The sequence below is a fragment of the Chelonoidis abingdonii genome, chromosome 22, assembly GCF_003597395.2.
Source record: "Chelonoidis abingdonii isolate Lonesome George chromosome 22, CheloAbing_2.0, whole genome shotgun sequence".
NCBI classification, from domain to species: Eukaryota; Metazoa; Chordata; order Testudines; family Testudinidae; genus Chelonoidis; species Chelonoidis abingdonii.
This window is the reverse complement of record NC_133790.1, coordinates 8,914,690-8,986,488: the sequence shown is the minus strand read 5'-3', so window position 1 is coordinate 8,986,488 and position 71,799 is coordinate 8,914,690. Positions and strand designations below refer to the sequence as shown.

Genomic DNA, 71,799 nt, shown 5'->3' with positions numbered 1-71,799 from the left:
GGTATTGTGCATTCGGGAGCTATTCCCATTTGCGATTACTTGTATCCTAAACACGCAGGCCTAGAAACCCCCTGACTGCTTGGTAGGAATTAAAATCGCGATTTGGGTTTAAGAATCAAAGCGGTTAAGGGCTGAATTTCAAAAGCTGTCAGGGAGGTCTGAATTAACTCTCCACTCAGCTCGTTGCTCACTTTCTTAGCGGAATGCATGTTAATTAAAACGACAGAGTCAAGATATTTCTCATAACTTTAAAAATCATTTTCCTTCCACCTCTCTGCTATTTGTCATACATAAGCTTGCAACTGAGATCTGTTTTAGCCATTTTCTCCCCTCCTCCACTGGAACATACAGCTCCATCTTGCACTCGATGCGCTAGGGAGTGCAGGGCTCTGGATGCCAATTTGTTATTGTAGGGTTGCCTCTGAGTACTAAATGCTGTGCCTGGTGCTTGCTATTGCAGATTTGCTAGTGACTCTTGGGATCTGCGTACTGCTTTGTTGTCTTACAGATGCTGGCCTACTGATATTGTCTAACGATAAATAGCCTTTTAAAGCATGTTTTATTCAGTACGACCTAGAGAAAAGCTCCCATGCACTTGGCAAACAAACATACCATAAACGGGGCTGTATTAAAGTTTGGAGCTGTGCACCCTGAGGCCATGTCTCCAGTTGCTAGACAACACCATTGCCTTACTTGTTTTAAATGGCCTACTGGACGGAGCACAGGACTGGGACTTGGGAGGGCTGGGTTCTATCCCAGCTCTGCCCCAGCCTGATAGGTGAGATTGGGCACGTAGTTTCAGCACTTGATGTCTCAGTTTCCCCATCTGTAAAATGGGGATAATGCTATTGACCTCCTTTGTAAAGCACTTTGAGGACTGCTGCTAAGTGCTAGATGATGATGTTGTTTATTTATTACTCCAGATATGCCTGAAAAGGACCCCATCCTAATGAGCAAGATTTCTGGACAAAATGCAACCTAGGGAATGGCTCAGGGGAACCCACTTTATTCATGTGACGTCTTCGCGCATCATTTGTCATGTTTGCTTTAAAAGTCATTGGCTAGAGAAAGGGAAACAATAATGCTCGGCACTTCCACCATGGCCTTTTGCCCAGGGAGGATAGATGGGAGTGTGGCCTAACTGAGACCTCTTCGCTCTTCAAGGGATGGGATTGTTCAGGGGGGCTTGTGAATTGGACACAGAGTCTTCCACCGTCAAGTTGAGGGCTTGCATCCCGTGGGTGGCAGTAACCCGGAGGTATTCCCTTTGATGGCCTAGCATCATACTCTTTGTATTCCTTAGTGCACACCCACATTACCAAAGATAGCAATGACGCAGAGCAAGTTGTTATGCAATATCTGGTTGGGAGCCCCAGTATGCACCACAAAGACACTCACACGGAGGCAAAGCAAAACTTTTGAAGCAATTTTATTAGCACAGTCAGTAAAGGCACACATGCTCCAAAGCACATGGCAACATAGCACGAGTACAGGGTAGTTCAGCTAATATCTTGTGCCGTTCCTTACATGTCTGCTCACACCCTTCCTAGGAGATGTGTGGCGGGTGAGAGAGAGAGAGATCTTGCTTTGTCCCTGGCGTGATGGTCCAAATCTCCCCGTTACATGGTGGTCTGGCCTATTATAGGGCCCTAGGGGGCTGTCGTGTATTCATAGAAATGCCCGGCCTCCGTTGTCCATGTCTCACTTCCTCACCCTAACAATATTGGGGTGTCCTTATCCTATAGGTTTAGTCAATTAATTGTCATACGCATCACTTCATCACCAGGGCAAGTTCATGGTTAAGCATCTGCCAACATTTTATCCAAAAATATCCTAGTCTAGTATCAGTTCAGTGTTATTATGGTTACCTGGTATTATCTTCAAGCTCTCCCACCAAACACAGTCTTCCCAGTTGCCAAAAACTCAGGGTCAGAATTAGGCCACTTGTGTATGCTAAAGTTTGTAGGTCTCAAAGCTTTATGCTAACTCCTTAAGCTAATCCCCTACAGGATATAGGCTCCTGTGCTACTGCTAAATCGAACGCTAAGCTATCTCCATGGGCTACACCCCATTATCATCGGAGCATCTGCCCAACCCAGGGCTGAATGCATGCTGGGGATGTGAAGTGAATGATGCCTGCATGGTACGGCCCTGATGGGCAGACCAAGGTGAAAAATTCTCCAAAAACCAGGTACAACATTAAAAATGAGACAACAGAAAACCACAAGGCAACAGGAGACAACCGAGCTGAGCAGCGATCAGCCTCCTATTCACGCAAGGAAGGACTCAGGGTTCATTTGCCATCACCTTCCAGTTAATTTGTCCTGTCAGCTGTAAAACTGACTGCACGCTCATTGTCATAGTTTCATTTTTTTATCTGAACTCGCCATTTCCTGCAACTCAATAAAACTCAAACAACCTCTCGTTTTTATTGGCAGAGCTAACAAATGGCAGGAAACAGCAGACCGCAAAGTGCATAAGAGCAGGGGCTTCCCCCCCCACTTCCCTTCCTTGGGCAGGAGACTGTTTTTACTGGATTATTGGAGGGGAAATTGAAACCCCTTGAATACTGAAATCTCCTTGCGAAGTTCTTTCACTGCTTTATTTAGGCTCGGAGGGGGAAATGGTAGCAGTTCTGAAAAGTCCCCTTGAAAAAGCTGAACGATTTCCCTGACAAGTCAGATGCTGATGATCTCCTAGACTGAGATGCGCATTGGCCAGCCCATTCGAGGCCTGGATTTTGGATGGAGACAAAGGCTGCTGCGTGCCTGGCTTTGCTGAGTCGCAGAGCCCTGGAGATGGAAGTCTTCGAAGGGTGGGTCCACACTGCTCTGGCTGGTGGGGTTTATTAGGAGATCCTTGGCCTATCTGTCCGCTGGCTCTGAAGCTGTTTGGTCCCCCTTGGCAGCCAATGAGGTTCGGGTTCATACTTGTCTCCGTGTTTGTACTACAGACCTGGCTACGTGCACAGTAGCGTCTGCTGTCCTGGTTCTTCGTGTGGAGTTTGTGGAGCCCAATGAGTAGTTGGCCAGGAGACTTAGTAGCGAAACAGGTGTCTGTCCCCACTGCAGTGCCTGCCATTCAACCCAGCCAGGAGGGGAGTGGGGCTGGGCTCAGGCACCCTGACTTGCCCCATCCCAAAGGACGGTGGTGGGAGCGAGCTCTTGGAATAGACTCATGCTGGCTGTGAGGGAGCCCCTCTCTGGGGATAGTGGGAAACTGGAGCGGCACAGAGCGCCTTGTGACTCCCTTCAGCTGAGCTCTGGCTGTGAGGATCACACTGCGTTGTGCACAGCCCAGGGGGTTTGGAGCCTGGGTGGGGCACAGCGGGCCAGGAGAGTGCAGGCGAATCCCTTACCAGATGCCACCTCACTTCATGGACCTGACCCAGCGTAGCGGGGCTTCCGATCCCCGCTAGGGCACTTCCACTGTCCAAATCTGGGAAATCAGCTCTTGCAGCACCAGCCCCCTGCCCCCAGTCTGCTCTCTGCTTGCTCTGGGATACTCTCTCTTCTGGGAGGGCAGGTCACCCTTGGTCCACCCCTTCCAGGGTTACAAAGTCCAACAGAGGGCCCCAGGCGAAATGCCTTCTCTGGACACTGCTCAGCCCTGGCTTGGGGCAACTATAGTGGTGGTTGGCAGGGGGAGCCTTCTTCCCCCACCTCCCTGCTACACTGGGTTCTGGCCCAGCGCTTCTATAACCAGCAATCCAGGTCAGCTCAGGCTCCGGCCCTGTTGCCACTTCCCTGGGCTCCTTCCTACTCAGCAGCTCTCCCTCCCCTTGTCTGGGGTCTGGATTTACCACAGGAGCCTGCTTTGCGCCTCATGGCAGGACAGGATCTCAGGGGTTACTCTTCCCTTATGCCTGAAGACCTGCTGCCTACTTCTACAGCCCCCTTCTGCTTTCAGACTCCCGGCTTTATAGTCTGGGCTTCACCCTCAGTTAACCCTGCCCCCCGCCTCTCAGGCCCTCGTTAACTCTATCCGAGCTGGTGTGGGATTCACAGCCCGTCACACCCAGACTGCCTCTGAAATATGAGCATTCCAGCCTAGCTGATAACCTGTTGGTAACAGGACCCCAACACCCGCCATCTGCAAGCACTTTCCTCACTGTCACATTCAAGTTCAAACCGTGCTAACTTCATCCCATTGGGCGACCAAAGCAGAGAAACGTCGCTAACGTCAGCCAGTGGGAGGGGGTCTGAAAACCAGAGCGCACGGCTTTGTACTCAGGACTGCAGCTCTGAGACCAGCTGTGCCAGCCACGCACCTGATTGCTGATATATGGCTGATCACACGTTTGCACACCAGTGTGTGCTAAGGGGTGTGTTCAGCATGCACTTTTTGAGAGAAGGTGACTGGGATGGGAGTGTGCTGGAAATGTTTGAATTGGCTCAGGACGGTTAGACAGTGAATAATGGTGCGCTATCTGAGAGGCCGTGGGACAAACCAAAAAAGGCGGCTAGAGGGCTGGGGCAAGGGAAACGCATGGAAGCAGAGTTTAAGGAGGTGTTAGTTTACAAAGCCAGCGATGAATACATAGTCCAGCCTTCCCATTGAGCGGGTGGAGCCGAGTAGGTATAATGTATTTAAGTAAAAGTCAGATGGAATTTAATACATTAAAGGGCCAGTCCTTTGTTTTGTCCTTAGGAGCACACAGCTGCCTTTCCTGGCAGGGTCCAGAGGGGATTTAACAGTGGTCAGGTCCGTTCTCCTCCACTGCCCCTGAGAATGGCAATGCAGTATTGTCCCTGGGCGGGTTATCACACTCCTCTGACCTGGGCAGTTGTAAGAATAACGGTTGCACATATTTAAACCTTTCAACTAACACAGATCGGGGTAGGGGGGGGCACCAAATGGTTCTGAGCATCAGGGGCCATTGGGTGCCCTCTGCTCCTGCACAATCATCTGCCTAACCCAGCCTGTGTCTTTCCATCATTGTGGTTCGCCGGTGTTGGAGGTATCCAGGCAATATTGGTCATATAGATGTGTTATCTAGACAGTTAATGGTGCTACCTACTGATCTATCTATTGATTGATTTCTGACATTTCTGCAGCCCCCCCGCCCACCTCCATATCCAAGAATCCATGTACTCTTCTGCCTCACATGAGTCCCATGGGAATAAGATATGAGGTATAAATCTGCAGTCTTAGGTTTGGTTTAAAGTTCATTGAGACCAGTAACGCTGGGTTTGAAGTCTTTTGGAACACCCTTTCTCAAGGCGACTAGGATAAGTCGGTAAATACTACCAACTGAAGCTGTTTGGCTTGTCAGTGATCGGGGTGTGGGTGGTCATGCCTAGTGGTTGGAGCAGAAGTCCGTAGTCAGGAATTGGAGTCCAGGACCAGAGCTGAAATCAGAAATTGGAGCCAAGGGTTGGAACTGGAGTCAGAGGCTAGGGCCAAAGGTCAGAGCCAAGGTCAGAAGACAAGAGTCAGAACTGGGTTACCTGGAGAAAGGCAAGGCTGGGAAAAGGCTGGTGCCACTGCCAGAGCAGGGCTGGACCAAGGTGGGAGCAGGACTGGGAACAAACAGGTGAAGGAGCTATTGCGGCTGCAGGTCAGCACTTTGAGCAGTCTCTGAACTGCCACTGCTGGGTGTAAGAGACGGTCCGATGATTCTTCCAGCCAATCAGGCAGCCTGCCGCACTCCTTAGGTTGCCAGAAGACTGACTCTCTGGCAGGCCTGGCTTCCTGACCCAGCTTTATCAGCGGTCAGATTTAAATAAGGGAGCATGACAGCGATGGCCCTCGTCAGTAACTGCTATTCTGGTTGAAGAAGCAGAGGCAGACTTCAAGCTTCAAAGCCAAAACTTACATTTTAGTGATAGCAAACGTTCGGCTGTGTCCATAAGGAGTTGAAAGTGAAATGGGACAAAAGCTGCTGGGTTTGAAAACACCTTGGTAACAAAGGATGGAAATTCAGAACTCTTATGTTTTCACCTGGCCACAGAGTTTTGGGGGGGTAAAAGGTCACGAGTGATGGTTACGAAGCGGAGGGAGAGGTGTCGGGAGATAGGTCCTGCAGATCCCTAGCTGGTCTGGCAATGATGGATTGCTGCTGAGTTGGGCCTGTGAGAATATTTCTTAGTTTGGAAAGCACTGAAGTGAAAGGAAGACGTTTGGAAGGGCTTGTCTAAGGGAAAGTGAAGAGGGAAAGCACAGCATGAGAGAGCAGCCTGACGAGTATTCAATCTTCATTGCTCTTTCTGCAGGGTGGAGAATCAGGGGCCCTTCACATGGTGCTTTAAATTCCCTTTGTCAGCAAAGAGTCGCAGAACTGGGATCCATAGCACAAGTTAAGGGGAAAGTATTTGTAGGATCCGGCAGTGAATGTTGAAAGAAAAAACACACAAGTGCCAAAGGGTGAATGGTGTCTGCGAGGAGACCTATCCTGCCTTGCCAATAGCAGATACTCTAAGAACACAGAAAGTGCCATCCCAGACCCAAACAAGGACCCATCTGGTCCACTATCTGCCCTCCAGCTGTGCCTGCAAACAGGGTTGCCCAGAGGATTCAGGGGACCTGGGGCAAAGCAATTTCGGGGGCCCCTTCCATAAAAAAAAGTTGCAATGCTATAGAATACTATATTCTCATGGGGGCCAGGGGCATACTGCCCCACTTGTCCCCCTCCCCCCTCTGGGCAACCCTGGCTGCAAACAGATGTTCCCTTTTATATTTAAGAAAGTTTCAGAGACATTTTGATGGTGGGCAGTCAGGCCTGGACGGCCCCTTTGTGGCCCAGTATGCAACCGTGGCTATGCCTTTGCCTCAGTTTCCCCAGTGGTCTTTTAGTAAGTTCAATAAGGCTTAAAAGCAGTGAAAAAAATCCCCTCAGAGCTCTGGTTTATTTAATCTCCCCCTTAAACATGGTATGTTAACAAGCCCTCTCCTTCTGCTGTAAGTCCGCAGGCTTCTGCCCTGGCTGGAGCTCTGCAGTCTCTCATCCTGAGCCAGCACAGATCTCCCAGGCTTCTCTGCCTGGAGAGCTTTGTAGTTTCTCTCCTCCAGGGCTCTCTCTTTGTGTTGCAGGCCTGTTCCTCTCTCCGGGAGCCTCTGCTTTCCAGGGAGACACCACTTGGTGTAGCTTGCTCCCCAGAGCAGCTCTCTCCCCAGGAGATTCCTCTCTGGGCTCCTGCCTGAGCCCCCATAATGCTTTATTATGCTCCTTAACTAATCAATTAATTACACCCTGCTACTTATCCCATTAACTAGCCACAGGTGCACCTAGGTTGGCTCAGTCTCCTTAGCGGAGCCTGTCCCAGAGAGGCTGGGTGCTGGATCCTTCAGAGAGCCACTCCTGTGACACATGCACACCGTGGGACCAGATTCCCAATGCACAGCACCCACAACGTGAGCCAGTACCCACAGCAGACACCCAGGGGCTGACCTCTTCTGGAAATCTGTCCCGCAGTCACCGAGAGGGGCAGCGCTCTGCTGACAGCCAGGTCCTGTTATTCAGGACACCACTCGTGTGATACTTTTCCTGTCACAGGTGAAGTGGTTTCTCCAGGTCTGTTGTCATTTACCTTTTCCCTGGCTCCTCCCAGGTCCCCACAGGGCACTCCCCCGACTTGTGCTGTTTGTGACGCTCCGGGGGATTTCTGGCAGGTGGAGCAGTTTTACAGAGTGTTATGGGAGCTCACTGGGGAAGCGGCTTTGGTTTTTGTTTGGGACTTGGAGGCTATTTCTCCTGTAATGTCTGACACTTCCCTCCATGCCAAGGTGCCTCTCCTCACAGGAGAGTATGGCCCTTCGATAAGCAATGTGCGGGCCTAGCGGAGGAGTACCACAGGTTCCCTTTGAACAGGGAAAGAAAGTCTTCCCGTATGAATAGCGGGTGCAAGTCAGCAGCCTAAACTCTATGGCCTCTGGCCCTAATGGTTGTTTGTTTTATTTAAACTGAAATTCAAGGCTGGCGAGTTGAACTGCAGCAAAAGCATTTGTGGTCCCTGAAAGAGGATTGTTTCTGCTGATGTAAAAGTCCCTCGGCTATGCCAGGTGATCAGGGGGCTGTTCAAATGAGGAATGGAGCTGGGCAGCTGGGTCTCTGGCCAGAAAAAGCAGGTAACTGTTCTTCAGCTCCTTAGAACAGGAAGTATTTTATACTCTCCTGACAATTGCAATCTAAATAGTCATTCATCACTTTCTGTGATTTACCATGAAATTATATATGATCACTGATAATGACACATCGGACTAAAGAGCTGATCTTGGCAGCCAATTAGACATGCCAGATTGGCATGCAACTTGGAGGGAAAATATGGCCGCCTTCTGATGCTATTGCTGGCTATTACCAGTTTTAGCCCATTGCGGGTGTTGTTTTAGCTGGCTGATCTGTATTTGTTTTGTGTGTGATGTGAGGGGGAGAACAAAGCTAAAAAGGAAGCATGGGAAAGGGTGCCATTTTTTTAATTGCTGAATTAATTGCCACGTTTATTTCCCCTCTCATTTTGGCCCCCTGTAATGCCTGAAATGAATATTTGGGAGGATGGCAGCCAGGTAATAAATCACGCGCCACAGGCTGGAAGCTGGAACAGTCACATCTGAAGGGACCTGAGACTGATGTCAATTGTAATAAAACGAAAGAGCTGTCAGGCCCCGCAGAGAAGCTGGTGGGCTGGTTCAACGAAAATGTTTTTAAAAAACACCCATTTTGCAGACATGCTCCTTCAAAATTCCATAATCTTCCAGTGTTGGCCTTTAAATCATCTTTCCTGTTCTTTAGGGACAGTAATGAGGGATTACCTAGGAGGACAGAGTCAGACTCTTCCATGGGAAGGAAGCCAGGTATGCAATAACCTGATCTTTTATAACTGATCAAGTGGTAACGTTTATTGCCTTCAAAGATAGGGAACCTGCTTGAGTTCAAATGCATCTGTAACAACATAGTAAGCAGAAAAGGCACCGTTAAAATGACCGCGAGAGTTTTTCCTGAAACAGTAAATAAAAAGCTAGTCTTGTGACAGCCACCTCCAGGGCTCTACAGAAGTTGAAGGGCATTTATGGGATGGGAGGTGACTGTATAAAAAAGGCACTTTCTCACCTAAAACAGTGTGGACCCTAGTCATGCCTTGCTTGCATCCGTTTTACCCCAATGCAATGCCATTAACTTCAGTGGAGTTACTCCTGGTGTGAGAGAGGAATCAAGCCTAAGATTCAGTTTCTATGCATTTTTGGCTCAGGTAATTGACCCAAACCAAGATTCCAGAACTTCGAAAGCATCTGTATCAAGATTCATACTTTTGCAGCTGGCTTTTTTCTCTGTAACTAGTTGAACCAAAATTCCAGATCTGAACAATCTCAAACATGAGGAAAACTCTGATCCACATTTGTAGCAGAAATTTTTGGCTCGAAGCATTTTCTATTGCTTGCTTTACTGACAAAAAGTATTTTCTCCTGTTAGTACTCCAGAACCAATACACTTATGGGAGCATTAGCTGGATTATTTTCTGCTTCATGCATCATGAGCTAAATTCCAAATTGCTTGTAAAGATGCATGATGTAAGAAGACCCAGCTTGACTCTCAGATTCTAGGTTGAAGTTGCAGTTAGAAAACTCATCTTTCCATTTATAAATTGAATAAATCTGATCTGAAAGTCACTAGGGGTGAAATTCACCCTCAAGTCAGCCCACATAAAAATGGAACAGGTGTAAACAGCTACACAAGGTGCAAGGCGGTAGAGTACTAGGACCCCAATACGTAATGCTGCAGCCTGTAGCATTATGAAAAGTGCAACGTTGGTTGTGGATATTAATGATTCTTCTAAAAAATATACCCTCTGAAAGCATGGCCTCCGGTTTGAATTCCATCTTTGGAAACAATCAGAATGTCTCTAGATGTAAACGTGTGTAACTCGATAAAGCACGCTGTGTTAGTAACAGTGGTAATCTCTATCTGGAGACCTCTTTCCTTTGAAGTTGGATGCAGTTTTAAACTCTGCAGGATATTTTTGCTTAGAAAAATCCAACAGTTGCCAGTGAAGATTGATCTTTGTCCAGAATTCTTTTCTCTGTAGTATCTGTTAGCCACTTACAGTTTCTTTGATGCTAGATACATGGCTGGCTTAGCTTAACCAAGAAGATTGTGTTTCAGTATTTGATATGCAGGAGCAGGATGCCAGGAAACATGGAACACTCTAGCTGCTGGGTAAGGTTATGTGACAAATGGTATATTTCAAGTTATCGTTATTATTTTGCCAGAGCAGCCCCTAATGCTCGCAGCTGCAGGCCCAGGGACTGAAGAAAGCTGTTTGCAGAGGCATTCCTGTGGGATCCCGGATGTGGAACATTCCTGATATTCCATGGGGTTTTCCCGACCGGCATCACTGCTAAAGTGTGGGGCTGGTCTTCTGAGCCTCACTCCTGCAGCCCCATTGAAGCCAAATGAAATGAGGGGCACTGCTCAGACAGTAAGATCCAGCTCAGTGTGGGTAGGGGGATCAGAACTGAGCCCACTGAGCATCTGCATAAGTGTTGTTCATCCAAGGATCTCCATACACATTAAGTGCCAGATGCTGCCACCCGTGCTCACGGTGACCAGCAATTTACACTGATGCTAATGGCATTACTCACCGAAGCATATTTGTAATGAGCAAGAGGCAGAATCTAGACCTTGTTAATTAAGCCTCTCAGCAAGCTGTGAGATACCGGAGGTAAGTGTTCTTATACCCCCCTTACCCCAGTGGCCCAACACAGAGCAGTGAGTGTTGCTTTTTGCCCAATTTCTCAGCTGAGACACACAGTGAGTTACTGGGAAAGCAGGACACAGATCGATCCCAGGATCGCTCTCTCCTAGATCCTTACTGGAAACGCTAGAAACTTCCTCCTTCAGTCATGTCCCGGTGCATGAACTGGGCCAAATTATGTATCAAAGAATACCCAGGACCTAGGTTGAGACGACCAAGCTATTTCATTTATGAGCTAACCCAGCTCTGAACTTGGGTCATTTTTCTCCAGACTTTTCTGTATGCAGTCCCTGTGCTGGGTAAGTGCTCTCAGCTGCCTGCAATAAAGACAGGGGGCCCTCATCTTAATGCAAGGATAGAATTCAATGGTGGAATTCTGCTGAAGGTAAAATCTGGCTATTAGCAAGAGCCTATGCTAGAGTGACCATGGTGATATTTAATCCAGCACCCTGGGTTGCACTTTATGATGCTCAGAACGTTTCAGAGCATTCAGGGGAAATATCATATATGGATCATTGGGCTTTGTTGTTGCTGTTTAAGGGTCCGATCCTGCAAAGACTTACTCATGCCTTTCCCTTTAGGCACATAGGTTTTTTGCATTAAAGCCAATGGGACTATGAACATCCATAGCATTAAGCAAGATAGTGGGTAAGTCTTTGCAAGCTCTGATCCTGAATCAGCAGTTCTCCAGCTGTGGTCTATGGTCCCTCCTGGGCGGTCTGAAGAGAAGGGGACAGCTGCAGGGTGCTGATTCCTCCTCGTTTCCAGCCGATATGGAAAGAGGAGATGGGAAGAGGAGGTTTGATGAAAAGCAAAAGCACACAATACCATTTACTTTTACCCAAAAGCTTTGAAAGAAGCTAAATGTCATTAAATACTTCCCCAGTGCTCCCCTCTCCGGGTCAGCAATTGCTTCAGTTGCCACAAAGTTGTGCTGGGCTGGCCAGATGATCTCCCTGTTGAGTTGTTGTCCACAGTATGAAGATGCATGAGACCCCGTGGTTTGAACGATCTTGTTCAAGATGGGCTCTGAGTCCAGGGATGGATTCACATCTGCTTTTCCCAAGCTCTGAGGGTATTTGCAGCTGCAATTTGGTTTCAGGACAAAGAGATGGGCCAGCTGCGGAGTTCAGCACCTGAGGGATGGTTCAGCCCATTGCTGGAGAAAGGGTCTGGACCTGGATTCAAGTTAGGTATGAATTTGACCTTTCCTCACATTTGGGGATGGGCCGGAGAGGGCATAGCCAGATCCTGGGCATTGGGCTGGACCCATTTCTAGCACTGATGTTTTTGAAATACCAAAGAAATATAAATAGCCACGCAAATAAATGAATGAACCAGACAGACAGGAGGAGATGATACCTCTGCTCTTGATACCAGCAAAGATGTTACAACCATTTGTAATAACTCCATAGCCCTTGAAGGGTGCAAACGGTCCTCGAAAATGCATAAGAGATGCTTCCAGCTGAGCGTGTGAATTGAATGGAATCCAGTGGCTTGGTAATGCTGAGAAACCATTGTTACTGCACAAGGTGAGTCACTTCTTCATTTGGGAGGTGCAGTTGGGGCAGGAAGGCTCGCAGTCCAGTGGATGGTGCACTAGGCTGGGACTCTGGTGATCTGACCATTGTGGCTGTGTGCCCTTGAGAAAGTCACTTCCCCTCTATGTGCCTCTGTTTCTCCTCCTGCCGTGTGTCTACCTTGTCTACTGAGATCGTAAGCGCTTTGAGGCAGGGAGACTCAGTCACTGTACGGTGCCCAGCATCTTGTTCCTGGCTGGCACTGCTAGGTGCTAATGTAATGCAAATGATCAATAATACGAACAATGCCAGGAGCCCCTGTGGAGATCCAGGCAGAGTATCTATTAACTCTAAGGTCTCCTCTTCGGCAGCCCCTTCCTCTGTGTAGCTGTTACATATTATCTGGGCTGCTCACACATGTGGGCAAAGGCAGTTTGCACTAGCCAGCTCTGAGGTTACAATTCCCTTTTGCTGATCTCTTGTACTGGTTTCATATAGAGATGTGGCAAATCACCCACTGGAGACTGAGGAGCCTCTGTGGAGTGGCAAGCGTGCTCGCCAGATGTTGTGTTTCATCATTAAGGTGTATTTTGTAAAGACCTGCAAGCTGCTGGGGGAGGGGGCATTTCCCCGTATAAAATGCAGCAGTTGGTGAAAGGAGCCTCTCAGAAATCGCTGAGCTTCGTGTTTCAGAGGGAGAGTCTGTCGGGCTGCTGCCCAACAGAACACGGTGGACAAATGCAGCTGGAACGAGATGTGTCCCGCTGGTGGGGTGCCAAGCCTGGAAGCCTTCAAAACATGTGGCCCTTATATAGACGCTCACGATATGACTGTGGCTTTCGGAGCAGGGGCTATGCTGCCAAGAGGCTTGAGATTTAAATCTTTTGACTCGAGATGGACCCAAGCTCTGAAGTTCAGTTATGGAGCCTGAAACAGAGTAGAGGAGGGATGGTCCAGTTGTTTGGGTGACCGAGGTTCAATTCCCTGTTCTGCCACTGACTTCCTGTGGGATCTTGGGCAATTCACTTAGGCCCAGCTCCGCAAAGGTATTATGGCTCCCCTGAAGTCAAGGGCAATACCCTTACGTACCTCTGAGCATCTGGCCCTTAGTCTCTCTCTGCCTCTACACCTAGTCTGTAAAAGGGGGATAACGGTGCTTCCCTACCTCCCGGGGGTGTTGTGATGCTAGAGATCGTGAGGTGCTCTGACACGAGGGGACAGGGCCCGATCGATGGCTCGACTCCCCAAGCAACGGGTGCAGCATGTCAGCAGTTAGAAACCTTTCAGCTGCCGTTGTGGGACGTGACAGGGCTCAGTGCTCCCTGCTACGCGGGCTCAGTTTGGCCCAGCTGATTTTAGTGACCAAAATAAACATGTTCTGCATTTCACTCCTGTTAGCGCCCCGGAGCTACGGGGGAGAGTGCTGGATGCTGTCCCAGCTTGGCCAGCAGCAGCAGGACTGTGGATGAAATTCCAGTGAGAGGCGCAATCAGTGACACCTGCTGGTGATGGGTGAGCACGGAGCAGATAATTTGGCTGCAGAACCTTTTCTGTAATGCCCAAGAAGGAAAGCCCCAGACATGGTTCACCCTGAGATTGGAGAGCTGGCAGCTAGAAGAACCAGCTTCCTGATGTATACGAGAGAGTTAAGAGCAAGCTGTCTGGGGTGCAAAACCCAGGAACAAGGCCACATATCAGTGAGTGCTGTCTCCTGGCACCTTCTCTATTAACAACTTGCATGTTCATGGCCATCTCTAGCAGTCAGCACATTTGCTCTGCAATCACTGTGGCCAATACAGTGTCATTTCATGATGTTGGCTGCTGCGATGTTCAGAAGCACCATGGGGACTTGCCAGGTTCTCTTTCCTGTGGAAACCCCAGCTGAAGGGGGCAAACAGGATTTGCATATTTTCCTTGGAGTTGACATGGGGGGGAGGGGGGGAGTCGCTTTCTGTATACAGGGAGTGCTGCGAGGGCCGCCGAACAACCTACCCAGAGGTGGCTGCATTTGAACAATGGAAGAAGTGATCATGTCCTGGGTGCCGTTTGCCCAGGGGGTATGTTGGTGAGGCCTGTACAGATCCGTAAAGAGGTACGTAAAAGGAAGGGGCTAATCTATCCATACCATATCAGGATTGCTGGTGTGAGACTGGTTGATGGGATGCTGCACTAGGAGGGAGAGACTGGGTTTTAGTCCCGGCTCTGCCATATGACCTGAGCAAGTCACTTTCCCCCCTCTCTGGACTCTTTGGGACTGGGACTGTCTCATCCCATGGGTATGTCTGCACCGGGGTGCAGAGCTCCTAGCATGACAGGGCTCCGAGCTCAGCTGGTGCCTTTAGCTGCCTGCCACTGCAGGACAGGTTGTAAATGTGAATGACGAAGCTCTCTGAGATCCTGGGAGGCAGTGCAGAGGCTCTTCGTGGTGTCTTCGTTTCACTGCATTTTTCGAGCTTTGCAAATGTTTCATAAATTGTAACAATCTCCTGCCACCCCCCCATCCTCTCCCCCAATACCCCTGCAACTTGCCCGAAGCCAACGGGTCCTGACTGAAAGGGTCAGGTCGGGTGAGAAAACAACCGGACTGCTCGGGCTGGCTCCCCTCCTTCTGCCCGGGGGGTTGGCATCATCGCTGTGTGCCCCGCTCCTGCCGGGCACTGCCACATCACTGTGCTGTGTGCGCCATGGAGCGAGTGAGCTGAGGTCTCTCAGTGTGTGGGATGGAAAGCGCTGGACCCGCAAACCAAAAGGAATCCAGGGCTTTTCTGAAAAACTCGTCTGTTTTTACTGCCTGAGTCTGATCTCACTTACATCCGTGTTAGAGTAATGTAACTACACCGAGTTTCATGCGAGCTCAGACTAAGGCCCAGGGGCGGCTCCAGGCCCCAGCACGCCAAGCGCGTGCTTGGGGCGGCATGCCACGGGGCACGCCATGCCTGCGGAGGGTCCGCTGGTCCCGTGGCTCCGGTGGACCTCCCGCAGGCGTGCCTGCGGAGGATCCGCTGGCGAAGTTGCGGGACCAGCGGACCCTCCGCAGGCACACCTGCGGGAGGTTGAACTGAGCCGTGGGACCAGCAACCGGCAGAGCGCCGCCCGCAGCATGCCACCGTGCTTGGGGAGGCGAAATGTCTAGAGCCGCACCTGCTAGGGCCCCAAGTATTCTGCCAGTCTTGAGGTTAAGTGAATGTTTTTCTTCGTGGTGGTTTGTTCCCAGATTCTTTTGTTGGTTGGGTTTACATGCTGAAGCTACTCATGGGTTTCTACAATGACTTTCCACTGAAATACCATGTGATTGTTGTGCTACTTGGCTGGAGGCAGCTCATGGGGAGTATTGCAAGCAATTCGGCGCTATCGTATAAGAGCTCTGGATTAGAAGATTAGCCAGAGGTCCCAAAAAACATGCTGCTGCTTCATCTGCCAGGCCCTTCTACTGATGGGGGGGAGAGAGGGATTTTTCATGTGGCTTCCAATGTGGTAACCTAGCCAGAAGGTAAAATCTGATCCAACAACAAAGCTCTTCCAGCCTATTCCTCCAGGCAAGTTCTTGGGACAATCAGTGGGGTTTTGGACAGAGGAGTTTGGCTGGAAGGGAAAGCACTGCTGCAGGTATTACAGGGAAGGTAGAAAGCCAGAAAAGCTGCTGCCCAGATTCTGAGATTCTGAGCCAAGATGCGTGCCAGCCAAACTGACCGTCACTCAGCATATCTAAGGGCCCCAGGGGAATCAGCCCAGCGTCTCCCAGGAAAGAGAAGAATCCGCGCAGAGCAGTCACACTTGAGTCTGCAGCGTTGCATGCTACAAGTAGAAGAGATACCCAGAGAGGAGAGTGCTCCGGCAGGGAAGAGAATTTCTTGAAAGGATGGAAATGGAACAGAGGCTGTGAACAACATCCCAGAACTGAGCCATAGGGCCTGTGGTTAAGCGTCTGGTCCATAGTGCTTACTCAGGCAAAATGGCCAGTGAAGTCAATGGATGGGAATTGTGCCTGGGTGAAGACTGAGTATGAACAAGGTCCTGATGATTTAGGCATATGTTTAAATGCGCTGATTAAAACCCCAATTCAGCCAAGCACTTTTCACATGCTTGACTTTAAGCAAGTCCCTCCCTATTCACCAAAGCACTCAGTGGAACGCTTGAAGCCTATGGCATGTGCAGAAGTGCTGAATCAGGTTCTAGTAATGTCCGTCTGTTTTCCATTCATAAAATCCACAGATTGAGCAAATAGTTAAACGAATGTCCTGGAAGTGCAGGCACTAAGAAGCTGTCGGATGTGGAGCAGAAACGGCTGTGACCAGAGGAGGTCAGAGAGGAATACAAAGGCTGTTATTTCCTGAGGAATTTGTCAGTATGACAAATAGATTTTTTTTAATTCACTGCATTTTCCTAGCCAGCCTCCCACACAACAGCCAAAGTGACTTTTCACATGCATGTGGAAGGGGATCGGCTTGTGTTTCTTGTAATCCAATGCTCGTGGATTCAGACAAGAAATCAGTCGGATCACTGTTTATTATCAGTAAGTGGGGCAGGTTTAAAGGAAATGGGCAGATTTCAACACTAGAGCTATAACTAATTTACTGCTGGCATGTTCCGCTCTTGCCCTCATTATTTATGTTGAAAATGATAAATGAGGGATTGATGCTTCTTGCTGGTTTATGAATAATTAGGTTATTGCGCTGCAAAGCCCTGGGGGAGGGTAGTGTTTCTGCAATGCTCCATCAAAAAGAATGCAACTTGCTGTGTGTGTGCACGCGCAGCCCTCCCCCACTTCTTCGCACACCCACCACTCTGTGCATGCGTGCATTTGCATGCTCACAACCTGGGCATACACTTGCCCGCACCCAAACCCACCTTTCTGCTCACACCTCTGCATGTGTTTGCTCACCCCTCTGGGCACCCACTCCCACCTTTCTGTGCACAATCGGTGCCCATGGCTGCGTGCACATGGCCCACCCACTCAGATCCATGCAGATCCTGGCTGTCAGAAACGTGAGTCGCTCTAACTCTCCTCTAGCTAATGGAGTCCCATGATGCCACACGTGGCTAATTCTGAGTTAATGACTTTTAAAGAGACAAACGTATTAGTCTTCCATTGAAAAGTACGAGTTAGGGTTGGGGTGATATTGTGGGAAGTACTTGGTGTAGCAGACATCTGGACACTGGGGACAGGGTCCGTCTATGACTCTGTTTGTACAGCACCCAGCACAGTGGGGATCCTGTATTTGATTGGCCCTCGGGTGTTGCTGTAATAAACATGGTAATTACTAATGGTGTCAAAAGACCCGGGCTACTGATGCAAAGGGGCAGTAGTCGTCTGGAAGAAGCACTGATAACATTTGTATTTCAAGGAGCTATTATGAGGGATCAGCTCACTTACTTTGCAGTGAGAATGCAAGCTAATCAAGCCCATGTGCTGCTATCCCACAATTCTGGGCTGTACTTTCTTGTCTACCTCCATTCGTCACCGACACTGGCTCAGCACTCTAGCCCCAGGTTTGTCTGCTCCATTTCTGCCGCCCTTCCACCACCTTTACAGAGATGCTATCCAAGACATACTCCTCCCGGGCTGAAACTAGCCTTCTGGTAGAGCTGTGATATGCTAGCAGTAAGATTCATAAGTAGGAGAAATGTACCCCAAATGACATTTTTATGTTTAGTTGACAGGAAAGAAGCAGAGAGGCTGATCAGTCAGCCAGTTGTGCTGTGAATCACTTTGTAGTTTGCAGACTGACTTAATCAATGGCATTCTCATTAACTGTTCTCGCTGCCAAATACTGTTGCTTTCACCTTCAGAACTGTCGGCATTAATAATGAATAACTCCACTTGCAAGTTACTTATGAAATATTGTTTTCCTGTCACTGCCACAGACAGCAGCTCGGCTAGGTGAGAGAGAAAGCGAGCGAGCACCCTGTGAATGAATTCATAGCGCACCCCTGGTTAATGCACCGCTCAGATCCATGGGATAGCTCAGCAGAAATCCAGCCCAGCACACGAGTGGATACGGTTACACAGGTTAGGCACAGGTAGCTCTTAGGTCTCAGAGCAGAGTTAGACTTCAGACTTTTTCAGACCAGCCTTCTAAAACTGTTCATTTTGATTGATGTAAAACTGAATCTCTCTTTCACAGTTTCTTTCTGTCTTGTTTAAGGATCTTGATGCAAATGCAGCTGGATGGCCTTTTCTGCATTAAGGCATCGCTTAGCTCTTCAGAAGACCCATCTGCTGACAGTACAGGGCTAGGTTCGGATATTATGATCTGCCCAGTGGAAGTAGTAGCCCATTGAGGAGATGGGGGGCTCGTGACCTTGCTCCCCTTTATACCCTTGCACTGCTGTGTTAGCCAAGCCTTAATTCAGTCCCCAGTTCCCTTAGCTCAGCCAGGATAATTTCAAACTGGTGGCTTGGTGATCAGTGGTTTAAACTGCTCAAACGCCTGTTTTTGGCTGACTTCCCACTACCAGGCAAGTTAATTTTCCAGCAATTCCCTTCATGGCTTATTGAGCATAGAGAGATCTGGAATAAAATTTGACAAATGGTTCTGTCATCCCCATATGCGTCCGTAGCTGTGCTTTGCATGATGGAATGGAGCTCTCAGCTATTTCTTTTTATTTTATCTGAATCTACAGTTAAGCCATATTTGTCCAATCGATGCCCAATATCAGTAACTTCGATGACATCAGGTTTTTTGACTTTTTAAGTTTAAGGTTCTTGCTGTCTGCAAAACTTGCCTACGTTTTTTTCCTTCTGTTCTTTAAGGTGTCTAGTCCAAATTAAAGCACTATCCATAACTTCAGCACCTTGTAATCCCTCCGAGATCTAGGCAATTACTTTTTGAAATATCCCTGGAGCAGAACTAATACCAAATGTCATTCACTTAAATTTATAAGATCCAAATGGCATCGTAAAAGTCGCTAGCTTCGAGCTTGGCTCATCTGATTTTACTATCCAAAATGCATGTCCTCCATCCAACCCAGATATTGCTTTTGCCTCTGAGGGCTTAGCTGCTACAACAGTTTTCACTGGATGATGCTCAGGTTTTGTTTAAATAACAATAATAGTTGCATAATATTTTATTTGCCTCTGAGTCACAACCAGCCCACTTGGTAGGTAGTTCTGCCTTTTCCAAATCTTCCACTCTCTCCATATTATCAGGTTCAGTATCTACTTTGTCTGTTAGGGCAAAAGGATTTTGTTTTGTTTTCTGATGGATGGCTCACCAAAGATTTGTATGCGGAAAAAGAAAATGATCATCTTCTTACAGGCTTTTCATCCATCCTATCAAACGGAATAGACAAGTAGATCTTTTGCGTATGGTATCCTTCTCTCTTCAGTTCTATAGGTTTTAACAATCCTTTCTGTAGACACCTATTGGTTTCATTCCTATTAAATCTTATATAACTTGTCCGTAAGGGTTAAGACAATATTCTCCTTGCAGACATTCTAGGGCTTGGAAGACAGCTGAGAATTCTCCCAGCATGCTGGCTGTGCTTTCTTCATGTGAGTCTAGGACATTCACAGTTCTGTTTTTTCAACTAACTTCAGAGTTAGGCAGGGTTTAATTCCCTAATACAAGTGGTGCATCTGCCTTGACTTTTAGGAAAGTTATTAAGCAAGACTGATGTATAAAACAAGTTGTAAAACTTGGATGTTGTTGTACTAGTGTATTAATTCCTAGATACGAAACCAGTCAAAGTGTATCATCAGCATTGTTTCACAGTGTTTGAAAAGCATACGGGAAAAACTTTGAGAGAGGAATTAGTAGATTGGACCCTAGGATTATCCAATTAGGTGTGGCGGGGTGAGTGAGGTAAAGGGAAATTTAGACTGAATAACTGGAAAAACTTCAAAACAGCGAAATCTCTGATTGTGAAACAGTCTCCTGAGGGAAGTGATAGAAGCTTTTTTGCTTGAATCATTTAAAATGGGCCTGGACAAAAAGTGCTTGAGAATACATTAACAGCCAAGACTGAGCATCTGATGCTATATCATCTTTTATCTGTGGCTTCTGGAGCCTTTACAAACATCAATTAAACCTCGCAGCATGAGGCAGAGTGGTGTAGTGGTTATGGGGCTGGTCTGAGAGTCAGGAGACATGGGTTCTATTTCCTGCATCTCTGGCTAGCTTGCTATGTGAGTTTGGGAAAGTCACTTCTCTCTGTGCCTCAGTTTACCCTCCTGCCCTTTGTCCATCTTGCCTATTTAGCTTGCAAGGACTGACCCTCCCTGTGAGTTTGTACAACAGCTAGCCCAAGAGGACTCTGACCTCCACTGGAGCTTCTGGGAAATATTGTACTACAGATTATACTCCCTCCCCACCAGCCCCATCCAGAGTAGTAAATAGTATCATCTCCATATTACAGAGTGTTTGCCTCCTCATGGCTTTAGTTCTGCAACGTGATTATTTGTGGTGATTTCTGTCTTGCCCCAAACCACACACACAAAGAAAGAAAGCTGTTATGGGAGAACTTCCAGTTGTTACTGGTGGACAGGGGCAGGTCACCTAGTGAGGCTGCACGTAAGGGTGGCGGAATCAGGAGAACATTGTCGTTCCCTGCTCTAATTGCTCATGCTGCCTCACGTACGCCGAAGGGAGGACTTGGCCCTGCGGATGGTGGCTGAGATGCAGCTTGACCGGCTGTTGTTCCAGTGCTGCTGCTGTTTCGTCATGGTAGGCCGTGCACTAGCAATCTCCAGCAAGTCCCCCGGGGACACTCAAGCAGGTCTCATAGAGCTAGACTTCCAGCCTCCTACATACTGCTGCTCTGCTCTGTTGGTGGAGCTTGTCAATATCATTACTTGGGTCATCCCTGCCCTCAAGAGAGCAGACCAATCTGCTCTTCCTGGCACCAGCCATCACAAAGAAACCCCGCTCCTTCCTCTGTCCGTTCCAGGGGATTCCGCTGCTGGCAAATGAACCCCATGCTTCTATGCTGGGAGAAAAGGAGAGAGGCTGCAGAGGAGTGGAAGGTTTTTCTAAGGCATCAGAAGATTGGATTAACACAGAAGACTGGATGTTCTATCCATGGAACTAATGGACCAACACAGCCAAGGAGAGGGACAAAAATCCTTTAAACGGCGAGGCTGCAAATAACAGGAGTCTCAGCGAGCTGGTTCCATTGTGCTTCACCCTGTAAGTTCCTTCGGTTTGGTGAGAGGGTCAGTGGCAAAAAACCCCAAACCGTTACTCCAAAGTGATTAACATTTTATTTCAGCGACCCCCATAGGAGCTCTTAAAAATACATGGTAGGGAGCAGCCCTGCATTGGCAGAAGGCTCAGTGCCCTAACAGGTCTCTTCCATCTCTAGCAGCTCTAAGTGCATTAACTTCTCAACAGAATGGTTAGAATGTCATGCGTTCCACGCCTTCATGCACTTAGCTGGTTTATTCTATCAGTATAAAAGCAACCTGGCTGCATCTCCCTTTGCTGTGACCTGAGTACATTTGGTCCTAAGTCTGTAACTTACAATAACAATAATCTTTTGCACTTTAGAGAGAAGTTTTCCATCGGAGGATCTCAAAGCGCTTCACATCCCTGTAAAGTATGAAAGGGTTAGGATGGTTCTGCCCTCATTTGTAAGGCAGTCTGAACTCTACTGATGAAAAGTGCTAGATAAGCACTAAGTATCATTATTAATTATTATTATTATTATCCTCACTTTGCAGCTGGGGATTGAGTCTCAGAGATTAAGTGACTCCATAAAATCATACAAAGATAAAATCAACTAGGTCTCCTAAAGTAAAATGTTCAAAAATGCCCAGCTGACTTAAAAGAATGGCCAGCCTGGATCAGACCAATTGTCTATCGAGCCCTGTATCCTGTTTTCTGAAGGGGGCCAGTGCTTCTGGCACTGGGAGGTTTAGGGACACATGGGGACTAGGGTTGTTTCCCTGACTTTCTTGGCTAATAGCCACTGATGGACCAGACCTCTATGAACTTAGGAGTCTGCTACATCTTGTTGACTTTCGAAGGGGGTCAGGTTCCTAAGTGCCTCTCTCTTCTGAAAGTGGGACAAAGGTTCCTAAGTCTCTGAGACACTTCTGAAGATGGGATCATCAGTCCCTAGTGATTCCCACACTTTATCCAAGGTCACACTGGAAGTCTGTGGCACAGCCAGTTACAGACCCAGCACTCCTGACCCCCCATCTTGTGTCTAGATCACAAGAGCCTTTCTCCCTAAATATCCAGTTATTTAACAACTAATTCCTGTAGATTGTGTTTCACCAAGTATATTCTGTTGAGAGTGGCTTAAGGAAAAGCCGAAATGTACTTTCTACTCTCTCCCTCATGTTCCCATCCCAAAACTCCCAATCAAAGGAAAATTTGGATGTTTGTCTTATTGACAACATGCTACCAGGACTTCCTAACCCAAACCCACTAGAGAGAAGACATCCAATAGAAGCATCACAAAAAATGCACTGTATCCCATCTGGTTGGACTGTGCTGATACAAGACTAGGCGGTGAGTCACAAGCAGTTGTGTATGGAAGAGGAAGCAAAAGCCAGACATGAGCATTCTGCTTTTCTGCATTTTATTAAGATATATACATTTGTTTTCTTAAATTATTTTCTACGAGTTGAACAGGAAGTGATTATTGTGGAGAGAAAAAAAAATACAAAAATAAAAGGGTATCACAAAGTACCAGATCACCACATATACAACAGTAAAGTACTTTACAAGCACTTAGAGTATTAGAATTATAAAAACAGAAATACAACACATCCAAGAGCATGAGCCACTTCTCTAACCATCAAACATCTTTCAATCCCACCTGCAGTTCAGGATTCCCATGAGAGAATACATTAGCTGGTTTGGACGATGGACATATTGGCTAGAGAGGAAAGGGCATCCCAACACTTTTAAAATAATTGTTCCTCTGTTAGCAGCGTGGGATTTTTAGATGTGATCAGCACTGGCCCTAATGTTGCTCCCAAGGACAGCAATGGGGTCTAGCTCTCATTGACTTCAGTGGGAGCAGAGTTAGGTTGACACTGGGAGCATCTGAAGATCCCACCCACAGTTGCCTACGGCCTGACCCAAAACCTATTGAAATCAACGTGAGCCTTTCCACGGGCTTCTATTGCCTTGAAAGCCGCGCTGTGTGCCTGGCTCCACAAGGGCACGCCACAGCGCTGAACTGAATTAGGTGCAGGATCTGGGGGCTTCAAGCCAAATTCTGAGATTCACTGTTTTCAATCAGCCTGAATGGATGCAAGTCAGGAGGGATTTTTTTTTTTTGGTTCCTCAGCCTCAAGGAAGGAAAATGTATCTGTGTCACTACAGGTAGAATGTCTAGAAAGATGAAAATAGTAAAATATCCTACTTTGTGATGTTCACATACAGACTCAGTAACACTTATATCACATTCCCGTACCCTCTAGTCTTCGGTTCACTTTACACAGATTTTTGCTGACTCATTCTTTAGCTACCTTTTCTAATTTTTTATATATATAAATTTTTTTGGCAAGACACAGTCAACATAAATAATAAGTAACATACACATGCCTGCCCTCCTGCTCACTGAAATGCTGCTGTCAAAAACAATCCCTTTTTTCACAAGTTTGGAAATCACAGGCCTGGGACATGAAACCGTGTCTATTTCACCTCGAGGAGAACTTCTGTGTTGAGCTGGTCAAAGAAAGGAATAACCCTTTCAAAACAACTTTCAAAGTAATTTGTGTTCTGAATTTTTTAAATTTTCTTTTTGCAAATTTTGTTTTGGAAAATGTCAAAATCTTGAACTGAAAGATGTAGAAATGTCAGTATTTTGTTTGGGGAGGGTTTCTCTTTTTGTCACTGAATGCAATAAAATAAGTGATGCCCAGAGTCTGTCTGTCTGTTTCTTTCTCTCTCTCTCTCTCTCTCTCTTTCAAAATGTTACAAAGGAATTATGAAGAACAAAGAAACTCTGGGCATAATTGATTCTATTACATTCTGTGACAAAATGGTATAGAGAAACAACCCCCTCAAAAGGTAAAAAATATTGACATTTCCAAATTTCTGGTTGGAATGGCTAAGCAGAACATTTTGGGGGAAAAAAAGGAGTTTTTTGCAGAAGTTTTTGGTTTTTTAAAAAAAGACAAATTTTCACTGCGATTAGGAAAGTATTAAAAGAAAGATCTTGACCAACTCTATCCATTGAGCTCATGGCATGATGGAAAACAACCAGGTCATAAAAGCTCAAGAGCTTGGGTGACATTGGTAAGTAACTGCTCAGGAAATATACCTTTTCAAAGCTATATTTACTCATTGTAGATTAACAGCCTGTAACTCTGGAAAAATAAATGTATAAAGATCTGTTGTTTAAAATTAATTATATCCCTTAAAAAAAAGAGAGAGCTCTGTAAAATGAAACAGCCCCTTTAAATGCACAAAACGCTACAAATAAGGCATTTATTTGCTGCTGGCAGAAATTAATTGGAAAAAAATCAGCCCTTTCTTATTGACATAGCAAACCTAGAATCCAATTTATGGTGTTGAAGTGAGATGTAACAATTATTGTTCTCCAGACCAAAAAAGGAGCTTTGTTTGCAGCACTTCTGACTATTGGCAGCATGTAAATGGGCCACAGGGATATGGCTAGCAAGTAGGTAAAAAGCACTGTGTAGGAAGAAACCAAGACATGGCTGCTTCTGACTATCACAAGCACATGAGTGATTCTCACACGGATTCAGCATCAAACCAAAAGCCCAGTGAAGTCAGTGGAGGTTCTCCTAGTATCTGGGATGTATTTGTGTATGAATACCCAAAGGGACAGAGTTAAAACAAAAGAAAACTGACCCATCTTGTTGCAACTACACAGGAAACTGACATGGGTACAAGACCACACTGAATGAGAGGCGATGTCAAGGAAATCTAGGCTGTAATTGATGACGTTGCTTTGAGAGAGAGCATAAACTAGCAAACAATAAATGTGGCTGCAACAGGGTCTGATATGACTGCCACTGAGCTCAGTAGGAGTCTTTTGGCTGATTTCACGGGGAGTTGGCTAGAGCCCTTAGACAAGTTAAATAAAAGCCTGGTGCTGTAAGGGCCCAGTCCTGCAGGGAGCCCCCAGAACCTTGTCCCAGCTGGGGGAACAAGGGGAGATCAGACCTGTAGGGTATAATCCCTGCTTAGCGTGAGCCAGTGGGTTCCATCTGCAGAAGTGTTTCCTCTTGCCAATGCATTGCACACTTTATTCCGCTGAACCTTCGCCCCGTTGCTTGTCAGCTTATTGTAAACCTCCAGCGACTAACCAGCTACCTGTGCAATCATGCACTTCATCTAGGAGACTAATCGCTGTGATTGCATGTAACTGCACATACAAATGGCTAGCTAGGGTCATTATTATACTGAATTACCTGGCTGGATATTTGTACTGCAGCGCTGGGCTGCATCGGCAATGAACCAAGTTACCCCACAAATTGTATGATGGGCATCCCTGACCGAAAACAAGGACAGATAAATGATGGCAATTGGAGTCGTTATAGACTACAGGGCCCGATCTATTATAGATCTGCACAGACATAATCCCAGTCCAAATCGCTCAGAAAATGTTAGAAGGTATTTTAAAAACCCTACAACTATATTGTATTATGCTGTATTATAGTTCCAAGTCCCTGGTTTAGATCCATGCATGTTCCTCTGTAAGATTATTATTCAGGACATCTCAGCTCTAATGATACAGGTCAGACTGTATGTTTTCCCTTTCAGTCCTGCTGGCACCCAGTGACACTGATTTCATTGCTCTCTAGGGCATTCAATAACCTCCTGTGCTTTTTTGGTCTCCTAACAAGCGAAATACCTTGCAGCTCTCCAGAGGCCTGATCAGTGCAAACTGTTCTGCAGCCACTGAAGCTGAACCATGGTCAGGATTTGAGCGACTGCTGCTTTTTCGACCGTTTGACTGTTAAGAAACCACATTTGTGACTCTTTTTTTTTTCTTTTTAAGGCAAAACAAGCCAATAAAAATCACTTTTGCTCCCCCAGAGCCGAGAATGGTACAATTGGACGTTTCTTTCAAGTATGTTTTCTAGTTTGAAACCGCGTTTAAGTGTCTGCACAGCAAGCAAAGCCCAGAACTGGGGGTGGATTCGTTTGGAAGTACAAAGACACTCGCATTCCAAACCAACGTGTTTTACGTCTGTCCCTGGCAACTGCTGGGAGCCAGCAGAATCTTTGCACAGTGACCATGCTTATGCCTGGTGGGAGCTGGCCTCAGCTTGGAGTGGAGCTGTTCCAAGAGAGCAGTGGGTGGAAAAGATATGGTGTAAGGGCTGGGTTGTGCCTTCTGGGCAGTGGCAGGCACAGTGCAGAGTCACACCATCCTAGCGGGAACACCAAGAGAATACAGGACACACTGACCCACCCCCTAAGACAGTGCAGTGAGTATTCACCTCTGCAATTAGCCAGCCTGCAGTGCTCCCTGCCCCCTTTAGGGGAGCATATGTCCTGGGGGCACAAGGGCTGGGACTGTGCACAGTGGGGGTGGGAAAGGTGCCTTGTACCTTTACTCTCACCTTGGGCAAAGCCTCCCAAGAGCCAGTCACAGGCTGCCGAGGAAGCTTTGACTTAAGCAGAGAGTATCAGGGGAGTGGGGCCAAAGGACGGACAGCGAGTCAGGTGTCTGCCCCTGGATTTCATTTGCCAACCAGATTTTTTGCAGCAGCTGGCATTCATAAAACAAAAGCAGGAAGAACAGGCTCCCTAGGCAGCGAAGTGGTGTCTGCCCAGCATGCTGCGATGAGGGAAAGCAGCACAAGTGACCTGCTGCACTGGCTCAGCTACAGGCGTCGCTGTGGCAAGGGCGCAACAAATAGTCAGCAGGATTCGTGAAGGCAAGACTACATCAATGCGGAGCCAGCCTGGCAAGGGACGGCCATTTAGTTTGCCTTCTGACTCTGGCCTGCCCCTTGCAACCAACAAGAGCAGGGAATTTAACAGGTAAGACTGAACTGCAGCTTGTAAGTCACCCTGTTGGCAGTCTAAAGGACTCATCAAGGGGAAATCAGGTCCAGATTGTCCAAAAATGTGCAACCTTGGGATGGGCTCTTCTAATTTTAGAGTGAGTGTGGGGGGGATTAAGTTCCAATCCGAGAGCAGGAATACAGGTTCAAGGACCTTGGGGTTTCACTTCAGCTCATGGAGACTGGAGCCTCAATTTACCACTCTGTCCACTCTTTGGAGAGAGAGCCCTGAACAGCCTAAGGGTCTGTCTTCACTGCAGAGGTAATTTGGGCTCTTGCTCAGACATTGGCTCTAACACCCATCCCGTCCACAAACACAACCTCCCCCCTGAATCTGGTGATGCTGTGGAGCTGGGTTAGCGCTCAGTGGCTGCTTTCACTCGAGCTGGTAACCCACCCACTTTGCAGTGCGGACACAGGCTAAATCACTTGTGTACCAGTAGTCCTCCACCCCATCCTAAAATTCTCCTCCATGCACCCGGAAGGACAGACAAGTTCTCCCACAATCCACTGGGAAGGGATTACAGAGTGGTGAAGTTGACCACCGCACAAAGAACCATAGGCTATGCCCCCTGAAGTCTACTGATGCACATGGGAAAATCCGAGGCCCCAGTATCTTGTGTGGCTTTGCAGACAACTCAGACCTGGATGCCAATCACCCGAGTTAACTGTGCCATGAAGACATACCCTAACTTCAAGTTACTGTCTGAATAAAAAATATGCTGCTTTAAAACAAATCAACCCCCCAAGAATGGCCCTGGTTCAGAAAGGAAAGAGTTCTGGTTACACAAACGAATTGCCTTTCCCCATGGCTTTTGAAACAGAATGTAAGGGGGCTGTTGGCCCCGTACTGAAACTCAGTGGGGTTTTTTGGCTGGCCATCTCCCAGTACCAATAGAAGGGGGAAGGGCCGATGAGATTGACACTCCCTGGGGGCAATGGGAGAGGCTCATGCTCCAAGTCACCCTGATTGACAGGGCAGGCCGGCCAGTGACGGAGGCCCGGAGTCCCGTCCTCCGTGTCTTCCTGGGCCAACGTGGGGCTGAGCTAAGGGGAAAGCAGGAGGCGGAGTGGAGCTGGGGAGCAGGACCGCGCTGGCAGAGCGAACCAGAGGGGGGGCAGCCCAGGGAGCGGCGCTGGAGGCAGAGTGGGGCTGGAGCTGGAGCCGGGTGCGGTGAGCAGCAGGGGAGAGTGGGGGGGATCGAGGCAGCGGCCCAGCACAGGGAGACGCCCCCAGCCAAGAGGCTTTGCATGGAGGGGATTGTAACCCCGACGAGGGGCGACGCTGGGAAGAAGAGCCCAGCCACCTAGAGCCTGAGGCCGTTGGCCACCGCCAGAGCAAGTGTCCAACCTGCAGCGTCTCTGCAGCACTGCCAGGGCCTGGGCCGTGTGAGGAACAGGCTGTGAACTGCCCTGACATTCCAGAGATGCTGTTTGGGGTCCCTCCGTGCCCACAGAGACGTCTTTTCCTTTGGCCTTTCCCATTTTGTCCTTATGTTTTAATTGGTTGCTGTTTAATAAACTGTATTTGTTTTAGCAGCAAAGAATCCTGTGGCACCTTATAGACTAACAGATGTTTTGGAGCATGAGCTTTCGTGGGTGAATACCCACTTCGTCAGATGCATGCATGCTCCAAAACGTCTGTTATTCTATAAGGCTCATGCTCCAAAAGCTCATGCTCCAAAACGTCTGTTAGTCTATACGGTGCCACAGGATTCTCTGCTGCTTTTACAGATCCAGACTAACATGGCTACCCCTCTGATACTTGTATTTGTTTTGAACCATGTGCAATGATCAGTGGGTCGGGGAAGGGTCCAGAGTGGAGAGAGCACCCTGGAGTGAGGCCACCTTATCTCCTGTCCTAAGTGACCACCACAAGATAGGGGGTCGAGTCCCCCCGGAATCCTGGATCCAGCCTTCTCGGGGTTACGAGGGCTTTGCCACACAGGAGAGTTGAAGAGGAGCCCTTGAGGTCAGGCAGAGTAATGGAAGTGGGAGCGAGGACTCTGATCCTTTCGCTAGCCGATTCCATTGGGGTAGTGTGTAAGCAAGGAACGTTCCCCACAATTGCAGGACCATTCACCCGCTTACGCAGAAGGAAACCTGATCTTTTCAAATCCATTTTTTTTAAATATCTGGAGGGGTTTGTTTGTTTTTAGTTTATCATGGCATTTTTAACAGCTGTGGGTGTTCGTGTGAGTACAAACTTTCTGGGCAAGAAGTCTTGAGTTATTCCTTATTATTATTAGGTGTTGTAACTTGGCTGGTCATGTGTACACTGAACTAACTGAATCAGAATTGCAGCAAGACAAATACAAAACAAAACACTTAAGAAAGAGGAGCGGGGAACCAAATAGACATTAACTTTCAGAGCTGTTTAGCTAAAAAGCCTGCAGGAGTTACAGGTAACATTTTCAAGGGCATCTAAGTCCCATTTGCCAAAGAGACATAGGCATGTAGACACCTAAGGTCTACTGATTTTAAATGAGACTAAAAGTTCAAGTGCCCAAGGCCCAGATCTTCAGATATATTTAGGTGCATAATTCCCCTAGGAGTTAGGTATCTAAATACCTTTGCGGATCTCAGTCTGTCTCCTTTGAAAATGGAACTTAGCCTCCTAAATCACTTAGGTGCTGTTCAGAATTTTACCGTAGGTGTCCAAATCCCATACAAATCCAGTGAGAGTTAGGTATCTAATTCCTTTTGTCTCCATTGACAATTCCAGCTCTGTTGGCCTGTATTCAGAAAGCAGTAACAGCTTTGGGATCTTGTATTGCTTTCATACCCCTCTGCATAGGCATTGTCATTTACTGATGCACTGTTGCTTAGCATTGTTCCTGTTGTAGTCTAATCAACACAAAAGTCCCACTTGTAGGCACATCAAATAATCTTTGTGGGTGATGCTGGATGGGTTCATTTTTTCATAACTATGGGCATGATTTCCTTAATTCCTTTCCCGGCCAGAGCCGGGCTTGTCTTGCTGCAGTTTGTTATCCCCAGAGGGAAATGAAAACAGTTAACAGATCAGTACAGCGATGCCACATATGGAGTCCTGTGATAAAACAGAACCTGCCAAAGCACTGTTCTCTTTTCTCGTTCCCTTTCAATGCTGATGCCAGTTGAAGCCTTAGACCGGACATTTTCCTCGTAGTTTAGATACAAGTGAAAGTGAGCATTTAAAAAAGAGCAACCAACTTCCCTCTTCCAGCTTCACCTCACAAAAAAATAAAGTACCAGGGGGCTAAATCCATTCTTTGTGAAGGAGAGGTGGGAAAAGGGTGTCAAACCAGACTCTGCTAGCAGGGGTCTGTCCCAGGGACAAGGAGACATGCAGACGCCATCGGACCCAGTGCCAGATCTCCGAGAGCTTGTAGGTGGCAGGAAGGGATCAGCCAGGTTTGAAGCTGGCTACTGATGCTGGCCCGCTGGCACCTTCTGAAGGCTCCCCACCTCTGTGTTTTTACAGCTGCATGGGAACTAACCAGCTTGTGGGAGGAGCAGAGGGTAGGAATAGACAGTTCCTTTCATTGTCCTTGGATGAATTATTACTATTGTGCACTATTACCGGACTCAGCAGGCTGGCGATGAGCCACGGCCCCATTCTGCTGAATTTTGGAAACATCTGTCCTGTTGACAGTCTTCAACTCGGAGTTTAAAATTCTGCTCCTGCTATGGTCTTTATCATCTCATATAACAGAAAAGGCTTTTGGTCCTCGAGGAACTGCCCTTGAAAGCATATTCTCCTACACCTAGTTAACCTGATTGTCGTAAACTACCTTTGCATAAAATCAGGTTAATCCTGAATTAGATCTGTTCTCTCTATGTGTTTTATCCCTGTTAATTAAGCTTTCTGCCATTTTCCCTGGCTTGCATCCTCCTCAGAAGGCAAATCTCCCCTTAAGCATTCCATTCTCGGCTCCCCTAAAAGCCCCTTGCACACCATGGCTTGCTTGTAAACATCTGGCTCCACAGAAGAGTGTCAAATGGGAGTTTGGCACTTGCCTATTCTGGAACCGCTGATGCCCTGTCAGCACGATTGACTGTCTACCCTGTTTTGATGACAATTTTTTTTTTTAAAAAAAAAAAGCTAAATTGGAAGTCACTGTGGTGCTGCAATGCAATCCTGAAGCCATCCTCCAGATGGGGATTCGGAGTAGGATCAATGTTTTATGCAATTAAAAATAACAGCTGTCTTCTCTGTGTTTAAATACTAGGAGAAGCAGGTGGATAGCAGCTGTGCAGGTTGGATGGTGAGTCTGCAGCTGGTCTTCTCCTATCAGATAGGACTGGCTTCCAAGGCCCTGCTAAGTCACACCTACGTGCTAGAGAAGCCCCATGGAGCTGGGAAGCAGCACAATAACATATGGTACTGCAAACCTAGGGCCTTTGCTATCTGATTTCATTGAAATGCTATTTAAAATAGATATGTGTAAAAAAAAAAAAAAAAAAAAAAAAAAAAAAAAAAAATCCAGAGCATGAACATCAAAAACGTCCCACAACAAACACCAGCCTTGCACTGACCAAATCCATAAAGAGTACATCCCCTCTGGGCCTCCTCTTGGAGCAGTTCAGATGCGTCTAAGACCATGCACGCCCAGCTGCTAGTAGTCAAGGGCCCGTCGCCATCAATGAAGTCACCTGGTCAAATCTGTCTGTCCGGAGAGGCTAGCGAAGGACGCGGCCTTGTGGTCGTCAGAGCCCCCTCCGGGCGGATGAAAGGGTCTCGCTGTAGATGACACAGGGGCTGGTTTCTTCGCATAGCTCCAGCTGCACGCTGGACGCAAACCAGCGCTTGGCACAGCCCAGGCTGTAGGTGAGAGTGGTTCGGTAAATGTTCTTGGTGCGTTTGGGGAAGATAATGGTTGTGCTCTGGAACCGCAGGGGCTTCTGTCTAGGCTCGAAGATCAGCTGTGACTTGTAGTTCCTCCAGGTGCAGTTTGGTGTGGCAATGACTGTCTCGCTGTAGGCGGTTATGGTGGGGATGGGTCCGTAGAAGATGTCGTCCCTGTAGTGTTTCTCTGAGTCATATTTCACCTCCGAGTTGCACCTGGAAAGGGCAGTGAGAAGTCAGGCAGCGAAGGGAGTGAATAGGACAGAAGGGCTCTGTGCTGACCCGCTCCTATCTTCTGCCAAGATCTTGGCCCAACCAAAGCAAATGGTGCTCTAGGGAGGGCTGGGCAGATGGACCCTCTGGCGCAGAGCAGCAGCAGAATGCCCTTGTTGCAGCCACAGGTTTGCAATAGCCATCTCCGTTGCTACACCTACTCACCTCCTGGTAGTTCTGCTTAGTTGTGAATCCATGATCCCAACTCCCCATGGGTGGTGGGGCACAGGGATCCCTGCTGGAGCCTGGCTGCCTGCCATAGAGAGGATTGGGACCCCCTGCACAGGAACATGGGTTCCTGCCCCTTTCCCTGGACAGCAGAACAGCTCTGGTTTGGTTGCTTCCTTCCTCCCTCCTTGGGTCTTAGGGTTGTCCCAGCCTTATGCCAGGATTCCTTTTAGCTGAGTTCCAAAGCAAGAGCAAGCCCAGACACAGTGGTGAAGAGCACAGCTGCTGGCACTTGTTGCTGATGCCCTGTATGTGGGAGGCAGAGGAGTTGGAGAGACACAGATGTTCAGCCAGAGGCTGGAAGGGTGAGCCTGGTCAAGGATTCCTGACATTTTAGGTGCATCCATGGCCCACCCCTGCTTTTCCACAGTGTGGTGTGCTGGCTTCCTAGTCTCTCCCCAAAACACATCAGTGGTCTCTGGCAGAGCTTCTGCGGCTAGTCTCTTGGAGCATTGCCATCAACCATGCTGGCAAAGGGTTCTCTTGATTCTTAAATCATGCTGCATAAGGGAACAGATTGTCATCATGCAGCACACAACCTTCCCCTGGCATTGTGCCGGAAAAAGGCAGCCCTCCCTTACGGGTAGTGCACAGCAAGCATGGGAAATGGACATGCAAGTTGGGTGAAAACTGCCTCTGTTGCTTCATGCTCCTGTACTCCTAATGGGGACCTTTAGGTGGCCCTAAGGCAGATGCCTTTCTGGTCTCTGCTGTGCACCAGTGTCAGCTCCTGCTCTCACTTGGCAAGAAAACAACACCCTGGACATGGTTATTAAAGGGAGCTAGAGGGGGCTTGATTGAAGGGTTTCATACCTTCTGCCCATCCCTCCCATATTAGAGCAAAGGGTCACCTGCTTAGAGAAATGACAGCTTGATTTACAAAGGGGCCTTGTGCATGTCACCTAGAGCACAAAGCCATTCCCCTCAAACTAGGCTGCCGTGGGGAAAAAGGGAGTGAAGTGACCCAGCACAACCTCAAAAAGCTGTGCCAAATGGGTACAGGAAATCCTGAGCTAGCCATAAACCAAGGAGCCTGAGGGAGTGGATGGAGATTGTTTGATAGTTTGGGTTCCACAGAAATGCCAGTGATGGGTCAAAGCTAGGGCTGTCAATTAATTGCAGTTAACTCACGTGATTAACTCAAAAAATCTAATCGCGATAAAAAAAGTTAATCACCATTAATCACAGTTTTCATTGCATTGTTAAACAATAGAATACCAATAGAAATGTATTAAATATTTGTGGATGTTTTTCTACATTTTCAAATATATTGATTTCAATTACAACACAAAATATAAAGTGTACACTACTCATTTTATATTATTACTTTTGATTTCAAATATTTGCACTGTAAAAATGATAAACAAAAGACACAGTATTTTTCAATGCACCTCATACACGTACTGTTGTGCAATCTCTTTATCGTGAAAGTGCAACTTACAAATGTAGATTTCTTTTGTTACATAACTGCACTCAAAAACAAAACAATGCAAAACTTTAGAGCCTACAAGTCTGCTCAGTCTTACTTCTCATTCAGCCAATTGCTAAGACAAATAAGTTTGTGTACATTTACAGGAGCTAATATTGCCAGCTTTTTCTTTACAATATCACCTGAAAGTGATAACAGGCATTCACATGGGACTTTTGGAGCCAGCACTGCAAGATATTTATGTGCCAGATATGCTAAACATTTGTATACCCTCGCATGCTTCAGCCACCATTCCAGAGGACATGCTTCCACGCTGATGACGCTCATTAAAAAAATGAGTTACCCTAATTAAATTTGTGACTGAACTCCCTGGGGGAGAATTGTATGTCTCTGGCTCTATTTTACCCGTATTCTGCCATATATTTCATGTTATAATAGTCTTGGATGATGACTCAGCACATGTTGTTCATTTTAAGAACACTTTTCCTGCAGATTTGACAAAACTCAAAGAAGATAACAAAGCTGATATTTCTAAAGACAGCTGCAGCACTCGAACCAAGGTTTAAGAATCTGAAGTGCCTTACAAAATCTGAGAGGGATGAGGTGTGAAACATCCTTTCAGAACTCTTAATAGAGCAACACTTCAATGCAGAAACTACAGAAACTGACCCACCAAAAAAGAAAATCAACCTTCTGCTGGTGGCATCTGACTCAGATGATGAAAATGAACATGTGTTGGACCACACTGCTTTGGATTGCTATTGAGCAGAACCCATCATCAACATGGACACACGTCCTCTGGAATGGTAGTTGAAGCATGAAGGGACATATGAATCTTTAGCACATCTGGCATGTAAATATCTTGCAACACCGGCTACAACAGTGCCATGAGAACACCTGTTCTCACTTTCAGATGACATTGTGAACACCAAGTGTGCACCATTATCTCCTGCAAATATAAACAAACTTGTTTGTGCAATTGGCTGAACAAGAACTAGGACTGTGTGGACTTGTAGGTTCTAAAGTTTTACACTGTTTTATTTTTTAGTGCAGTTATTTTTTGTACATAATTCTACATTTGTAAGTTCAACTTTCATGATAAAGAGATTGCACTACCGTACTTGTAAGAGGTGAATTAAAAATACTATTTCTTTTGTTTTTTACAATGCAAATATTTGTGATAAAAATATAAAGTGAGCACTGTACTCTTTGTATTCTGTGTTGTAATTGAAATCAATATATTTGAAAATGTAAAAAACACCCAAAAATATTTAAATAAATGGTATTCTATTATTAACAGTGCGATTAATCGAGATTAATTTTTAATCACTTGACAGCCCTAGAAAATCCCAACCCAAACATGGAGAAATTGCAAGGTCTGCCTACACAAAATGAGCACTGTGGGGCTCGGCCCCCATTAAGATGAGGATAAAAAATAGACATCAAGATAATTAACAATGGCTCTTCTATCCTTGTTGGTGTCTCTGTCTATAGTCCACTGTGCACCTAACCTTCTCTGCTGGCTCATGTGCACAAGCCGGTAACCATGCAAGGTAAATATCATTGAACTGTATACTCTTTGGGACAGAGACTGTCTGTCTTTTGTTTGTTCTATGTCCGTACAACATCTAGCAGCATGGGGTCCTTGTCCATGATGGGTTCCTAGGTGCTACAGTTATACAGATGATGATAAAATATCTGGTTTTAGTAAAGCTCTGATTGCAGGGAACTGTGGGACTTTCATGCGTTTTACTGCTCCAAACCTTTCAACTGCAATCAGCAGGTAAGGAATTTGCAGCTCTGTGAAAAAAGATTTAAAAGCTGGGTGTGTCCATGTCAATTACCTCCACCCTGGAGGGAGCCTGGAGGATTATGTGGGACACGTAACATGATCTGCCTTAATGTATTTTGCACAGCTAGGTGTGTAAGCAAGCAAGTCGCTTGGTGCACATAAAACAAGACTCCTGTGTAATCGTCATAAAAACATGCCTGCCAGCTGTTCCTGGATAACCAGAGATTTATCCGGGTACGTTCCCAGGATGGTCTTTGTGTGGGTTGCAGGAGTTGCATTCACAACCTCCCGCTCCCTCTAATTATTACCACAAGCTGGGTGAGTAACCATACTGAAAATGCACGTTGGTGTTTTTAAAGTGAATTCCAGGCTGGCAAGAAGAGACCCAGACTGTAAGCCCAGATACTGTGTAGGCAGCAAAGCAAAGCACCAGCCTCCCAGCATTGAATGTCAGCAGGCCTCTGTCGCAGGCTAGAAGGACTGCCCTTAGGGGCAGAGGATAGACTGCCCTGTGGAGATGGATCTAACCTTGGCCTCTCTGCTGCAAGCACCAAATAAAAATGGACGCCAGTTATGGAGACCACCAGCTTGTTCCGCGTTGGCCACCAAACAGCATTCCAGATGGTAATGGTTTTCTGTCCCAGCCTGCGCTGGATTTGATATAATCTGGAAATGAAGACCTCCATCTCCTATTACCATCCCCGGAACCACCCTCGCTTCCACCACCCGTCAGTTTCTTTTTAGTTCAGGAATTAATCTCCCACTTCCCCTTCCCCTTCACCTCCAGCGAAATAACCGTGACACCCATTGATAAACACCATTAATCTTTTGCAGAAGAAAATGTACCAGGGGAGGGAAGAAACCCCTCCATATGTACCTAATTTCCTGCACAGGTTCAGGGTTGACCTCAATGCTTTCACCAAAGAACACTGGGAACATTCGAGGCCTCGTCTCTGGCACAGAAGAGTTCACAAGAAGGTAAGGGATCTACAGGAAAAACAGGGAAAGAACAGCACATGAAGCATTTGGACACAGCAGAATGCTGCTGGTGTTATTTACGATATACACTGTTCAGTCATCAAGCATGCCACCGGCGCTATGGCCAAAATCAACCTTGATAAAGGTGGGCGCAATTCCCCAGAATTCAGACCCCCCTGGGTTCATGCTGTGCTGGGGCTGCTCAAGAAGAGATCCCTGTGGCAGGTGCTTTTTGTGACATAGACATGGGCTGGAGAGACAGCACCAACTCATGTCAGGCTGCTGGTGGTAATGGCTTTACATTACAAGGGGCCAAACTTTGCTGCCAGCTAGACTGGTGTAAATCCCAGGTAACTCCATTGACTTCCATGGAATAACGGTGGATTCACCCTAGTATAAATAAGATATTCTGGCCAATGACTTCATTGGCATTGTGCTCAGTTGCACCGGGTCTGAATTTGCCCCTCCCATCCCCTCAAGGCCCTTTAATTCCCACTTAGAGTCCCTTTTACTTCTGGGAGCAGAGTAGGGCTCGCAATGGTTATCTAGTAGAGCTGTTCGTGTCAGTGCATGGGGAGAATGGATTCTTCCTTACTCAGGTTACAAAGCTCAAAGGCTCATTTCTCAAAGGGTGGGGCCAGAACCTCAGCTAGTGCATGCTGGGATAGCTCCTTTGACGACAACACCACTTTAAATCAACCCCCGAACTGGGAGGTCAAGAATGGGCACTTCACGGATTCTGATCGGCTTTTCAAGTGGTTTGGCCCGATGGTGCATCCGCACTAACACTGTCTGTACTTATGTGGTTGCTTTCATTTCTCCCACCCTGGTTGCAACACCAGAATTAGCATTACACAGCTGAATCTCTGCCAGCACTACCCTAGACGCCGCCAGTAGCCGTCCCATTGCAGTGCCCCCTTCTGAGCGCTCAGCCCTGATGTAAGCTGATCTAGCCCTACAATCCAGAGTCGCCTCTCTACCCTGCAGATTCTTTCATTTGGAATTTATCCCCTTCCTGTATATCTTTTTCATTTGAATTATTCTTCTCTTCCCTTATTGCTCCTGCTATTGTGAGCCAGTGAGACTAGACAGTTTTCACTTGGGGTCCCCTGCTCAAAATAGGCCTGATCAGCAAAGTTCCAGATCTGGAGTGGATCTAGTTTTGGGAGGGGTGAGGTGGTTCAGACCTGCTGTGGGTCCATCTATGTTTCGTATATTCCTTCCTCTCCTGCTGCTGAACTACACAGGATGGAGCCTGCTTGGATACTCACTGCTCAACCTCTGTCTTGAAATGTCGCTGCCCAAGGATCATGAGGAAAATCCTACTTGGGGCGGGGATCTAACAAAGCTTTGAGTCTCAAAATGTTTTCCAACAAGCGTTGCGACTGAGAGCCCCAGTGGCTTTGTTTCCCCCAATTAGTGCCCTGTTCTGGGGCAGTACATAGGGATGCACTAATGCCCACTTACTCCAACGGGAAAGGAGGAGTGAAAACATAGGCCACATTCCCCAACCTGCTAAGTCCACTTTGTGCAGGGTAAACATCTCCCGCTACACCTCCTCCGCCAGGGGAGTGTCAAGGGTGTGGCAGAGCAGAGCTCCATTGCCCCCAATGCTCCTTTCGAGTATGGCCCCTGTAGGGCTGCAGCTCCAACTTTCACTGGGGCAGGGCAGCTCTTCATCAGGGAGCTGCAACTAGCCCCCTCTTTTGTAACGGAGAATCCAGCCTGATGTACCTTGATTTGGGCTATTCACCCAAGCAGCTGAGTAGCCCTCCTGGTCCTTGCTCCTCGCTAGAAATAGTGCAATCCCCAAATGTCCAGGGGACCTGCAGGGAGGCAGAGCACCCTAACGCTGAGTTCAGCAAACAAGCCATTCAGTACCCACAGCTGTTTCTGAACCAATGAACACCTCCTGGAATGTTTGTTCCTCTAGCCTAGGAGAGCACATTCGGCCATTGTGGAGATTAATTGGTGCCTTTCGTTATATTTTCTCAGCTCCATTCATAGCAGGAGCCTTGTGAATCTGGGACTTTAAAACAAAGTGACATAGAGCACTGGGACAGACTCTGAGCACCTTCTTCTGAAGCTTGTGAATGTAGCTGCTTTGCAACTTCTATATGGGACGATGTCAAGAAAAACTAGGTACAAATGGTAGATAAGTACTCAACTCACATTGAAAATCAATGGGATTTGGATGCCTTTTGAAAATCTGCCTTTTAGTCTTAAATGTTACAGCCGTCAGTGGGAATGGCATACCATTCTATAATAAAGATAATATCCTGAACATCTAGAGCGTCTCCCTGCTGACTATTTGAAACTCACTTTGCAAACATTTCAGCCTCAATGTCTTCTTAGTGAAGCAAACTAACAATGGGTAAATGCCAAGGATTCTCTTTTATCCAAAGCACCTACGTTCAGGGGTTCAGACAAATAGTTCTCAGTTTGACTCGTCTCTTAAGCAAACCAGATAAAATGGATTCAGACAGCTTGGGGAACACCTGAGGGATTCCAAATTTCTAGTTACTCTCTTGTCCCCTATCAAGAAACACATTCTTCCTCTCTCTGTATTCCTCCTCGAAGTATGGAGTAAATTTGTGCATGCTCTACATTTTTGATTTTGACCAGTCATTTATTCAGAACCCTTGAAGACCTTAGTAGCTGTTCATAAATAAAGCCTAATGGGAAAATAATCATCTACATGGTCTGATTGATGATCATCAGGGGGAAGTATTGGAAGACCCATAAAGTTCTCCAAAATAATGTTGAGACAAAGACCTTCTTCCAGCAATATAATGTAGCTGTCTGTTCTCAGAAAGGCCAGTAGCTTCTCTAGCACACAAGGAAAGTTGCTTAAGATTCTTTCTCCTTAGATCTGGGGCCAGATTCTCTGCTGGTATAAACTGAGGTGGCTCCATGGAAGTTACTGGTGTAGAGTTTTTGCACTGAAGGCAATTAACCATTGGAGCAACTTACCGAGGGATGTGGTAGGCTCTCCATCATTTGAAATTGTTGGGTGTCTTTTTATATGAGACGTGTTCTAGTGCAACCACAAATTATTGGACCTACAGCAGGAATGACTAGGAGAAATCTTATGCCCTGTGTTGTACAGGTTGGACTGGATGACCACAACAGTCCCTTCTGGCCTACAAATTTATGACTCTATGGAACTGCTTCAATTTACATCAGCAACAAATCTGACCTCTGAAGTTCTTGGCAGGGAGGAGGGGCTTAGGGGTAAAGTATTTTCAGAAATGTACCACAGGACATGAACAAGGCTCCCCCGACCACAAGGAAAACTAATCATGAACTCCTCTCCTGCATTATGTCCTTAAACATAAGTTCCCAGATCGAGTGAGCTGGCACCTGCTGTCTGGAGCCAGTGCAGCTGCTACGTTAGCTCTGCGGCACTCCCTTGAAAGGCTGCCTTTGTGTGTTTCAGTCCCCACAGCCACTTTGCCGTTGGTTTTGATTTATGAAACAGAGGAACCTGGTGTCCCTCTAGGGAGAGTTTAAAGGTGTCTAAGGCGGATGAAAAACCCTTAGAAACATAATTCTCTCCACCCTGTGCAAGCTGAATCTATGCATGACAGAACCTGAGCCCATTTCTCAGCAGCTGCCCATTAAATAACAGTGCATAGCCTACAAACATGGAGGATCCACTTGACAGTAGTTGAATGGATGGCTTCTAGCTTCCCTCTCTCTTTGAATTGTCCTTCACCTCTGGGTTCCTTATGGCTGGGTGGATCTGCTGCGATGGTGCACTCAGCCCAACAGAGGCCCTGTTCTAAGAAGATCTCTAATTGTCTGTGCAGAGAGAAGAGGTTCTGAGATGCATCAAACTTTGGGGGAGCTTAGCATGAACCAAAAAGTAAGATTTTGGAGCCCAGACAACATAGTTCTAGAAAATAAAAAGCAAGACCTAAATACTTTTCTAGAGTGAAATTTATGCCTGTGCAGAGGGCCAGTTCCAGGCCTGTGCACCACTTAAGTTCCCGGTAAGCCCCCTGGGCCATATCCTCAGGTGATATACATTGACATAACTCCACTGACTTCAATGGAACAATCCTGATTTACAACAGCAGACCACCTGGGCTTAAGTGGTGCATATCCTGAGAGCTTTTGCTTTTGACTGGCAATGAAGTTTCAACATTTCATCTGAATTCTCAGGACCACAGACTCCAGTTTATCGCGTTGGTCTATTACCAGCCAGTTCTTTTTAAATCAGTGACATTAAAAACAAAAATCCCTCTTTTTATCAAATGTTGCTGCTCCATCATCGATAATAGCCAGTATTTGCACAGTGCTATAGAAAAGGTTTGTCTGCATTGACTTTCATCTCCTGTCCAAATGGGAAAGGTCATTCCTGCTTAATCCTGGCTCACATTCAACACTCACGAGGAAGGGGTGGGCATTTCTATTTGTAAATAAAGCTCTTTGCCTTTTGCATGTGATTCTTTTACAGGACTATTTTCCATGACAGTATACACATGCCTTGCTTTAGATCGGTATGCTAGCTTTCACCTCTCGTCTGTGGCCAGTGCTCTGTTTGAAAGCACCTAATCTGCAAGGGTTTTTTGTTGTTGTTGTTGGGGGTAGAGGCAAATTGTACAGACACATTTGTAGCAACGGGTAACTGCAAACATGCACCTGCAAACCACTGCAGATTGCTTCTAATGGAGTGCGAAGCAGAGCTGGGAATATGCATCCCTCAATATGCACCCATTGGGAATGCACAAACGAGAGAGAGAAACTTAACTAGCTGTTGGGTGCTCTCAGTGTGACCTGCACACAGGCAGAAGTAGTAAAATGGAAAAGAATAACATGATGATTCCCCTAGAAGACTGTTTAGACACAGCCTGCTCTAATAGATGCCTTCTTGTTCTGTAACATCAGCAATCAGTGTGCATTTTTAGTGCAAAAGGATTTGCTGGCTTTGTCTTGTTTTTTTAATTCTATGACCAAATTTTATCCTTGGCATAAGGATTTCAATTTGGTCCTCGATGTTTGTAATCTAACTCAGTCTATCTAGATGGAAGCTAACAATCAGAGAGCAGGATGGGACATATGCCGGGGGTGGTGGATCAGATAATCCCACATCTATGCCTGAAGGGTTCTGACCACTATCAAAGGCAGGATACTGGACTACATGGATCTGGGGTCTGATCAAGTGGGGCAATTCCTATGTTTCTAATCAGCCAGATCCTCAGCTGGAGTAAATCACTATTGCACCATTGATTTCAGTAGAGTTACACTGATTTTACACCAGCTGAGGATCTAGGCTGTACCCATGGTGACGATATCAGAGCAAGGATTTATCAAAAGCTCTCTTTTAAGAGTCCAGTTTCTCTTTACTGGTAGCTAAGGTCAGGAGATTGTCAGCATTGGGATCCCCAGGGCTCGACTGTGTGAGGATGTGGATGGGATCCCTCCAAGAGGAGAGCATGCTGGGTGCTTTCCCCTTTGAGTCCATTCTGAACCAATGCCCCAGCAGGTGGTAGCTGGGGCCTGAAGGGACAGTACCAGGCACAGATCTGGATAGACAAAATAATGTCTATAGAAATGAACATTTTCAAAACATCCAGGGGGAAATTCTGTTTGCGTGGGACAGAAGGGAGGAATTTTGCCCCCACAGTGAGGAACAGACTTGAATGTATAAATGGCTTTTTATTACCTTGTTGGAGGATTTGGACAGTGCTGGTGCCAGCCCTATAGTAACTGACTAGTTAGTGGGAAAGAAATGCCTAAAACAATACTTCAGTGCTCCGGCTATCTGGAGGGGCAGATGCTGGCAAGGTCTATTTGAGAAGAACAATGAGCAATGCAAAACGTGTAGAAGACAACCTTCTCCCCAGCCCTCCACAGGGCTTTCCCAGCTGATAACCAAATGATGTGCAGGAATTACCTTGCCACCATTCGACAGAACAGGATGCAGTGCAAAGAACACTGGATCCGACTGAAATTACAGAGGGAGTTCAGGTGGCGGAGTGAAATGTTCAGGGTTGGACTCTGACCAGCCCCCTGGGGCTAACACCTCTGTCCTGACATAAAGTGCCCCTGGATCTTTGAGAAGCCCACAGGAAGCTGGGGCTTTTCAGACACCATGTCCAACAGCACAGCAGCCCCCAGCCACATGCCGGGGCATTGGTTTGGAACTGACCCAGAGGGGAAAGCACCTGCCTATTGAATTACCAACTCTCTTTCCAGCATCATCTAGGTTTTCCTTGGCAGGATTCCATCTTCCTCCTCAGCCTGTCCAACCCTACTTAGCATGTGTGAGCTGACAGGATGACCGCACGAGAAAACAGCGCTGGAGCTACATCGCAGCCCTCAAGGAGACTCAAGCCCAGCTTGCTTTGGCCTATGGCTACACAGTTATTTTAAAATCTAAAACAGTTGAGCTGATGTCATGTGCATTTACCATCTCCTACAGTGGGCAAGGAAAGCTGCTGTCACAACCAAGGAAGCCGCTTTAGCACCCAAAACCAGATTTCCAGCTACCCTGCAATCAAACACTTCACGCTGTCATATTTCCCCTGAAACCATCACCCTGCAAAGACTTTGCATATGGTAGCTCCGCTTTTCCCTGCAATGTTTCCTGCAGAAGCGTCCATCTTAGGGTCTGCACAGAAGACTAAAACTATGTATAGAGGCAATTCCTGCCGTAATTCAGTTTGTTCTTGGCATGCTATTAACTCCACTCTATCTGATTGGATATAGGTAGGTATTAATACTGCACTCATCACCATGGCATCTTGTCCTTCTGAGAATTGGATCTGACACATGAACCCGTGGAGGGAACCGCACAAAATATAGTTGAACTAAAAGTATTAAATAGTAAGGGGGAAATGTACAGAAGCATCTAAGGGATTTAGGAGCTCAATTCCTGTTGATTTTTGAAAATGTCTCCCTAAATCAGAGAAACAAGGTGGATGAGCGAGTATCTTTTATTGGACCAACTTCTGTTGGTGAGAGAGACCAACTTTTGAGCTACACAGAGCTCTTCTTCAGGTCACAGTGGGCAAAAGCTTTCGCTCCAGCATCCCAACCAACATGCCCACTATATGTTATCAAACCATTTGATCAAAGAGCTAGTCAAAGACCTGGACCAATGATCAAAATGCTGCCAGTGAGGGATGAATCTCATATACTAGGTCGGTCAAGTGTTGTCTTACTCTGCATTTTAAATGACAGGAAAATGTGTTATTTACTTCCACTGCCAAGAGGGAAAGGAACTTTTACTAAAGTGGAACTATTTGGAATTGAGCTGCCCTTCATGTGCTAGCTGGTTTCAGTGAACCCGTCCAATAATCCCCATTGCACTTTAGCGCTGAGTAACAAACTTGGTGACAAGGTAACTGGGAGCATTCTTGAGGGATTAGCACATTAGAAGTCCAGACCTCGTAATGTTTCCCCCAAGTACAGCTCCAGAGCACAATTCGGTTCTCAGCTCTGCACAGCGGATCTCATTTTCCTTACTAACACGCACAAGTCGCGTGCTGATTCGAGGGGCATTGCGTGCACCCCAGGACAGTAGGACACTGGAGCCAAGATATTCCGTGTGACTCAGAGAGCATGACCACGCCCATAGCATTTCATGTAATCTGCACTTTTGTCCAGATTTGTGTACAAAGGGGGTCTGTGAATGGAGAATGTTAGCTGATTGCATGGTGTGTATCTGCTAAATCAGATCATGGACACATCAGCACTAGGTGTTTGTCAAAGTAATTAACTCATTAATACAACAGGGCCCCTCTGCTGGAAACAAGAGCCTGTCACAGGAACCGGAACACTGTGTGTTGCATAGCAAGGGCCCGTCCTACACAACTGAACTCAACAGAGGTTTTGCCATTCACTTCAATGGGAGCAGGAAGATGTCTTCAAATGCATCTACTCCTGAATGCTGGTGACAGGATCATTTTTATGCAGGCTACGGACTTTGCAAAGGTACTGGCAGGGGAGCGATCAAAGTAGAAAATGATACATTGGCATAGGTACCAAATGTAAATCAATGTTAGCATTGCTCCTGTGGGCTTAATTTGATATATAAACAACACATATCTGGGTAATCAATAAAGAACAGAACTGCAGAATGACACGTTGAGCTGGTGATTGCCACTCTTCTACCATCAGAGACAGTCACAGTGTCACAACTAACTACACAAGAATGGCAATGCTGGGTCAGACCAATGGTCCATCTAGCCCAGTATCCTGTCTTTTGACAATGGCTTCAAAGGGAATGAACAGGACAATCATCAAGTGATCCATCCCATCATCCAGTCCTAGCTTCTATCAGTCAGAGGTTTAGGGACACCTAGAGCATGGGGTTGCATCCCCAACCATCTTGGCTAATAGCCATTGAAGGATTTATCCTCCATGAACTTATCTAATTCTTTCTGAACCCAGTTATACCGTTGGCTTTCACAACATCCTCTGGCAATGAGTCCAAAAGTCCAATCATACAACTGCTGCATGACAACTCCCTTGAAGTCACTTAGAATTCTGCATGTGGACGGCCTAAGTGGCTTATAAAGCTTGGCGTACACTGAAAGATCATTCATAAAACGCTGCCGTTTGCTCCCACTCTAAGCAATCAAAAACCTTGCATAGAGTGACAAGGACACTAAATAGCATCACTTGTTTAATGGAGCAGCTCTTTGGAGGAATCCCAGCTGAGGTTCTGTTTGTCCCTACAGAATTCAGAGTTCTGAAGCATTTTCCCTTCCATCTAATCTGTAGTTACTGAGTGAAGAATGGGGATTAAATTAAATGTGTCGATCTCTGTATCTTCATTACAGCAGAGTTAGTGGCAGATGTTCCCGGAGTTAAGGTAGCAAAACAGTTTCCAATCTAAACTCCCTATTTCCACACATTTGCAGCCAAAGCTGGTTTAAAAAAAAAGGGGGGGAGGACGATTTTGTGATTTTTTTTTTTTTTAATTTTAACTTTCACAGTTATTTTGAAATCTGAAATTCCAAAATTATAAAACGGGGAATCAGCTTTATACTTGTTTGAAAAATGAGGCAGTTTCACGAAAATTTCATCAACATTTTCCCCACCTTCAATTTCAGCAATATTTTGAGATTCAAAAAAATGTTGTTCAGCGCTACTTCTAGCTTTCCAAAGTGTTTGTCTCTGGGGCGGAAATGTGACATGCTTGGTGTCTGCCAGAGGCTCGATGGTGGGGGAAGGTTTGAGCACGATCCTGGCAACCGGGCCAGCCAAGGCACGGCCAAGGGAAGTGAGCTGTCTCAGATCACACAGCAGGTCAGCAATCATGTTGGGAATAGAACCCAGGAGTCCTGGCCATTAGACAGTGCTACCTCCCAAACAGCCCTTCATGATCCATAAGGAAAGCAGAGGTCAAGCCTACGGGTAGAAATGAAAATACATATTGGATATTTGTAGCTGGTAATCCACACGCTTTGTCCTCACTAGTGTCCTCTGACACGCAGCTGGGTGTTCCTCCCCTCCTCTGAAGCAACCATCAGCATCCCCCTGAAAGTCACCACCCTTACGCCCTGTCCAGGGATGGGATTGCTCCCAGGAGTCCAAGAGTGCCCCTGGGAGAGGGCTCAAGAACAAATTAACCCTGTGCAGAGTCAGCACCAGGCCCAGACAACTTCTGCCTGCAAACCAGCACTTCAGTGGTACATCTGCTCTGCAAAGGGGTGAATTTCACCCCAAAGCACGTCTTTAACAAGGGACAGAATAGACTGTTTTCCTTCTAGTAAAGAATTTGCCCCTAACACCGAAGGGTTAAAATGTTACTAAAAAACGTAAGTTATTTCTTGTTTGGCAGCATTTTTCGCCTCTTTCTCAACTCCTGTGCCTTTCAGGCATATAAAGGCCTGGGCAGCTAAGCTCTGCTTTTGAAAGCTATCCCAGAAAGAGTTCCCCAGACAGGCGTTCAACCCCCTGCCATGAGCTGTGTTTTATCTAATCCGACATAAGTAGTACTAAGGGTTACTATGCAGGGACAACTGTCCATCAGCTTAATATCTGCTGGAGGACTATGGGAAATGCAACTGAATGTTTGGAGTATATAGCGTGGTGATACCTGTTCAGAACAATTGCATAAATAAGCCAGTATGAAGACTGGATACCTCTAGCCACAATAAACATGGGGCAGGGTCTGTCTTTTTGTTCTGTTTTTGGACAGTGCACAGCCCAGTGGGGTCCTGGCCCGTGATCAGGGCTCCTAGGCGCTATAGTAACACAAATAAGAGAATCGGACAAATACTTAGCGCTGGTATAACACCTTGTGCTCAGAGACTCGAGGCATTTTACAGAAGGAAATGGACGGCAGACTGGGGAGCCTTTCCACCACAAAAAATGACACAACACTGGCACCCCCTTTACCCCCAAACACCTACCAACCACACCAAAAAAGAAAATTAATAGAATCTAAAAAAGAAACAAACAACAAAATCAAACCCCTACCCCATACAACTTTAGACTCCGAAAAGAGAGCAAAGGCCACATGAAGTCTACTAGGGACTTCACTACTGCTATTGATTTTATGTGGAAGTGGCTCAGATACTATGGCGATGGGCAGCTGTCTGAAACAGGTTGATAGATGTGAACCAAAAGATGAAATCACTTGCCCAAGTGTCAGATGTAGGAACTGAATTCAAGTCACCAGCGGTCTCTTCTAGCTAACCCCCATATTAATCTCTTTCCAGATTTCACGTGAACATACTGGTCCATGAAAATGTCATTTTCAGCAAGCTGACATTTACAGCAGTAATCAGATATTTGCCTGAGTTATTCAGTGGAGATGATACATCTACATCTGTTTTAACCGGTAAGATACACTTGGTTAATAGATGATTGTGCATTGCTAATGTCTTGATGTACTGGAGATTACAAGCCTTGTTATTCATGCAACTATCATGTTCCCAGAAACAGGACAGGTTTCATTTGGAAGTGATAACAGTCAATGGAGACATCAAATTGAAAGTGTGGCTGGTAGTCCTAGTGTTATGGAATATTTGATTTTAGATGATTACATCCTGCCACTCTCAAACAACTTTTTGTTTCAAGTGGGAAATATATGGTACTTAACTTCTAGTCCAAAAGAGCTATATAGTGATGCAGTGAGGTGTCAAGTAGCTGAAAGGTTCCACCCTAGAGGTAGTTACATTTTCATTGCCAGTGAAGTGATTCCTGTACATCTATCTAAAAATTATGTGCCAAATCCTACAGCCTTTACTCTTGCAAAATTCCCCCGATTTTATTTAAATCCTGTGGAAGTTTTGCCTGAGTAAAGACGACAGGATTTGGTTGTGGCATGCCTATCTGTCTCTGTGTGTATATCTGCGCAGCAGCTGGGAGCGTGCTTCCCAGCTCAGGTAGACAGACACTCACTAGCTCTGCTCAAGCTAAGGTGCTAAAAAGAGCAGGATGGTGGCGGCCCGAGTACCATTTGCCCAACCTCCTGTGGGTCTTGGGTGGCTAGCCCAAGCTGCTGCCCATGCTGCCATGGCCACAGTGCTATTTTTCAAGCTAGAACATGCACATCTACCTGAATGGAGAATTAGATCTCCCAGCAGCTGTGTTCTCCCTCACCTGCAGGATACGTGCAGTGTTTGGGACCAGACGTTCAGCTTGTGTAAATCAGTACATTCAGTGGAGCTGTGCAGCCGGATGGCAGCTGAGATCTGAACCTATGTATTTAATTTTCAAAGCATTTGGGGATCTTTGGGGCAATGGACACTATATCCTAGAAGGACTTTAGTACAGAAAGATGGATCCTTGTAGCTATGAAATGAACTGAGAGCTGCTTGCCCAAACTAGGCAGACGCAGTTCCGTTCCTGCAATTTGTGCTCTGGCATCCGGAGACACTCCTCTGGTGGGGACTAGAAAAGAACACTACATCCCTCCAGAGAGACCCTGTATTTGACATACAGGAGGGGCTGGGCTCTGCTTTACATGCAGGCCTGACATTTTGGGATTCCCACTCATGTGACTGCTAGGAGTGAGATATTAATCAACACACAGACGCAGAGGTTAGTTGGAGCAGTCTATAAACAAGACCATGTTAGCCTGGTGAGTAACTGGAATGCTGAGCTGGCATATGGTTTATAGATTAGGCAGTGCCCGAGGCCTGCCAGCTCTCTCCTGCCAGGGATGTTTCAAAGAGGTGGCAAAATGGGCCCAGATTCATATAAGAGGGGATGAGGTGGAGCAAGATCTGGATTCTGGCAAAAAGGGATGCGGGGCAGAGGGAGGTGAGAGTGGAAATGAATGCCAATCCCCTCAGCATAAATTACAAGGGCTTCCTGTGGGGTACAGGTGGGGCTCAGATGTGGGCAGGGATGCCAAGGTCTCATGGCTTCAGAGTGGGGCATGCTGCTATTTGGAATGGGGGGAAGGCGGGAGGGATTTACAGGGAATCATACACCTCTGTTGACTTTCTTCAGGGATCTTGGGATGTGTGGGGGTTTGAAGGGCCACCAAACTCCACCTCCTAGAAAGGATGATGGCCTTTCCACCTACTGCAGTTTTCTATCTGTGTATGGGGAGGGGGTAAACTGGCCCCTAAAGACCCAAAGTTGATGGGACATTTGGCCTGGGCAAGGTCTGATAGATGCATTATACCCTGCCACACACCCACATTTCTCACCCAGAAGGTATCTTCTATGCATGGATCATCTCCATCCATGCTGTCTCCGTGGCACTGTCTCCCACAGAGGGCCCGTTGTGGGGTAGGAGGCGATATCCCAAAGGAACTGGCATGCACATTGCTCCATCTTAGCAGGCATGCCAGTGCCAGTGAGCTGGGGATGAGTGGCATAGGAAGTCATGGATTCTGGGGGGCCAGACATCTTGCTCATTCCACGGGCGTGAGGTGGTAGTGGGGAACCCACACACCTTACATGGAACATTGCGATTTCCAACTTGTTCTCCCCTCTGTCCTGGACTGTCCCATGGCACAAATTTGCCCCAAGTAAGGATTTGATCCAAAGGGCTGTATCTGGACCTCAGTTATTTACGTAGAATATCCTGGGGTGGGGACACGTCTCATGTGGAGCGACAGGGGTGTTGCTCAGGTTAAATTAGTGGACAGTGATGTATCAGCCTTTCAGATAACAAGTAACCTGTTGCAAATTGGACTGTGCTGGGAACAAACGGCCCTGCCCTGCATGTCTCCCAGATGACAGGCCTGCTGCTGGAGGAGCTGGGGGAGCTGTGTCTGCAAATTGTTCTGACAAAGGGCCAAGCACATCCAAATAATTTTGACAGATTTTTTTTTCCATATGCATAGTGGGGCAAAAGCAAAATAGAGCCATTTGGCTCAGTGATGCAGCACATACTTGCATCCAGACAGATGGGTACGATGCTTCCCACTCTTGGCCCAGGCATGGACGCAGTTCTTTATATGTTGAAGTACCAGTAAGCATCAGCAGCCAAGCTAAGCAGAGAACGTCCATGTTTCCAAAGGGCTGTGGTTTAGAGCTACAGTGCCACTTCCATAGCACCTTCTACCTTCCAGACATGAGGAAGGCCCCATTCCTGCAAGGATTTCCATGTGGGCAAATCCCCACTGAGGCCAGTGGGGCTTCATGTAGGCACAAAAGTCTGACTGCAGAACTCTTTACGCAATCAGGGGCTTTGTGAAGGCTCACAATTCCCCTATGAATGAGGTATCATCCCCATTTCACATGTGGGGAAACTGAGGTACAATGGGTCTGGGACTGGACCAGAGTGACACAGTTCCTGACTCCCAGCCTTGTAGTTTAACCACCCATATCCTTCCCCGTTTTCATCCTCTGTCTTTGACCGCCCCCCTTGCCCCAACATCACATATGAGCTCTGATCAGGGCCCATTTCTGCTGCTTTGTTTTATGTTAATGTGAGCAAACGATTCAGCACCGAACACTTCTAGCCAGATCATGCACATTCCCTACTTTGGGGACAGAATTTATGGGCCCTCTGAGAGAGCTGTGGATTGTGTGTCTGTGCAGGGAGGGGGACAACTCCCACCTGCATACCACATATTTCTCTAGCAACTCTCCCTCTGCCAGAAAATCCTGGCATCTTATTGCTGTCCCTTTTTGGGACCCCAAAATCACCAGAGTCCCCGTGTACCATATGCAGCTCAGTGCTGAAGACAAGTATAACCCAGGTACATTTTTTAAAGTTGTAAACAGTAAACCCACAAGTAAGTTCTGAGCAGACAACCTTTGGGCCTGATTCTCATCTGATTTCCACGGGGGGAAATCCACTGAAAACAATGGAGTTATATCGGTGAGCTGAGAATTGGACCTTCCACGTCAAAACTGTATTCCTGGGCAATCTTAGGAGTAAATTTTCTGCGGAGGTAACTGCACTGAAGTCTGAGCATCTGCCCCTTGATCCGTCCACTTCTTTCTACCAGCTGTTGTGAAAGCTGTTAACCTATGCTTGTTCTTGCAGCTAATATTAGGGGTCTTCCTTTCTGCCTAGACATACAATACAATGTATGAGATGCTTGGTAACACAAGTTCCAATGGTGCTTGAGAATAAAAATTTAAAATTCAGTCATCTTTTAAATTTAAAAGATAGCTAAAAGTCACTCTATTTCTAGGCTATATACTTCTCATGGGAACAGTTGCCCTTATGCACAAAGCAGCTGAAGAATCTCCAGTGAATGGGTTACTTGGGAGAATTAAAAGTAAGTTTCCCTGTATTCCAAGCAAAGTCCAATATAATAGTATTGAGCTTGCGGTATTTATTACTCTGGCTCTAAATTGCCTTTCGTATTTTCTTGGATCCCAAAGCTATAGCCAAACTGGCTGGTTAAATGTGAATAAATGGTGCATTGTCTTCAGACAAAGTCTGGCTTATTAAAAAGAAGAGTTTCTTTTTTTATAGTTAAAGTTAATCACACCAAACACAGGGAATGTGGACTGTAAACAGAAGAATGTCCCTGGGAAGTACATAGAAGATCATTTCAGTATGTACGTCAAGAATTATCCCAGAGCTAGAAAAATTCTTAAATCTATCTTTAAAGCTGGAACAAAATAGCTGAACCCCAGGAAGATTAAAACTGGAGTTATAAGAATAAGAAATGCCATGAAATACTTCCCAGCTATTTTTCCAGGTACAACTAGATGTACTGTAATTGTACTTGATAGAGTTTTGCTAATTGTACTTGTTAGAGTTGTGCTAAACACGCACAATTTAGTCTGCAAATAGCATTAATTATTGGTTCACCATGCTCTCTGATAAACTGCAAAGAGCAGGGCAATTAAAACAGGAGCACAAATTCATGGATAGCATAATTACTCACAGATCTGTGAGTTCTCCTTAAATGGTGAGATGAAAACTAATTAAAAGCTGACATTTAATAGTATGAAGCAAACATCATTCTCCATAGTTTTGCTTTCTGAACCGAACCAGTTGCAAGCATAGTATTCACAGAGTGGAAATTAGATGGAGTGAAATTCCATTTACAGAAAAGTAGAATGACAGTCCTATACAAATACATAACGTATTTCACTATTTTGCAGTGTGCCAACTGCAAGTCTGATTAGAGTGAATCTCCACTTATGGTACAGTCCCATGTCTCAAGCACTTGCATTGCTTCCTCCTCCATATTAGTGCATAAGATTGCTTTTTATATTACTGGGTCTGTTTCTTCTACACCTCCTACAGCATAAAAGCATCCACCATATAACAATCCTACATCCTAACAGCAAGGGCTCACAGCTAACACTGTTGTAATGTTGCGTTCAGTTGGCAAACAATTATAACAAACATTAACCTCTTAAAATGCTGCCTAATATTTGTGTGTTCAAAATCAAAGAAATAGCTGGACAACAGAATTTTGTTTTTTCATAAATCTTGGAAAATATTTATTCTACAAGAGTCAAGAAGACCCCACGGGTTAATTCAGCCAGAATATTCCACTATTCTATTATTTGCACCCACTTATACTAAGGTTAGATTTTGTCCCTGATAAGTAAGGTGCCATTCTGTACAATCTCCTTTTCAGAGGGGATGACCAAAGAGTGTACAGGGTCTCTGATAACTATCTGCATGGCAGCTGATCTGACTCCATTGTAGAGTTTTATACATGTTTCTGGCTCTTTTTCAGTTCATTAATCCCTCCTCACACATTTCATTTTACAAATGCATAACAAGGACCAGATCCTGCAAAGTCTTAGGCATGGGGGTACCCAAGTAGACACCTCCCTGAAGTTAATGAAAACTGTTCCCTACGTGTAAAATTACTCACATGTGGGATGAGACTCCAAATTTGGAACCTCAATATTTACTTCATGAATTTGTTTTTTAAAATTAAAACCCACTGGATGCAGTTATTTTGGTGAGCAACAGTTAGTACTCATGTGAGGACTTTGGCATATTAAGGTAGAAAAGACAGTTTTCTATAAAACATTAAACACATCCTGAGAACCTGAAAAGGTGAACTTTCAGTGCAAATCTGCACAGGGGGAAGAAGGTACTAGAGTGGTAACTGAAATTCATAAAGTGTTATTCTTTGCTATAGAGAGCTAACATCTCTATGCTGCATATAGTTTTTACTCTGTACTTAAGCCTATTAAATGTGTGGTTGAATACATCTAAAAATCTGTTTGTTTTTTAACAGAAAAATGTTTGAAAGAACCTTGGGCAAAATCCTTCCTCCTAGCAACTGCTCCTAAGATTCAGTCTTTAAAAGCAATCTATAATTCAACAGATTGAAACTGACAAAATGAAGCAGAACAAAAATCATAATAAATCTGCTTAAATCCTCCTCCACCCTCAAACACTTCACAGACCCTTAGTCAAGATGATCAGAATCAGGCTTCTATCTATATATCTGCTGCCAGGAGTTCAGTCCTGAAAACCAACAGAGCTGTACTGTTTAGGCATACCCTGGATAACTTTTCAAACTCCATCACTCTCTGAAGCACGATTCAAACAAATAGCAGTAGCACAGAGCCACCTCTCAAGCAAAAACAACTTTATCCTTTGGAAGAGAGCATGAACGTTTCCAAATCTTGTCTCTGATACCAACGGTCCTGACACATGTACATAAACTGTTCTGAATAGCACACTGTTCCACGTTCAGAGCAGAAATGACTGTAGCACTGTTGCTTCGTGCTCACAAACAAATCAGACTGATTTGGAATGAAACAGTTTCAGCATTGCAGAGAAGCCAGCTCTGGTATGTCTAGTCACAACTTCAGACCTAGCCGCATGTAGCATTGCAGCAAACACCCTTGTACTCTTTTTTTACTGTACAGAACCATGTCACCCAGGCCAGTGGTTCTCAACCAGGGGCACACGTACCAGTGGGGGTACATCAACTCATCTAGATATTTGCCTAGTTTTACAACAAGGTACATAGCTGGTACTGCTTTACATACTATACGCTGAAATGTAACTACAATATTTATAGTCCAATTCATTTATCTTATAATATGGTTAAAAGGAGAAAATCTGCACTTTTTCAACAACAGTGTGCTGTGACACTCATATTTTCATGTCTGATTTTGTAAGCAAATAGTTTAAGTGAGGTGCAACTTGGGAGTATGCAAGACAAATCAGACTTCTGAAAGGGGTACAGTAGCCTGGAAAGGTTAAGAGCCACTGAGCAAGGCTGATTTCTTATTTCTTTCTTTACACTGGAAATTGGAGCATGCATCTGATATGTTTTAATTAGCAAACCCTTACTGTGATTTATCCTCCAGCTCCCAATCCAAACTGCAAATAATTCACCACAGGGAAGTGCTGGGGGCTTTGAATGTCCCCAGATCTCCCTGAACTCTCACTGGTTGTCCACCAGGGGCCAAACCTTTGCCAGTCAATCCTAACAGCACAGCAAGGAACTACGCTGCCAGCTGCTTCCACAGTTTGCAGCTGGAGCAGGGGTTCCAGGTTTGAAGTGTAGCTGTCTTCAGGAAGGATTAACCCATGAAGTGCTCTCTAAGAGCCTTTTAATGTTTTGCCTCTGGGGTTCACCAGTGGCCCATCCCACCTGATGAAGTCCGGGTGAAGAGAGGGATTAATCATGAGGAAATCTCACTCCTCACTGGATACCACATCCAGGTCACCCTGAGGTGCAGGAGGTTGGTTTTATAAAGGGGATTCATTTGTGAAACCCAGATCTGGGTTTGGATCCAATGCTGGAAGCTACTGGAATCCTGATTTGGGTCTGAGTCACTCTTCTCATTCCCTTCCTGCCTCTGACACCCAAACAGGGTAGTACAAATCCCCTTTCTTCCTCCCACCCTTTGTCCCTCTTGTCTGTTTGGATTGTAAACTCTCTGGGGCAGATTCCAGAATAAAAGCATCCTGATGTGGAATAGGGGGTGGTCCCCAGTGAAAGATGGAGATAGTTCCCCACTTAAACTCCCCTGGAGTGAGGAACAAGAACCACACCAGCCTCTCATCCTTGGGAGGAAGCTGTAGGGCCCCAGGGGGGCAGGAAAGGCTCTTACCACTTTGCCTTCCTTGGCTTCCTTTCTGGGCCCATGTCCTGGGTGATCTGGCCCCGTGCTGCTGCCCCCGATGATCCCGGGAGCCAGGGTGTAGAAAGGGGGGCTAGGGCTGGGAGGCAGTCCAGAATCCGGACTGTCCAGCAGGCCCTCCCGGCTCTTCTCTTTCAGACTCTCTTCCATTCCTTGCAGGTGCAGGTGGCCCACCATCTCTGGGGGGCAGCGGAGCCAAGCTGAAGAAAATCTACCTCCTCCCTGAGCTTGAAGGTAGAAGGTGAAGGGCTTCGGGCACGGTCAGAAGCCCCACAATCCAGCCAACGAGCCGGCCCCGCTCTGGCACAGCTGCCCGAGCTGACCCTGCCTGGGAAGAGAGCAGAGAGGGCGCATCAGAGACAAGACCAGCCCTGATCCGCTCCAAACCTCGGTCACGCTTGGTGCCCTGCCGAAGGAATGGGAGCCAGGGTGCTGCCCCCAGCAAAGCCCAGGGCAAGAGGCTAAAGCTGCCGAAGAAGGTTCCGTTCCCTCTTCCACTCCTATCCCCAGCCCCGGCGCAGAGCGCACAGCGTCCCTTTCCCCAGCCCTGTCCCCGAAGCAGAGCGCACGTCTGAGATCCTCTCACTCCCTTGAGCAAAGCAGGACCCTTCCCCCTTCCGCCAGGCGCAGATCCCCTAGCTCCCTGTCTTGGGGATACAGCGCACGCTCCCTCCTCCCCTTGTCACCAATCGTTGCACCGGGGATAGAGCGCTCGGCTCACCCCGAGCCTCTCTTCTCCAAGCAGAGCGCACGGCGATCCACCGCCCGCCCCTGCACTTGGGCCACTGACAGCGCCACCGGGGCAGGGCGCGGGGAACGCAGGGCACCGACCCGCCCCGCTCCAGCCCCAGCAGCAGCGCCCCCGTCTCCGCCCCGCACGGGTCCGCCCCTGCGCTCGGTGCACAGAGCCGGGCAAACTAGCCCAGCCCCCCTCTCCTCGCCGGGCGCGGCCCCGCTCTCCACACGCGGGGGGTGCATGGGGAGCAGGGGCACAGATCGATCCCAGGCTCCCTCGCCGGGCCACGCCAGCAGTGAAGCTGAGCCGGGCTGGGGATTGGTGCGCCCCCAGTGTTTGCCTTTACACGCTTCCTTCCTGCTGCGCCCCAAACACGCCCAGCAGCAGAGTCGGGGCGACGGGGGCACAGGGCAGGCGGCTGCCCACCGCCTCCCGCTGACGAGCAGACCGGGAGCTGGCGCTCAGTGTAGGAGAGCCCCGGGGAGGTGGCGGGGAGTCCCTCGTGCGTTTGCAAAGCGCAAACCTCCCCCGCGCGCACGCCCTGCTGCACCCCGACGCCAGCCGGGCCCGGAGCCCCGCACCCTGCGGAAGGCCGCGCGGGTGCGCCCGGAGAGCCGGGGAGCGCGGAGCCGAGCGCAAGCAGCGGCCGTTTACATGCGGTGCAGCGAGCGGTCCCCCGCGGCAGGCGGCTCTCGCGCTCTCGGCGGGTGCCTGGGCGCTCCAGCGCCGGCACCAGGAGAGCCGCCCGGCCCGGCCCGGCCCGGCCGGTCCTGCGCTTCGCAGCAGCCGCTCGGGCGCAGGGGGCTGCTGCTGCCGGAGAGGTATTGGGGAAATCCTGCCGCTCGCTCTGATTCTCCCCGCCTCCTGCCGCTCGCTGGTTTAGCTTAATGGGGTGGGTGGAGAACCAAGGGGCCCTCCCCCCGTCGAACCGCAGCCCCCTCTTCTGTGCATGTTCAGTCACTTCCCCGGCAGGGGAACGGGCTTCTTGCAGCCCCCTCGCTTGCTTTTTCGGTGCTGTGCATTGTTACTGGCTCAGGCAAGGCCAACACACCCCGCTCCTGTAGCCTCCAGGCTTTTTGGGGGAGCGGGGGCTCCGTCTCACCCCCATCCAGCTACCCCATACACTTGCCTGGGTTCTTACTTATAGACCTGTCTACAGGGCTGGGCATTGCCCAGTAGGCTGGCGAGCAGCTCTGAGAGCATTAACGGGAGGGACTAGGGGAGAAGCTGGGGCTGGCGCTTGGAAGATGGGCCTTTAACAACATATGCCAGGCTCCTTTCCTGAAGGTGGACGCCACTGCACCAGCGTGTCCTGGGGAAGGCCTCAATCCACACCAAACCCTTGACTTTAGTGACGTGACACTGATTTACATCAGCTAAGAGGCCCTGACCCAGCTGATCTTACTGCCACATGCCATGGCTGTAACATTAGGGTGCCCCAGCACGTCGCCCCTTTGGACACCCAGGCTGGGGCTACAATTAAAAGTTAGATAACCGCAGCAACAGGGCAGGGCTGTGCAAAAGCCACACGTGGCGTGCCGTAACTGCGCATACCTAACTCCCTCTCCCCTCCCATATAGCTGCAACTATCGACGGACAAACGTTTCCCATCATTTGGGGTGGTGATGTTCCTACACCATCAGGACAAACGCCTTCCCTTGGCTGCGGCTACACCAGGAGTTGTGGCCATTCCAAAAACTCAGCAAACCAATCCAGCACAGCAGGAAAAGCTTTTTTTTGCCTGGTTTCTGCAAAGAGAAACTGCAGAATGGGTTTTCTTACAGCTTACAATGTGGCGAGAATGTGAGTCAGTGTACACCTTGGTGGGGGTAGGGGGCTAGGGGGAACTGGCATTAGGTAGTCACCACGTGTCTAGCCAAACTGAGACTGCTGCTTATTGCACCGCATTACCTTGTCCTCCCGCTGCGGGTGTTCTTCAGGCACTTTTGCATCTGTGCATAACCTAGATTGTGAGAAATTTGGGGCAGGGCCTGCTGCTACAAGAGACCAGCTTTCAGGCCCTGTTAATATCAACAGGACTGTTCGCAGTGTGTAAGGATGTCACACCTTGGACCTAATGATGCACAGCACAATGGGGCCCAGGGCCTCGATTAGAGCTCCTTGGCACTGTGGTAAGGCAAAACCCACAAGGAGATGTTTTTGTAAATTGGAGTAACAAATGAGGGGGTAATTATCATTGTATGGACTAGGGCTGGTACTGACTGTTTGTTGGATCGGGACTGGAGCTAGACGCTAATAGGTGGGGAAGAGGGAGGGGCTGCAACATTAAAACAAATACATGGTTTGACTTGATAGGTTAAGGACCTGGCCTGCTGCTTCCAGGAGGACTTTGACTTTGATTTTTACTCTCCATGGGCCAGCCCTGCCATCCTTACCCACACTGAGTAATGCTTTAGGACCAGATTTTTAAAGCTATTTGGGCACCTGATATGTCAGGTAGTGCCTACTGGGCTGTTCAAACGCACCTAGGTGCTTAACTCCCATTTAAATCAATGTTTTTTTGGTATCTAAGTACCTTTACAAATCTGGTCCTTACTCCGTATCCCAGTTTTATACTCATATAAGTCCATCAACTTTACTGGAGCTGTGCCTGATTTACTCTGGTGTCACCGAGTTCAGAAGCAGCCCACTGACTTCAGCCTCCTTGAGTTGTTGGTGTGACTTTAGTGCAGTAAGCTACTCAGTGTGAGTAAAGGAAGGCAGAGTCTGACCTCAGACGAGCCATGCTCCTGCACACAGCCCCCTCCAGCCACCACCAGTCCGTTCGGGTGATGGTAGAGGAACTTGGCTGTCAGTAAAACTAGGTTTGATTAGGTTTATTCAAGTTCAGGTCAAAGCAAAGGCCAAGGATGCCCAAAGCCACTCTTGGCTGAAATAAAGTGCCTCTCTCAGATTAACTATAGTGATTTGTATGCACTGAGCAGTACAGAAAAATGTAGTTGATTTATAAATGTCAAATAGCCAGCAAGCAGCCCACACAATAACCTCAGTGAATTATTACCTCTGACCCATTCATCAAACCCAGCCAATCATCTGGTAGTGCAGAGTGATTTAAAGCCTATTACTGTAAGAGCTTTAATGTCTAACACAGAATGCAGCTGATCTGCAAATGTCAAAGGAGGGCTGAAGGTCACAATGCCCATAAATTAGGCCTTGGCTTACTACCTATGGAGTTAGAAGATCCCCGGCATGCTAACGGTGTAGCCCTTGAACATTCAACTGGTTAGCCCAATGCAGCCTGTCATCAACCTGCCCTCCTGAACTGGTGAGTCTGTACCGGCAAGAGCAAGCATGGTTCTGTGCAAGGCTGTGTGAGAGGCAAAGAATTTGGGTTATGGAGAAGGGGTGAGGAGGGAGACATTTTCTCCTGTTACGGATTGCCTATGTTTTAATGGAGCTGTCACCCTGAAGCTGTGTCCCGTGTCTCAACTGAGTGGGACCTGGTTAAAGAAGCCATCTTCATCTCAGTCTCAAAACATGGCATAAAGGTGCACAGCAAAAGAGGCCGAGACCAATGTGGAGTGATGCTGGTTGACAGCATTATCGAGAAACTTTTACCTATGCCTGGTGACAATAAGCCACTTAACAAGATCCCCTGCTCCTGTTTTGCGCTTGTGTCTATTGCACTGGCTGCCTCATCTGAGAAATTCACTAGGTTAGCCTGGATGTTCTCTTCGGCCACTCGGCCACCTGTAGTTTTCTCCCATGAGGCATCAGCTGAGCCTGACAGGAAGTGAAACAACATTGGGCGACACTCAGGCAGCGCTCGCGCTGCCTTAAATGAGAGAGTTGCACAAGGAAGGACTGAGAATGGACTTTAGACTTTAACAGTTATCTTTGCTATCTTTGTGCGAAAGAACTGTGCATGTGCATTACGAGACAGTCTTTTGTTACATGATCACATGCTATTTTTTTCCAGAGCCCCTACCTCATTCAGGAAACTGGATGGCCTGTGCACTGAGGATGACTCAGGATCATGTAGTGGAGGCAGCTGTCTGTAGGACTCCTACCTCATCCATTGCAGAAGTTGGAAGGTGTGTATTTTAATGATGTTTTGGTTTTAAAGCAGGAGGAAACCTAGCCACCAAATCTGTAGCGAGGGCGATCCGGGCATTTCAAAGTGTAGACAAAATCCATGGCCGTCACAGTCTTCTACTTGGCATCCTTGGGTCCTTATTAGATGAATATTTGCCAGAATCCAGTCTCAAGAAAGATTCAGGGTTTGCTTCAGAGAGACATGAATATGGCGTACGGGTAGACAGATATCATATAGCATCCACCAAAATACAAAGAACAGCTAGGGGCTGTTATATAGATAGTGGGAATTGTCATAGCTCCAGTTTTAGGAACATCTTTTCAACATGGTGATGTCAGAAGCAGGGCACCTGAGAAAATGCTCCCTCATTCCAGGCTTGCTAACTGAGAGAGTTGTAAGACCGGGAGTGATACATTTCCAAGTTATGGCTTGGAAGGCAGAAAGGAGCAGGGGCACTGGGCCCTCACTGGTGTGGTTGAACCGAGAGGAAGAGAATGGAGGGAAGTTTTCCAAAATGGCTGCGTGCAGCCGAACAGGTGCCCACAGCTGGCACAATGGGCAGCAGTGTCCTGAAGAGACATGCGGTGGCACAGCAGTCTGTCCCACTACCAGTGCTTCTGAAAGAGCAAACTTAGCAAGGAATGGGAATACAAAATAACAAAAAAACACCAAATCAGCAAGCCTCCAAGAGAAGCCACATTTGTCAAACGGGCCACAGCTGTTATTTCCATCTCAGTTGGCGATGTGTTTTTTAGCAGTGGTTATTAAGTTAGTCTTTGTAAAATATACAGTTCTTGCAGCCCCCTGTTGTTTTTCTTCATCAGCTTGTTTCACTGAGAAAAACAACACAGGGCCTGATCCTGAGAAGTGCTGAGCACCCCCACATCGTTTGGAGCTGCTGGTACTCGGTATCGCTCCAGATCAGACTCCTACTACAGCAGTCAGATGAGTCTGCTGGTGAAAGGGCCTTTCAAGTGCATGCAGATTACAGCAGAATGGAACTGAAATGCTACTTGCTTCATATAAATTCCTATGGGTGAGATCCACATCTGGTGTAAGCGCTCATAGCTCCAGTGAAGTCAGGGTAGCCCCATGTGTCACATCAGCAGAGGGTCTGTGTACTGAGTTCCATGCAGTTGTGCGTGGGATTTTCAGACAAGACCTTACAGGTCCATTTTTTTCTGCATGGACATAAAAGATCTCAAGGACCATTGTGCGTAAGTGACAGATCTTTGCCCCGTGCCCTTGGTCAAACTTTCTCCCTTTCTGTTGGGTCTTTTGCAATGTACTGGCTGTTCTCTTTCCAGCTGGTGGCTGCCCTCAGCAGGACTGTAAGTATAAAAGTGCTGGTTCTCCTCTGGCTTACACCAGTTTCAACCAGGTTAGTGGAGTGGCTCCTCCTTTACACCGGTGGGAGATGAGAAATAGGCTCAGCTTTCTCCTCCCACACATCTCCCCCTCATTTTCCCTCTACTGCCCACCATACACCTCTCCCTCTCTTCCCCTTCACTGCCTTCCTTTGTTTCCATGCTCCCATGTTTCTGTTAATTCTTCCCCAAACCTCCCATCCACCCTGGCCTCCATAATAGCAATAAAAAAAACCTGTGGTGCTAGTCATCACCCTCCTCATTCTCTATGTTATGTCCCTTTCCTGCACCTTTAATCTGTCTTGCTTATTTAGATGTCATGTCTTTAGGGCAGAGGCTATATTCTCTTCCGTGTCCCAGCCCAAGTGTTCCTATCCCAACGGAGGCCTTTGGTTGCTCCCAACATAAAACAATCCTATAGTTTGTATTGGACTCCTTTAGGCTAAGTGGCGCCACATCAGTCTAAAGCGTGAGGATGATTTTCCAAGTCTGACCAAGCTGTTGGGCAGGAAGAGGGATTGCAGGCCGCCTGGCTGTGTTTAATTAGTAAAGGGAAGCCCCTGAGTCAAGCAGCCAGCTCCGGCATAAACAGCAGCCTGTGAATACCACAGAGAGGCAACAACAACAGGCCTTTGGTTTGGTGGTGTAACTCTTTGGCACTGGAATCTAGCCTCCAATAGACTGTGTTAATGGCAAGTACCTAGGCACTTAGTTCATTGCAACTTGGGAACTAAGCCATCTGTCTGATTGTTTGTTTCATGCTTTTGTATGCACCCCCCGTTCTCTGTCAGGAGGAGGGAATTCCTGCATTTGGGGGGATTCTCTTATAAAGATTGTGGCCAGACTCTGAGCCTAGTCCGGTCTAAAACAAGCTATTTGATAGGCCAAATTCAGCCTGCAGGGACACTTGCATAAAGTCAGAGGAAGTCCATTGAAGTTAGTGTAGTTCGTAGTGTGTCTGAGTGCAGAGATTGGTCCATTGGCATCATTAGTGTTACTCTGTATTTACATTGAAATCAGAATCTGGTCCTGCTTCTTGAAGTGAAGCTCTAGGATTTGCATGGGATCAGAGCAGTCCATTTGTCATCTGTGCTACCCACGTGATTATATTTCTATAGAACGCTGGTTGATTTTTTTGTTTAGGTGGTGGGGTGGAGGTGCCTTAAACAAAAATATCTTCCCTGACTCTTAACTTTGTTTTCTTTTAAACTTGACTCTCTACATTGCTCTGAGAAGGTTTATAAAATCCAGTGAGGAAAGAAACTAAGCAGGCTGAGTCACACAAGGGAGGCATATCTAGGCCCATGCAGTTTACTATGTGTCTGTCTCTTAGATGAGACATTAAGGCTGAGATTTTCCAGTGCTACCCTAAAGGAGTTGAACATTCAGTTATTGCCAAAGTCAATGGGAAATGGGCACTCAAATGCCATAGGCAGCTTGGCGTATCGCAGCCCCAACTAGCCCCTAGTTTTTGAAAGGTCAAGTGTGCAATTGCATATGTACAAAGGCACGTGTGCACTTGCATGTTGAATTTGTGCATGCAAAATTACCATCTTTGCATCCATGAATTTGGTGCTTGCACACTTCTCTCCGTTTGTGCCACTGAGGAGAGAGCTGGATGCTGCCAAGAATCCAGCCCAGGGTATGAACAAATATATGAACAAAACCTGATTTGCCGTGATTATCTGCACAGAATTGTGTATGCATGGTGGCACGCCTCACCTTGCTGAAAAAACAGACCTTAAACACACACTCTTTTATTTCTCTAGCTATTCTTTCAGCTCAATTTTAGTGTATTAAGATTGCAGGCTTGCTTACATGGCAGAATGTCCAAATCACGTGCTAAATTTCCTATTCCTGCTGCCAGCCTTGAAAGACAAATACAGTTAGGAAAGAAAAAGAAATGATACAAACACCGACATCAGGACTTTTCCTGAAGCAGGCTGGGTGGCAAAATGTTAAGAATGTTAGGAATTTCCATTACGGCTCACCATTAAACTTGATCCTTTGGGAACACCCACAACATAACTAGTGCCAATAAAATCAACTTAAGGCACTCTTGGATGTAGTGCTCTTTGGTTCCCTTTGAAAAGCTAGAGCGTGTGTCTCAGGCATCGTTTGATGTGCTCCTGTGAATAATATTCCAAGGTGCTGTAGATCTGAAACATCAGCATGGCTGGAGCCAAAAGGGTGTAGCTCTGTGTGCAAACAACAGGATTGGACAGGACTAGGCGTACAGTATGTTGGGGCTGATTCTTCCTGGTGGTGCACCTTGTGGAGGTGTGTGCACCAGTGCAAAGTGAGTGTGAAATGCCACTGAATCAGGATGGTGGCTTGTTTACACTTGCTTCACACTGGAGCACTGACGGCACAAGGTGCATGGTAAGGAGGCTCAGGTGCGTGTAGTGTTTTACCTGGAAAATGCACAGAGATAGAACATTCCTGTGCAGAACAGCAGGGCAGAGCTCAGTTCAAGAGCCTTTTTCTCAAACTAGCAGACACACTTCAACAGGAAATAAAAGCCCCTTCTTTCATAAAAGGCCCATTTTGCTTTCTTTTCAGGCAGCCCCTATAACAGAAACTCCAGCAAGGCAAGGTCTTCAGCTCTTGGCTGGTTGGTCAAGCTGAATCCACAAGCCAAAAAGAAGCAAAACAAAATATACACTTGAGCCCCAAGGAGCCCTCTCAGTGAGCAGAGAAAGGATCTGTCCAACACATCCACAGCTGCTCTATTACCATCCTACTCACCGTACATATGGACTTCTTCCTTTTGAGCACCTCTGACGATTCCTCTGGGTCCAAGCTTCCCCCTTCATCAGGTAAATGTCATCTCACTTGAGGTAAATGGGTGCAGGGGGGAGAAGGTGGGAAAGACCAAGATCGCGAGGTTCCCTTTAGGATCCCGAAGGGTCTGCCTAGCACCCCATCATAGCAAGTCAAGTCAAAAGGAAACAAACTCTCTTCTATTGCTCTGGACTTCATGTAAATATAGTAAAGATGCTGCCATCATGAACGGTCAAAAGACAAGATGTGAAATGTTGTTACTTTGGCAAGAGAGGATTCTTTTTAAATAACTTCCTTAAAGTTAGCTGGGCAGAGTGCCTTGTTCTGAGTTTGATTGCAGCAGTCTATACAGTTCATGCTGCAGCCAAGACATAAAATAAGGGAAAGCTGCATTCCAGAGTACATGCCTGATCCAAAGCCCATTGACGTCAATGGAAAGACTTCCATTCACTTAACTGGACTTTGGATCAGGCCCTCAGTGGAGAACACGCGATTGCCAATGGACTGCTGACAGTGTTTACTGAAGACCCATATACTATTCCATGCTCAAGTTAAAGTATGCCTTCCAAACTCTCAGTACCAGCAGAGGCTCCTGCCAGTTAGCCAGTGAAAGTTCCTCCACTTCTCTGTCAGAATTGCTGTGCTATTAGCTTGGAGGATAATCAACAGCAAACCCATCCATAAATCAAGAGTTACCAAGTGCCAATAAGGTATTAAATTTCAGGTTCACGAGGCCATCCTTTTAACAATGACAGTCGAAAGGAAGAGCATGAATTCTTTTACACGGAAAAAAATTTCTTGGAAAAACCACCCCCCTTTTGTTTGCCTGTAAATACATTCATGTGTTTTAGATTTCTGCACTGCTCTCCTGCCCATTAGATGGGAGCACAACGCAACCTGAATGCTTTCACTCTCACACCAAACCAGGAGATTAAAGTGCCACAGCTGGGCTTGAACCATTAAACCATTTCAAAAGACACAGAACTACAGTGCTGCCTGATGTACAGACAGCCCATGTGAAGGGGCCTGTTCCTTCAAGAGGAAAGATGGCCTACTAGTTAGGGTACTAACCTAGGACTTGGAAGGTCTAGGTTCAAGTCCCTGCTCTGCCACAGACCTCCTGTGTGACCTTGGCCAAGTCACTTAGTCTCTGTGTGTCTCAGTTTCCCATCTGTGCAATGGGGCTAATGCCGCTGCCCTACCTTTCATGGGTGCTGTGAGGATAACTACATTAAAAGAGTGTGAGATGCTCAGATACAATAGTGATGGGAGGGCATATAAGTATCTTTGATAGATTCTGTCGGCTTACTGTGAATTCAGTGCCATGCCTGGGGAACATGCTGCACTGACACACTTGCAGGGTGAAATCCTCTGCCTATCCGCAGCAGGTACAGCATTGGCAGTGCTAGCTGCCTGCATGCCATCCCTTTCCCCATGTGCCTCTGCCTTTGTGGGACCATGGGCCTGATCCACAACCCTTCAGAGTCAATGCAAAGACTGTGGATTTCAGTGGGCTTAGGCTCAGGGAGGTGGGTTAGTTGAGCCTCCATTCAGTTCTTGGCCTCTTTGATGAGGCAGCCAGGTAGTCTCATGGTTTTGTGATGCAGGCATTTGACTGCCAACTTATCTCATGTAGTCCGTCAAATAGCCAGTAAACAAGGACTTTTGGTCACTCATGACCAACTGAGGCTGTATTCAAACTGAGAAGCTAGAGCTCAGAGTCTCTCTATCCCATTATTAATCCTGGAGCGCTGTAATCTCCTGCTGTCTTAAGTTTGGGCTTCTTGGAATGGTCATCCGTAGTGTTTCTTTCCCTTGCTGCTCCTTCTTTGACTTTGTTTGCTGGTCCGTGATAGACCCTGCAGCACTATTCATCTATTAAATCTGATTAATACATTGTGTTTATTATATGCAAAGCAAGCTCCAACTCAAAGGAGATAATAGCTGAGCAATCGCTCCCTTCCCATTGCAGATAAGGTAGGACTAACAATGGCATTAGCTGTAAAGAGGTAGATCACTTTCCTGGGTATAATGGGGTAGCTAATGGATTGTGAGAGGGTTTCTGCTTAAAGTTTATCAGCCTAATTTCCAGAGGTGCTCTGTTGAAGTCAGTGAGAGCTCCAGGCTTCCAGCACTTTTAAAAAGGACAAAAACTAGATGTGTACAGAATCAGAGTTGAATTTAGATCTGAAATGGATTTAGTGCCAACCTCCTCCCAAGTCATGCATTCCTTTTCATTACCAAACCCTCCAGCAAGAGCGTGAAAGGCTTGCAGTTGTTAAAACGCAGGTTGGATAACTGGACTTATTTGGCTCGTTTATAATTAAAAATTAATAAAGTAACGATCAAGTAAGTTATCTAACCCAGGATGTGGCATCTCAAAAGAGTCATCTTTTTAAATAGCATGGTTCATGTTTCTACAGCTTTTCCGGTTGATGTTCTCTTTTCATTCACAAATAAAATGTTGACTCTACTATGCGGGCATATTGTAAAAGAGAAACCTGTGCCCTAAACCTTTATGATTAAATAGTGCAAAGTAGTAAAATCCTAAAGGAGAAGCCAGGAGATCATGAGGGTAACACTGAGCTTGCTAAAATGTCTGAACTAATGACTGCTTTCCCTCTGCTATGTCTTGATTCAGAGCGAACATGCCGCTGGATGGCTTCATGCAGTACTGCTTGGACTGCCTGATTCATAGCCATAGACTGTGTTTCCCACTTCTGTTTTTCTAGCCTACTTAGTTTTGTGACAAACAAGGGAAAAATATCTCAGTGGGAAGGAAGCTTCTGTTCTAGAACTGCTCAAAGAAAAACAAGCGATATCAGGAACAGGCCAAAAACTACCTTGACAAATTCAGATCCCTTTCAGAAAGTAAATAGTTTCCCAGATGAAGATTTTCTCCAAAACTGCAATTTTTAAAAGGCAAGAAAAATGTGATTATGGGAAGGACAATTCTAGTAAAGAAAATTAAACCCATTTCAGATTTGGGTTTTATGTTCCTTTTTAAATGGAAGATGCCAGGTGAATGGAGAGAGACATTTAAAACACCACCAAGTGTCTTCAAGGCAGTTAATTGCTGTCATAGAGTCTAGTATAGTTTATAGGCCAACCAGCATATGGGGGAGGTGACATTGCATTTGTTTTTTATTTATGATATGCTCTTTCCTCCTGTGATGTCACACACTAAATGGCAAACAGAACAAGAAAAGGATCTGTGCATATTCTGGGTGAGCTGTGGTTGAAGAGCTATCTTCTTCCAAGAGGCTCTCTCCAAACTACACATGGCCTTTGATTCCCACTCTCAAATCAAAGGTGGTCCTTTGATGACCTCACCATCTCCCTTAGCCAGAGAGAGCCTAGAGCTTTGCATCCTGGCTTTAAGATATGGGACGTTCGTATCTTATGTCTTACAGGTCACTGAATGAGACACCAAGGCCAAATTTCCAGTTCCACAAAGTTTGCCTTTTTTTTTTTTTTTAGCAGAGTTCAGTCATACCTGGTCATCATATGCCTGGTCCCAGATGCTGTGGCTATCCCCAGGTAACTGTCTCATCCAGCTTTGGGATTCCTGGCTGTTTAGGTCCTTGCAATAAGCAGAGAAAAGGAGAGACTTTGATGCTAGTACCAGAAGGATGCTGAAGTCCTCCACCTACAGAACTGGACCAGCATAGTCAGCGGCATGGCAAGCTTTGCCCAGCAATTGTGCCTCTTCCCACATCTATTCACTATAACCCACTCAAGCTTTGCTGAGACTGCCAACCAAGTTTTAACTGTTGTGGGTTTTGAAACATGGGCATCTGTCCACTGGGAACTGAACTGAAACCACTAACATCATATGATAGACTAGGCTTGAGTTGATGACCTGCAGATGAAAAGCTCCGCATCTCATTCCCAGCCCTCTGAGCCATCCAATCCCCAATACTCACACCGCCTCAAAGTCCCTAATAGTTCTACAGTAGAAAATAACAGGAGCCCAAATACTTGCCACGCAAAATTGAAGCTTAATCCATGTTTCCTATAAGAGTTACAGCAAACCTTTGTCAAAGCAGGTATGTTAATCTGCCTTTTGGTGCAGAGCACAGTAGGTTTTCAGCTTTAAATTACCATTGTACAGGAACTAATGGCCCTTACAGTGGAACTGACTGTAGAAAAACAAGGAACCTGAGCAATTATTAGATGTATATTCCCAGTGAAATCAACTCATATAAAGACATTGTCGGTAAAATGCATGATTGATCATCTGGGTCTAGCTCACTTTCTTTTTCTTTCCAAGTTGCTCTACTGTATGATGTTAATAGCACTGCAATTATTTTAATGAACTACACTAAAGGAATTTACAGTGTGAGTAACATGGATGCTACCAAGCATTTCTTACTAAGGAGTCAGATATTGCACACAAAAGGGGCGCTAGCCTGGGTCCCTACAAACATCCAACTTTGGGAATGACTGAGGTATGAATTTACAAGGGTGCATTTTGAATACCTGGTACGATGATACACATTCATGGCCTGACCCAAGGCCCATTAAAGTCAGTGGAAAGACTTTAATAAGCAGTGGATTAGACCCTAAAGCTGCATTCTTTATACATGCAAAACTCCCATTGCATTCAAAATTAATGGGCGTTTTGGGCGCATAAAGAATGCAATATTGGGCCACAAGACAGAGAAATGTTCAGTCTGATGTTGTGCAGGGACACAGCCATGTCTCCTGTCAGTAACATTAATGGAAGGTACACGATTACATTCTTGTTTGATAGGCTAAATAAATGGGGTTGATTCAATTTCAGTGAAAAGCAGGTGCATCTCAGTTCCCGTGAAGCCAATGGGTTTATATTAGTTTAAAGTGAGGGGCAAATCAGGCCCAATTGTTTCCCACTCTGAGATTTTGAGTGATCCATTGCAGCTCTAATAACTGACCCACACTGCTACATCAAATTCAAGCTGAACTTTTTGGGAGGGCTGAGGGGTGGGAAGGAAGGAAAGAGAGGTCAGGAAAAGTTGATTTAACTTAATATGCATTTCTATGTGTGACTTCTGGTCATTTGCACCAGACTGGCTCTTCTAATGCTATTCCTGGCTCAACCATAAATGAGAAGGACCAGACAACACCACAGGAGAGCTTGTTAGGAGATTTCCCTGCTGATCTGAGAGGCTGGGATAAATGCTGAAGCTATGGGAGTCGAGACAGGCCCACTGCCAAATTCCAATCCCAGCCTGAGGCTCCCCACAGTTTGTGGGTGTTTGCATCCCTGGGGGCTGATCTGGGCTGATGGCTGCTCAGCAGTAGGTCAGAACAAGGCCTGCCTATCACTGGGGAGGACCTGTGAGCTAATCCATCACACATATGGAATGATCTATAAACACACTGTCATAGCCATTTGGGGAGCCCAGTATAGAGCCCAAGGGCCTGGCCCAGGTGCTAGGGTGATGCACAGCGGGAGAAGCATCTTCCCCACTAGCCCGCAGAGTGACTCCACAGCTGCTTTACCAAGGTTTTGTTCCCCTTGCACTCCTCCAGTTTGTGGGGAAGACTAAAGAATCTGTGCTGGGCAGGTGCTTTGGTTCTTCCCTAGCCTAATGATAACCCACTAGCACTTACCTCCTGCTTGGCTCTATGGCTGATCAGGTGTGTGAACCCCTGGTGCATCCTGTCCCAACTCCAGCCCTCTGCCTTGTGCAGCTGCACCACACTGGCTGCAGAGCTGGGGGTCTCTGTGTGGCTATGGAGAGGGGGGCTGCATTTGCCCCTTAGGGACATACTCTGTGATTCTTACTCAGTGTTTGTTTAGTTATAGCTGAGGGAAATAAACTCCCAAGGAGGAGAAACTGTGGCATTTGGCCCTGGGCTTGTAGCAGAGTGAGTGATCCCCTAACTTCTACCATTCCCTGGAGTTCATTAGGATTAAGAAACACTGATCAAAGAAAGATGTTCCCATTTCATCTTGTGGCGGTTGCTCACTGTCAACTGCTTCTGTGGCAGCTAAGAGGGTGAAATGGAAACTGCATGTTCATGCAGAAATGGTAGGGCAATAAAAATCAATGCAAAATAGAAAAAAACAACCCCACACCGGATATTTTATTTCAGATGTCCGCAGAAAAGCCAGGGACCAAATCAAAACTTGGGGCTCAAAGCTTCTCCATGACATTGATGAGCTGCATTATTCTGGACAGACCCGTTAGGCCCTTTGGAAAGGTGTGTCACTTGTTTTCTGCAGCCCAACAACAACCCGAGATGCTGTAAAAATACCTGACAATGTCTGATTGACAGTTGAGGATGTGACCTAAACTCTGATGTTTTCCTTTTCCTGGTGAAATCAATGGTGCCTCAGACAGATGCTGAACTACATGTGTTTGCGGTAGGAGTGCCATTTTAGGCCAGTTTCTTTTGAAATGGGGGTTGGATTTGTGAAGGATCAGTGGCGCTCCAGGCTCACAAAGAGGCACTGTCTTTGAGGAATCTTTACATAAGCCCCGCAGAACCAAGGCAGCAGGAGTTTGCACAGCTGCTGCTGGAAGCAAACGTACTTTTAGCTGACCTGTGCTGATGGCTTTGGGCATTAAATCTGACGCTTTCCAGATGTACAACCCTCTTTTGCCACATTTGGACCCCAGGTTAAAAAAAAAAAAAGAAAAGGTGCTGTAAATACCACATTGTACTGTATATTCCAGAGCCTACATTCACAATTTCACTCTAAGACCTTAAGGTGTATGCTGAGCTGGGAATTTACGAGGAGGGTTTCAAAATAAGTTTGGTTCAAAGTTAGTTACCGTGCCAGTCTCCATAATTCTTTGCTCTTGATTGGGGCTTTTTCTTCATCCAAATGAGGCACGTTAGCCAGAGTTTCTTTTAATTTATTAATTCTAAGTTAGCCATAAACTCCAGTGACCTCTGCAAATGCAAACATAAGACTCCTATTGATTTTGCTGGGCATTCAAATGGGCCCTGAAACCATTGGCAGGGAAACGGAAGCCTTCAAATTAATTTGCAGATATGCCTTTTGCAAAAAAACAAAAAATATTTGATTCAGAGACGAGGGTTTTGATCCTGGGTTGGATCAGAACTTTCTGGGGAACTTGGGACCAAGGCTGAGATCTGGGTCGGGAACAGCCACATTGCCACGTGCAGAAAGCTGTGCTTTAGTTTAAAGTCATGACTGACATGCAGAATGGCACTGACAGTTCCATGATTGTGCAGTCATTGGTGTGACAAGATTCTCTATTACTGGATAGTGTGGGGAGGCTGGAGAGGAACATGGCTTTGTGTTTAGAAAGGTTACGGGACTGGTAGTAATAGAAAATCAAACCTTCTGGTGAACGATAAGCCAGTCTGGTGCAGACAGCTGCAGCATGAGCTCTCTTCAGACCGCCCTGCCAATTCTCTCAAGCAAGACCTGGACTGAGGGACCTTGAAAGAAAAAGGTGATTGGCTCAACACTTGCTCCTTCCTTTTCCTCCAGCTTTCCACCTGGGATTGAGCGGGAAGGATCCTGTGCACTAGCATTGTCACAGGGCCCAATTCTGATCTCATGCAAGGCATTGTGAATCAGGAGTAACTCCACTGAAGTCAGGGGTGCAAGTGAGATCAGAATCGGTCCCAGAAAACCTACAGTGACTTAAGGACTCAGCTGAGGCTACTGATCTGGATTCCATCTATGAGTGTCAGCTGAATTCAGATGTCTGGTCTTAGAGATGAAAGATACAGAGATAAAAA

The 71,799-nt window shown here is 46.8% G+C and overlaps 1 protein-coding gene across 1 annotated transcript; it reads right to left on the bottom strand.

The window, feature by feature from the left end:
• Positions 1-31,613: 31,613 nt before the first annotated feature.
• On the bottom strand, positions 31,614-56,575 carry RFLNA (refilin A). Its single transcript, XM_032800665.2, has 4 exons — positions 56,536-56,575; positions 55,116-55,469; positions 36,583-36,692; positions 31,614-32,199 (listed from the first exon to the last, which is right to left on the bottom strand). The coding sequence occupies exons 2-4, from the start codon at positions 55,320-55,322 to the stop codon at positions 31,845-31,847; spliced, it is 672 nt and encodes a 223-aa protein (XP_032656556.1). The 5' UTR covers positions 55,323-55,469; positions 56,536-56,575; the 3' UTR covers positions 31,614-31,844.
• Between the last annotated feature and the right edge of the window lie 15,224 nt (positions 56,576-71,799).

What these genes read in the sequence shown, in the direction of transcription:
- RFLNA (XM_032800665.2), bottom strand. Translation starts at nt 55,322, where the DNA reads ATGGTGGGCCACCTGCACCTGCAAGGAATGGAAGAGAGTCTGAAAGAG. An exon ending in AAGCCAAGGAAGGCAAAGTG is followed by an intron (nt 36,693 to 55,115) that starts GTAAGAGCCTTT and finishes TTTTTCCTGTAG; the next exon opens with ATCCCTTACCTTCTTGTGAA. An exon ending in GAACCTGTGCAGGAAATTAG is followed by an intron (nt 32,200 to 36,582) that starts GTACATATGGAG and finishes TGCCCTTTCCAG; the next exon opens with GTGCAACTCGGAGGTGAAAT.